The sequence below is a fragment of the Spermophilus citellus genome (assembly GCF_964194105.1).
Source record: "Spermophilus citellus genome assembly, chromosome: 7".
NCBI lineage: Eukaryota > Metazoa > Chordata > Mammalia > Rodentia > Sciuridae > Spermophilus > Spermophilus citellus.
The window spans coordinates 27,623,784-27,695,872 of record NC_138188.1 but is presented as its reverse complement, the minus strand read 5'-3'; the positions used below and the strand labels follow the sequence as shown (position 1 = coordinate 27,695,872).

The following is a 72,089-nucleotide window of genomic DNA, read 5'->3' as shown; positions in this document are numbered from 1 at the left end:
CACCCCCAAATCCCCCAACCGCGAACTGAGAGGGTGTGACGGTAGGGGCGGAGGGAAACAGAGGACACTCCAGACCCCCAACTCCTCCTACCGCCAGCAGTGTGGTTGTGACTGTAGGGGCTGAGGGAAGCAGAGGGGATCCTCGACCCCCAGCTCCTATTACCACCAGCAGCAACACCAATGGTCTTAGCTGCCAGATTCCGAAGGTGTGCCCACCAAAGGGGTCCGGAAAAATTAAACTATTGACTCCCAGACCACAGCTCCACAGCACTGGGGCTTAGATGAATGACAGCGAGAGTGCTCAGTAGTTAGGGAAATAGAGCACTCGGTGGGGCTGAAAGTGTAACCAAATCCTTGGGGAACTGCCTCCGGTGAGCAGGACCTGGCTGGCTGGCAGGAGGAAGGGGAGGAGGGGCCGTAGAAGTGAAACGGCTCTGGACCAACAGGATTGAGAGACTCCCAGGAACCACCTTACAGGGATTGCTGTTGACACATTGAGGGCAAAACTCAGCCCGGAGGGCACAGCTTTGCCTATGGGAAGAGAAGAAAATGGATCTCTAAGACCTAATTTTATTTCCTATTTCATTTTAATTTTTTCTCTCCCTTTTCCCTCTCTCTCTCTCCCCTTCCAAGTTTTACTGCTCTTCCCATTCTCCTCTATGCTATCTATCTCCCTCTCCTTCTTTCTTTTCAAGAGCACCTACCTTCCCCTTCCCCCCAACTTTCATCCCAAGCATTACGTCCTCCACTTCGCGTTACTGTCTAAATACAAATAGGTGTGCGCCCTCCCCCTGCACCTGCAAGGTAGCCGGACCTGCAACCCACCAGCAGGTCAGGCCCAGCAACCTGGGAGTGGCAGAGCCGCCCACGCGCCTGCAAGGTAGGGGCACCTGCTACCAACCAGCAGAACAGGCCCAGCGGCCTGCCGATGTGGTAGGCACAGTGCCCCAATTGGAGGAGGAGCAGAGCCCCTGCCCGCACCTGCACGGGAGACTTTGCAACTATACAAGAGTAATACAAATATATAGGGGGAAAATTCAATAACACAACAGTCTCAGTAAGCAGAAAGAAATGCGAACAGTATGAAGAGACAAGGAAAGAAAGGACCACAAGCAATGCAGGTCAACTTAACGTTAGAAGAGGTGATATCTGCAGCAGATGGAATGTCAGATAAAGAATTCAGGAGATACATGCTTCAGATGATCTGGAGTCTCAAGGAAGACATTAGACAGCAAAATCAGACAATGAAAGATCTCTTCAACAATGAAATACATAAACAAATCCAGGAAGCAAAAGATCAACTATACAGGGAGATAGAGGTTATAAAAAACAAACAAACAGAAATCCTAGAAAGGCAGGAAGCAATAAACCAACTTAAAAACTCAATTGAGAATACTACCAGCAGAGTAGAACACTTAGAAGATAGAACATCAGACAATGAAGACAAAGTATTTCAACTTGAAAAGAACATAGACAGTTCAGCAAGACTGTTAAGAAACCATGAGCAGAACATCCAAGAAATATGGGATAACATTAAAAGACCAAACTTAAGAGTCATTGGGATACAGGAAGGCACAGAGCTCCAAACCAAAGGAATGAGCAATCTATTCAATGAAATAATTCGAGAAAACTTCCCAGACTTGAAGAACGAGACAGAATCCCAAATCCTAGAAGCCTACAGGATGCCGAATGTGCATAATCATAAGAGATCCACACCTAGACACATTATAATGAAGATGCCCAACATACAGAATAAGGAGAGAATTTTAAAAGCTACAAGAGAAAGGAAGCAGATTACATTTAGGGGTAAACCAATCAGGATAACAGCTGATCTCTCAACACAGACTTTGAAAGCTAGAAGATCCTGGAATAACATATTTCAAACACTGAAAGAAAATGGGTTCCAACCAAGAATTGTGTATCCAGCAAAATTAAGCTTCAAGATGGAAGATGAAATTAAAACCTTCCACGATAAACAAAAGTTAAAAGAATTTTCAGCTAGAAAACCATCTCTCCAAAAAATCCTCAGCAAAACATTACAGGAAGAGGAAATGGAAAATAACAATGAAAACCAACAGTGGGAGGTAGGACAGTAAAGGGGGGAAAATAATCAAAGAGGAAAACAAACCATATTCAGTAACATAAATAAACAAATATGGCTGGAAGGATAACCCATATCTCAATAATAACCGTAAATGTTAATGGCTTAAACTCACCAATTAAGAGACACAGGCTAGTAGAATGGATCACAAAACATGACCCAACAATATGCTGCCTACAGGAGACGCATTTGATAGGAAAAGACATACATAGACTGAAGGTGAAAGGTTGGGAAAAATCATATCACTCATATGGACTTCGGAAACAAGCAGGAGTGTCCATACTCATATCAAATAAAATAGATTTCAAGCCAAAGTTAATCAAAAGGGATAAAGAGGGACACTACATACTGCTCAAGGGAACCATACACCAACAAGACATAACAATCATAAATATATATGCCCCAAACAATGGTGGAGCTATGTTCATCAAACAAACTCTTCTCAAGTTCAAGAGTCTAATAGACCACCATACAATAATCATGGGAGACTTCAACACACCTCTCTCACCACTGGACAGATCTTCCAAACAAAAGTTGAATAAGGAAACTATAGAATTCAATAACACAATTAACAACCTAGACTTAATTGACATATATAGAATATACCACCCAACATCAAACAGTTACACTTTTTTCTCAGCAGCACATGGATCCTTCTCAAAAATAGATCATATATTATGTCACAGGGCAACTCTTAGACAATATAAAGGAGTAGAGATAATACCATGCATCTTATCTGACCATAATGGAATGAAACTGAAAATCAACGATAAAAGAAGGAAGGAAAAATCATGCATCACTTGGAGAATGAACAATAGGTTACTGAATGATCAATGGGTTATAGAAGACATTAAGGAGGAAATTAAAAAATTCTTAGAGATAAATGAAAATACAGACACAACATATCGGAATCTATGGGACACAATGAAAGCAGTTTTAAGAGGAAAATTCATCGCCTGGTGGTCATTCCTCAAAAAAAGAAAAAACCAACAAATAAATGAGCTCACACTTCATCTCAAAGCCCTAGAAAAGGAAGAGCAAAACAACAGCAAATGTAGCAGAAGGCTAGAAATAATTAAAATTAGAGCAGAAATCAATGAAATTGAAACAAAAGAAACTATTGAAAAAATTAAAACTAAAAGTTGGTTTTTCGAAAAAATAAATAAGATCAACAGACCTTTAGCCATGCTAATGAAGAGAAGAAGAGAGAGAACTCAAATTACTAACATACGGGATGAAAAAGGCAATATCACAACAGATGCTACAGAAATACAGAAGACAATAAGAAATTATTTTGAAAACCTATATTCCAACAAAATAGAAGATAGTGAAGACATCGATAAATTTCTTAAGTCATATGATTTGCCCAGACTGAGTCAGGAGGATACACACAATTTGAACAGACCAATATCAATGGATGAAATTGAAGAAGCCATCAAAAGACTACCAACCAAGAAAAGCCCAGGACCGGATGGGTATACAGCGGAGTTTTACAAAACCTTTAAAGAAGAATTAAAACCAATACTTTTGAAGTTATTTCAGGAAATAGAAAAAGAGGGAGCTCTTCCAAATTCATTCTATGAGGCCAACATCACCCTGATTCCGAAACCAGACAAAGACACCTCAAAGAAAGAAAACTACAGACCAATATCTCTAATGAACCTAGATGCAAAAATCCTCAATAAAATTCTGGCGAATCGAATACAAAAACACATCAAAAAAATTGTGCACCATGATCAAGTAGGATTCATCCCTGGGATGCAAGGATGGTTCAACATACGGAAATCAATAAATGTGATCCACCACATCAATAGGCTTAAAGATAAGAACCATATGATCATCTCGATTGATGCAGAGAAAGCATTTGACAAAGTACAGCATCCCTTTATGTTCAAAACATTAGAAAAATTAGGGATAACAGGAACTTACCTTGACATTGTAAAAGCTATCTATGCTAAGCCTCAGGCTAGCATCATTCTGAATGGACAAAAGTTAAAGGCATTCCCTCTAAAATCCGGAACAAGACAGGGATGCCCTCTATCTCCACTTCTATTCAATATAGTTCTCAAAACACTGGCCAGAGCAATTAGACAGACGAAAGAAATTAAAGGCATAAAAATTGGAAAAGAAGAACTTAAATTATCACTATTTGCGGATGACATGATTCTATACCTAGAAGACCCAAAAGGGTCTACAAAGAAACTACTAGAACTAATAAATGAATTCAGCAAAGTGGCAGGATATAAAATCAACACGCATAAATCAAAGGCATTCCTGTATATCAGCGACAAAACTTCTGAAACGGAAATGAGGAAAAACACTCCATTCACGATATCCTCAAAAAAAATAAAATACTTGGGAATCAACCTAACAAAAGAGGTGAAAGATTTATATAATGAAAACTACAGAACCCTAAAGAGAGAAGTTGATGAAGATCTTAGAAGATGGAAAAACATACCCTGTTCATGGATAGGCAGAACTAACATCATCAAAATGGTGATATTACCAAAAGTTCTCTATAGGTTTAATGCAATGCCAATCAAAATCCCAACGGCATATCTTGTAGAAATTGACAAAGCAATCATGAAATTCATATGGAAAAATAAAAGACCCAGAATAGCAAAAGCAATTCTAAACAGGAAGTGTGAATCAGGTGGTATAGCGATACCAGATTTCAAACTATATTACAGAGCAATAGTGACAAAAACAGCATGGTACTTGTACCAAAACAGGCAGGTGGACCAATGGTACAGAATAGAGGACACAGAAACCAACCCACAAAACTACAACTTTCTTATATTTGATAAAGGGGCTAAAAGCATGCAATGGAGGAAGGATAGCATCTTCAACAAATGGTGCTGGGAAAACTGGAAATCCATATGCAACAAAATGAAACTGAATCCCTTTCTCTCACCATGCACAAAAGTTAACTCAAAATGGATCAAGGAGCTTGATGTCAAACCAGAGACAAGGCATCTGATAGAAGTAAAAGTTGGCTATGACCTACACACTATGGGGTCGGGCTCCAAATTCCTCAATAGGACACCCATAGCACAAGAATTAATATCTAGAATCAACAAATGGGACTTGCTCAAACTAAAAAGTTTTTTCTCAGCAAAAGAAACAATAAGAGAGGTAAATAGGGAGCCTACATCATGGGAACAAATCTTTACTCCTCACACTTCAGATAGAGCCCTAATATCCAGAGTATATAAATAACTCAAAAAATTAGACAATAAGATAACAAATAACCCAATCAACAAATGGGCCAAGGACCTAAACAGACACTTCTCAGAGGAGGACATACAATCAATCAACAAGTACATGAAAAAATGCTCACCATCGCTAGCAGTCAGAGAAATGCAAATCAAAACCACCCTAAGATATCATCTCACTCCAGTAAGATTGGCAGCCATTATGAAGTCAAACAACAACAACTGCTGGTGAGGATGTGGGGAAAAGGGTACACTTGCTCATTGTTGGTGGGACTGCCAATTGGTGCAGCCAATTTGGAAAGCAGTATGGAGATTTCTTGGAAAGCTGGGAATGGAACCACCATTTGACCCAGCTATTCCCCTTCTCGGTCTATTCCCTAAAGACCTAAAAACAGCATGCTACAGGGACACTGCTACATCGATGTTCATAGCAGTACAATTCACAATAGCAAGACTGTGGAAGCAACCTAGATGCCCTTCAATAGACAAATGGATAAAAAAATGTGGCATTTATACACAATGGAGTATTACTCTGCATTAAAAAATGACAAAATTATAGAATTTGGGGGGAAATGGATGGCATTAGAGCAGATTATGCTAAGTGAAGCTAGCCAATCCCTAAAAAACAAATGCCAAATGTCTTCTTTGATATAAGGAGAGTAACTAAGAACAGAGTAGGGAAGAAGAGCATGAGAAGATGACTAACATTAAACAGGGATGAGAGGTGGGAGGGACAGGGAGAGAGAAGGGAAATTGCTTGGAAATGGAAGGAGACCCTTAGGGTTATACAAAATTACATACAAGAGGAAGTGAGGGAAAAGGGAAAAATAATACAAGGGGGAGAAATGAATTACAGTAGAGGGGGTAGAGAGAGAAGAGGGGAGGGGAGGGGAGGGAAGGGGGGATAGTAGAGGATAGGAAAGGCAGCAGAATACAACAGACATGAGTATGTCAATATGTAAATCAGTGGAAGTGTAACTGATGTGATTCTGCAATCTGTATACGGGGTATAAATGGGAGTTCATAACCCACTTGAATCAAAGTGTGAAATATGATATATCAAGAACTATGTAATGTTTTGAACAACCAATAAAAAAAAGAAAATGTAAAAAAAAAGATCTGAACTAAAGAAAAGTAAATAAACAAAAGTGGATTTGTACTTTTGTCAAGAACAAAAGATGGATTTATTCCCCCAGAGGCCAAAATACTCCAGAGAGTGAGCCTAGAATTTTGGACTGGAGAGTAGGAGAGTGACACTTGACTAGAAGCCCTCAGGATGGGGTTAGAGGACTCTTTGTTTAGTCTGCACTTTTACACTTATTGCCTGTTTTTTTTTATGATGCTTCACCCATGCCCTCAGTCATGACTGAACTCCCTAAGTCCAGAGGCTGTCTGATTCAGTGTGTGCAGAAAATAAAACTTTCTGTCAGGTTACCTCACTGGAGGTAGGAAGGAAGAAAAAAATGAACCCAACAAATCCATAAATATTTACTGCACACCTCAGTTTCCTCAGAGGTGATTACTCCACTTTGCACACTATGTTATTCTTGTGGGTTTTGTAATGCATTTTAGTATGACTGAACATATTCCTTTCCTTTGTCTCTTCTTTCTTCAAAATACCTGCCTATAGCAGACTTTCATTTTATATAAATTTTTTGCATCAATTTGTCAATTTCTCAAAACTCTGGGATTCATTTTAATGTTATTTTATTGGAGTCTATATTTAACTGATTAACTTGAAGATAACTGACAACCTTGCAATATAAAGTTGTGTCAATGAATATAGTATATCTCTAATTATTTGCTCTTTTTCATATATCATTCTGAGCTGTGAGAAAATATGTCTCATGGAACTTCATGGACATGCCCTTAAAGACAAAGAGGAGAAATATCAGTGTATTTTAAATTTGCTTTTTTCTAATTGCTAGAGATGTTGAACATTTTTTCATGTATTTGTTGAATATTCATATTTATTCTTTTGAGAACTGTTTAGTTCTTTAGCCCATTTTTGATTAGGTTATTTGTTTTTTGATGTCAAGCTTTTTGAATTTTTTCCATATTCTAGAAATTAATGACTTATTTGAGGTGTGGGTGGCAAAGATTTTATATTTGTTTAGAGACAGGGTGTCTCATTGAGTTGCTTAGTACCTCACTTTTTTGAGGCTGGCTTTGAACTCACAATCCTTCTGCCTCAACCTCCCAAGCTACTGGGATTACAGGTGTGGGCCACTGCACCTGGCTAGAAGGAAGATAATTTCTTAACATGTTCAATTGTATCAAAAATTATAAATAGGGGCTGGGATTGTGGCTCAGTGGTAGAGCGCTTGCCTAGCATGTGTGAGGCACTGGGTTCAATTCTCAGCACCACATAAAAAATAAAGGGCCACCAACAACTAATAAAATATTTTAAAAATATAAATAAAACTGTTTCCTAAAAAAGAGAGAAAGAAGTAGTCATGGTTCTTGTCTCTCTTTCTTGCAGTTGATTCCACTTGTGGATATAATTATTACATTTGGAACAGTCATTATTGGATCATTAATTGACCTTGGACATGAAGGCAATACAATGCAGAGTAGAATAGTTGCTGGGCCAACTTTCTCACCCTGTGGAGAGTCATACTGAGCCTGGAAAACCTATTTCTGTTTCAATGTGGGAAAGAGAAATAAGCATTTTATTTGTTTAAACCACTGTAACATTAGTTGTGCATTCAAGTCACCTTAATCCTGATATGGTAAGCTCTGCTGTGATTATCAAAGAAGGGGGCCCCAGAACAGTAGACACATCATTGCCTGGAAACTTCTTAGACACAATTCATGGGTCCCTGGCATGTGAAATAAGAAATGCTTGGGGCAGGGACTTAGCAAGGAGGGTGGAGTGTGATAGACATCATTATTCAAAGTACATGTGTGAAGACACAAATTGGTGTCAACCTACTTTACAGACAACCAGAGATATGAAAAATTGTGCTGTATATGTGTAATAAATTATAATGCATTCCACTGACATTTAAAAAAATTAATAAAAAAGGGAAAATATAGGAAGCCTAGAAAATAATTTTTAACTGATTTAAACCACATAAAAAAATAAGAAATGCTGGTTTGGGCCCAGTCATCTGCTTTCAGAAGCCCTCCCCAGGCTATGGTGTACACCAAAAGCTTGAAAAGCACTTTTCTTATTCTCTCTGATGCAACCCCCACAATAGGTCTCCCTATACAGAGATTGTCTACTTTCCTTAGGAAGCAGACTTCAGAGGATTTCCTGGAAGTTGCCCTATGCATGCTTTGCACATAGAGGCCATGAGAAGCCCCCCCCCCATTTATCTATTCCTAATGTAGTTTTTTCATCCATGGTTGATGAGCCCCTCCCCACCCCCTGCTGACTATTTAAAAGAAGCAAACAAACTCTAAAACTCTTAAACTATAGCTACCTAATTCAGGCATGGATCCAGAATATGAATGGAAACCTTATGAGTTAAAATTCTCTCTGTCTTGGCTCTACTTTATTCTATAGCTGCTTTCTCAGCAAGCTTTGTCTAGGTGTCCTCAGCAGCTCTATATTCATCATTTTTTTTAAGTATCCAATTACATTCCTCATAGAAATAGAAAAAGCAGTCATGAAATTCATCTGGAAAAATAAGAGACCCAGAATAGCTAAAGCCATCCTTAGGCAAGAAGGAGTGAGGCAGGTGGCATCACTATACTAGACCTTTTTAAACTAAACTACAGAGCAATAGAAACAAAAATAGCATGGAATTGGCACCAAAACAGACTGATAGACCAATGGGATAGAATAGAGGACACACAGACTAACTCAAAAAATTACAATTATCTTAGACAAAGGTGCCCAAAACATTCAAATGCCCATCAATAGATACTTGGAAAAATAATGTGATTTATCCATATGTTGGAATATTACTGTGTAATGAAGTACTGATGCCTATTACAACTTGAATAGTATGTTCAGCAAAAGAAGCAAGGGAAAATGCTATATGAGTGTGACTCTATTTATAGAAAATAGGCAAAATAGGTAAATCTGTGAAGACAGATGCACATTGGTAGTTGCCAGAGCCTAGAGGAGGGGGTAGTGGTGAATGTTCCTTTAATGGTATGGGATTTTCTTTTAGGGTGATAAAAATGTTTTAGAACATAATATAGGTGGGGGCTGCTTAACCAGGTGGATATACTAGATGTCACTGACTTGTTACTCTTTTTTTTTAATGGTTAATATGGTAACTCTCAAAGTCAATGTTACATTATGTGGATTTCATTTCAATTCTATATACACACACACAAGGCAGAGGTTGGTGCTTTTATTTTATTTAAAAAAATTTTTTTTGGTACTAGGGATTTAACCCAGGGGAACTTTATCACTGAGCTACATCCCAATCCTTTTTTGTTTTGAGACAGGGTGTCAGCTGCTTAGGGCGTCACTAAATTGCTGAGACCAGCCTTGACTTGTGATCCTTAAGTCTCAGCCTCCCATGCTACTGGGATTACAGGCCTGTGCCACTGTTATGCCAGATTCGTGGGACCCCAATAGACCTCCAGGAGCCGAATCCGATGCAATCACACAAGAGTCTTTATTGCAAGTTCGAGCCTGGACTCACAACCATTCCCGACGCAGCGGTCCCAGGGAGTGAGTCCTGGTCCTTTGTCCAGTGAGATTTTATAGGTTTTGGGGGGATACTCTATGCGTCACAACATCACACAGCAAATCATTCCATACTGCGGGAAAGTCAAACAACAACTCTTAACATTGATTAGCACATTCACTGGCGGGAACAAGTTGGGTAGGGGTGATTGGTTAGTACAACAGGGGGATTCGTTTGAACTGATTGGTTTAGGCCACGAGGGGTGTACGTGCTGAACTACATGGTTTCCCAACATGTTATCAACCACCATAAACTACTGGGGGGTCATCTGGCATTCCAGGTATTTTCTCTGTCTCATGCTGATTGGAGGTTGCTAGGGGGTTGCTATGGGTCCTCACCTAGCCTGAGTCAGGAACACCTGGTGCTGCAGACCTCTTCTGTTATTTACAGACAAACAACTCAGCAAGGTGGGTATGTGCTTAGGAGTGTTCTTTGGGTTTTTCCAAGGACAAGGGTCACCCCCCCTTCCTTAGGACAGGCCTTGAGGTAGAAGCTGCTGTTATTTATTTTTAAAAATGGAGTCATCAGTTTCTCACCACCATGCCCAGCGAGGTCGGTGTTTTTCTAAGTGATGGTCAATAAAGCCACAAAAGGGGACACAATAGTATCTCTGGAAAACAGTTCATTGCACTCACAAGTCTGGGAGATGGGGTGGAGGTGTGCATACAGTGTCCCAGGGAGAGCTCCAGGTTTTGTGAGAGCAAGGGGAGAGCCCAGGCATTTCCATAGAAAGGGAAGGCAGGCCTGGCAAATGGCTTAGAACTGGCTAGTTGCAAGAGAGAGAACCACTCAGTGTGAGGCAATTTGCCAGGTCCTAGCCTCAAAGTCCTGCTCCCCTAATGCCGCAGTCTGGCTGGGCACAATTCATGAGCCACTTGTCAAGCAGAAACGAACTTTATTTTTAGAACACACAAGGCTGCACCACATGAGCTCTTCAGGAATTCCCTCAGAGCCCAACTGCCACCACCGGCTTCCAGTGAGCTTCTCAACCCCCCACTCCTTCCGCTCTTGAGGCCGATTGGCTGGGCCACGTGGGCGGAGCCAAAAGAGTCCCCCAATGAGCAGCTGTGCCTTACCTCTAGTGGGAGGGAGAAAACAGACAAGCAGCGAGGTAATATAAACTCAGGTCCTGTTGAAGACTTTGCACCCAGGAAAGCAGTATTAGCAGCTAGAGCCAACAAGAGGTGGGCAAGCAAAGACATGTACATCAGGTGGACAAAGGAAGTCCCTCAGAGGGAGCATTTGTGCAGAGGACACCATAGGGCTGCAGGTGGCAAGTGCAAAGCTCTGAGATGGCACACACTTGGGATCTTCTGCTTGGGGTGTTTGATGGATAGCAGAGCATTGGAGGAGGATGTCGGCAGAGGGTGCAATGGTTAGAACCAGAACATGCCAGGTCACATGGACCATAGGAAGGGCTTTTGAAACTTATTCTAAACTGAGTGGGAAGGTATTGGAGGATGAAGGGCAAAGGATGGCAGAGACCCCCACACTGTACAACTATAGGGGTGTCATTCGCATAGACCACAGTGAAGGAGTCTCCCTGGAGCTGGTCTCCTTGGCCACCCTGCAACCCCAACCCTCCCACCTATGGCAGACCTTGCTGATGGATCTCAGGCCCTGCTTCTCCAGCATGGGCTCTCACCCTCTTATGACTCCAGCACTCCAGACACACCCTGCTGATTCCCCCAAGTAACCATGTAAGATGCTTTGTACCTTCCATCATTTTCCTGGCCCTTTGCTGAGATGCAGACCTCCAGGAGCTTGTCTAACAAAGATCTAGTGACACATATTTGGAGCAGACCTGGTCAGTTCTTTATTGGGAAGGGGATGCAATCTGTGATCCGACAAATGTGTGATCCCATAGAAATGTCAAGATGAAGTTTTAGCTGATTTTCTCTGAGCTCATAGCTTCCCTGGAAAAATCCAGGGGCTGGGTGAGCATGATTACGCCAATAATCCTGGGTAATGCGAACAGCAGTGCGTAATCGAGAGTATTGCTGTCGAACAAGCCACATTCGTATATAGGACTGCAGCTTCACAATGGCCCTGATATTCTGTATGTACAACAGCAATGCTGCCTTTTGCTTCTCTTCCTGCAGAGTCATCATTATCTTCCTCCACCAGCACTGAATGATCCAAACTCTCAGAGCAGCATGTAACAACGCACGGCGCACCAGCGTGCCCCGCCACCAGGCCTGGATCTTTGTGGCTTTGAGCTCAGAGTCAGAAGGAGGCTATATTTTCAAGGAAAAGTTTCAAGGAAAAGAAATGATACTCAGGACATATTCTCTGCCAATCTCAACTACAGGGTGTGCGAGGAAAGGGCCCCTTATCCTCTGTCAACCATCAGCCTTTTCTCTGAAGTTCATGAGCACTGGATAGAGTCACACCTGGACACAGGAGACACCAAGCAAGTGTCCCTGGCCTCTGACTGCCTCCTTCTGCTATGTCAGTTAATATACATACACACTTCATCTCCACATCTGAGGCTCAAAAGGTACCCCATCTATATAATGTGGTTTCACCTGCTCTTGATACAAAAACTGGTTTGCCATGGACCTGGTTGGCTGAAATAATCCTGTAAATCCATATGATCCACTTGAGCCTGACCATCTACTGAGGACCCAACGTCTCGCCTTCACACCCTCCCACCTTCTGGGGGAAATGTCCTCCCCTTTGCTTGTCCTGCCCTCTCTTTCCTGACTCCACTTCAATCTACAACATGCTCCTCCCTCTCTGCTAGGTCCTCGCATTAAAAGTTTCCACATACAAGAGGTTGTGAGGGAATGGGAAAATAAACAAGGAGAGAAATGAATTACAGTAGATGGGGTAGAGAGAGAAGTTGGGAGGGGAGGGGAGGGGGGATAGTAGGGAATAGGAAAGGTAGCAGAATACAACAATGACCAATAGGACATTATGTAAAATTGTGGAAGTGTAACCGATGTGACTCTGCAATCTGCATTTGGGGTAAAATTGGGAGTTCATAACCCACTTCAGTCCAATGTATGAAGTATGTTATGTCAAGAGCTTTGTAATGTTGTGAACAAACAATAAAAAAAAAAAAAGTTTCCCTGCTCCATACAATTTGGGGTCTTCTCTTGTCTATTTCTCACTTTCACTTCTTTTGGTTCCTAAACCTAGGTTCTCAGTTAACACACCAACACACACACACACACACACACACACACACACACGTGCTTTTACACTCACCCACACAGTTCTGGACTTGGGGTTCCTTTTGCTTGGTTATGCATTCCCCAAACTCAGCCTTCACCGCCCCACTCTCCAAGTTTGCATGGTCTGGTTCTCACTCTGGGGTTTCTCCTCCCTATAACTAAGACTGCTTGTCTTAGTCACTTGCCCTTGTGAGGTTGCTAAGGCAACTGGAGAAGACAGCCCAAGGATGACTCAATCCCGATTCATTCTAGCTTTGTAGAGGGCAATCATTTGTTCTGGTTAGGCCTGGAGCACTCTTGGTTTCTGATCATTGTTCTGATTAGTAGGTAATACCCCACCTTTCACTCTCAAATGTAATCAAGATGGATATATTTCATGATCACTCATGTTATGAGCCACAGAGGAGTCCAATATGCCTTTGTAACATGGGCAGAGGTGTGGCAGGCAGGTCAGAGGTCATCCCCACCCCTGCCATCCTCACCACCTCCCTGGTTGGAGTGGAGGTGCCTGTGCCTTACCTGTTGGCTTTCATCTCCATCCTCATCACCTTTGTGTTTCTTCTTCTTCTTCTTCTTCTTCTGTAATTGGAGTGGAAGAGAAGAGATGGGGCTAAGCTTTCTCTGGTACCCATTCCCTCCCTCTGGGTGACAGGGGCAGAAGTGTGGCAGGTCAGAGGTCATCCCCAGCCCTGTCATCCTCACCACCACCTTCCTGGTTGGAGCGGAGGTGCCTGTGCCTTACCGCTTTTTTATCTTCCAATTTGCTTTCACCATCAGACTTATCACTTTTGCCTTTCTTATCCTTTTTACTTTTCTGTAATTGGAGTGGAAGGCAAGAGATGGGGATGAAGCTTTCTGTGTCCAATACAGTACCCATTCCCTCCCTCTGGGTGACTTGGGCAGAGGTGTGGCAGGTCAGAGGTCATCCCCACCCTTGTCATCTTTACCACCTACCTCTGGTTGGAGTGGAGGTGCCTGTGCCTTACCGTTTTTTTATCTTTTGATTTGCTTTCATCACCTTCCTCATCACCTTTTCCTTTTTTATCCTTCTTCTTTTTCTGAAATTGGATTTGAAGGGAAGAGATGGGGATAAGCTTTCTGTGTCCAATATGGTACCCATTCCCTCCCCCTGGGTGACATGGGCAGAAGTGTGGCAGGTCAGAGGTCATCCCCACCCCTGTCATCCTCACCACCTCCCTGATTGGAGTGGAGGTGCCTGTGCCTTACCGGTTTTACGTCTTCCGATTGGCTTTCACCATCAGACTTATCACCTTTGCCTTTTTTATCCTTCTTCTTTTTCTATAATTGGAGTGGAAGGGAAGAGATGGGGATAAGCTTTCTATGGTACCCATTCCCTCCCTCTGGGTGACGTGGGCATAGGTGTGGCAGGTCAGAGGTCATCCCCACCCCTGTCATCTTCACCACCTACCTCTGATTGGAGTGGAGGTGCCTGTGCCTTACCTGTTTTTTATCTTCCGATTGGCTTTCATCATCAGACTTATCACCTTTTCCTTTTTTATCCTTCTTCTTTTTCTGTAATTGGAGTGGAAGGGGAGAGATGGGGATAAGCTTTCTAAGTACAATATGGTACCCATTCCCTCCCTCTGGGTGATATGGGCAGAGGTGTGGCAGGTCAGAGGTCATCCCCAGCCCTGTCATCTTCTCCACACCTCCCTGGTTGGAGCGGAGGTGCCTGTGCCTTACCGCTTTTACGTCTTCCGATTGGCTTTCATCATCAGACTTATCACCTTTTCCTTTTTTATCCTTCTTTTTCTGTAATTGGAGTGGAAGGGGAGAGATGGGGATAAGCTTTCTGTGTGGTACCCATTCCCTCCCTCTGGGTGACGTGGGCAGAGGTGTGGCAGGTCAGAGGTCATCCCCACCCCTGTCGTCCTCACCACCTCTCTGTTTGGAGTGGAGGTGCCTGTGCCTTACCGCTTTTATGTCTTCCGATTGGCTTTCACCATCAGACTTATCACCTTTGTCTTCTTTATCCTTCATGTCTTTCTGTAATTGCAGTGGAAGGGAAGAGATAGGGATAAGCTTTCTGTGTCCAATATGGTTCCAATTCTCTCCCTCCTCTGGGTGACGTGGGCAGAGGTGTGGCAGGTCAGAGGTCATCCCCAGCCCTGTCATCCTCCCCAGGCTCTCTGGTGGAAGTGGAGGTGCCCTGTGCCTTACCTCTTTTATGTCTTCTGGTTGGTTTTCGACTCCATCCTCATCACCTTTGTCTTCTTTATCCTCCTGGTCTTTCTGTAATTGGAGTGGAAGGGAAGAGATGGGGATAAGCTTTCTGTATGGTACCCATTCCCTCCCTCTGCGTGACGTGGGCAGACGTGTGGCAGGTCAGAGGTCATCCCCACCCCTGTCGTCCTCACCACCTCCCTGGTTGGAGTGGAGGTGTCTGTGCCTTACCGGTATTGGGTCTTCCGATTGGCTTTCACCATCAGACTTATCACCTTTGCCTTTTTTATTCTTTTTGTTTTTCTGCAATTGGAGTGGAAGGGAAGAGTGGGGATAAGCTTTCTCTGGTACCCATTCCCTCCCTCTGGGTGACGTGGGCATAGGTGAGGCAGGTCAGAGGTCATCCCCACCCTTGTCATCTTTACCACCTACCTCTGGTTGGAGTGGAGGTGCCTGTGCCTTACCGTTTTTTTATCTTTTGATTTGCTTTCACCATCAGACTTATCACTTTTTCCTTTTTTATCCTTCTTATTTTTCTGTAATTGGAGTGGAAGGGGAGAGATGGGGATAAGCTTTCTGTGTATAATACGGTACCAATTCTAACACACACACAAATGCCTCACTTGCCCAATGTCCCTTGACCTAAGGCTTATGTTCTTATTAACTGTGGAAATCCACCTTCTCCTATGTGTGACTTGAGGTGGATTTTTGTCTTTCCAAAAGTTCGTCCCTTGCAGATAGATGGTTCAAATCCCTCACATGTGTAATCCCCTAAATTAGCCATGGCTGCGGCACAGATATTTCCATCTCTTTTATGTCCATATCCTTTTTATCCCAAGTCTTGCAGGAAGAGTGGGGTAGGGAGGACTAATGGCATAAGGAAATTTGTGATGCAAAATTGACAGAATGCAAACATCTGTTCTCTGTTAGAATTTCATTACCATAATGAAATCCCAGGACAACCAACCAATAAAGAGGATTTATCTTAGCTCATGTTCCTGGAGGTTTAAATCCATAATCAGGTGACTGCAGGCTTTGGGGCTCTGGTAAGGGTGGCATATCAGGGTTGGTGCATGTGGCAGAACAGACCATTCACCTCATGATCCAAAAGAGAAGACTATGGAATCAGAATTCCATGGAGCGCATACCTCCCAAGGACCTGTGGGCCTCCCATAGGCCCACCACCTAAAGGTCCATAGTACCTCTCAATACCACCATCCTGGGGCCAAGACTTTAACACATGAACCTTCAGGGATATTCAATATTCAAATACTAGCACTTCAATAGGGATTTCAATGACATGTCTTTTAATTCAAACAATGGAACCAAGTGACAATGAGAGAATAAACTTGTGGCAAAATTATGAAACAGAAGCTTTGCAAAAGACTTATGAATGGCTCTGAATCACATGAAAAGATGGCCAACATCATCAGTCATGAGGGAACTGAAATGAGACCATCTAGAGAATGGCTTGAGTAAGAAACACTGAGAGCAATGAATTACAGCAGGGACACAGCAGGAGCAACTCTTCCTTCCTGCTGGTGGGAAGGTGTGGAACAGCAGAACCACTGTGGGAAATGGTTTGACGGCTTTTAAGAAAGTTGAACACATATTCACCATAGCTTCTGCAGTTCCACTCTGAGGTACTCACAGATGAAAGATGAAAACACTGTCTACAAAGTGTGTGTGCATGAATGTTGATAGCAGCTTTATTTTGACAAAATAAAATGGAAAATAACCCAAATAACTGGATAAAGAATTAGTATTCATCTAATCAAATAATACCTAGCAATAAAAATGAACACACTAATACAGATTAATATCGATGAATCTGAAAAGTTTTGTGCTAAATGAAAGTCATCTCACTTAAAAGAGTACCTTCGGGAGAAAATAATAGATGTTCATTGGATCAAACAAAGAGAAATGAATAGGATTTTTAAAAGAATGGGATATTAATTAGAATAAGTTATACTCCATATGTATAATATGTCAAAATACATTCTATTGCCATACATATCTAAAAAGAACAAATAAAAAAAGAATAAAAGACTAACTTCCAGGTGATGTCAGGTGTATAAAGTGCTGACACAGGTAAAACTAATCTAAAGATAAGATAAATTGCCTGTAGATAGCATAAAGAAACAGAGAAGTATACTGAATTTCTTTTTGGTGGTGTTCATGTAGAAATATGGAATTTCAACAGTTCATCAAGAAAAGCATTTTTATTGAAACTTTTTAGTTATACATGACAGTAGGGTCCTTATTGATATATTTATACAAGCATGAAATATATCTTTATTCTAATTAGGACCCCAGTCTTGTGGATGCACATGATGGTAGGATTCACTGTGGTGTATTCATATCTGTACATAGGGAGATTATGTCAGATTCATTCCACTGTCTTTCCTTTTCCTATCCTCCCTCCCTTCCCTTTACTCCACTAAATTTCTATTCTCTCCCCAACTCCCATTGTGTGTTAGCATCCACTTATCAGAGATAACATTTAACGTTTGGTTTTTTGGTATTGGCTTATTTCACTTAGCATGATAGACTACAGATCCATCCATTTATGGCAAATGCCATAAAGTCATTCTTCTTAATGGCTGAGTAATATGCCATTGTGTATATATACCACATTTTCCCTATCTATTCATCTATCTGTTGAATGGCACCTAGGTTGGTTTTATAGCTTAGCTCTTGTGAATTGTGCTGCTATAAACATTGATGTGGCAATGTCACTGTAGTATGCTGATTTAAAATCCTTTGTATGTATACTGAGGAGTGGAATAGCTGGGTCAAATGGTGGTTCCATTCCTAGTTTTTTTGAGGACTCTCCGTACTGCCTTCCAGAGTGGTTGCAGCAATTTGCAGTCCCACCAGCAATGTATGCATGTACCCCTTTCCCCCACATCCTCACCAACATTTATTGGTACTCATAGTTTTTTTAATAAACAGAGTCTTATAATTTATTAACTCTCTATTTTCAGAGGCTTTCACAGTATTTACAGATTATATTCAGTAACCTACAAACCATATTGCAACATGTATCCTCTGTTCATATATATTGTGTTTACATTCTTGATAGTTATCATTCTTACTGGAGTAAGATAAAATATCAGTATAGTTTTAACTTGCATTTCTCTAATTGCTAGAGATGTTGAACATTTTTAATCCCTTTCTATATTTATATGCATATGATATCAAGTCATTATGAAAAAAAGAGGAGGATGAAGATTAGGAAGAAATACACAATAAAAATTGAGCAATGAAGTGGGCATGATGGTGCACACTGTAATCCCAGCAACTCTAGAGGCTGAGGCAGGAGGATCACAAGTTCAAGGCCAGTCTCAACAACTTATCGAGGCCCTAAACAACTTAGTGAGACCCTGTCTCAAAATAAAAATCAAGAAGTGCTGGGGATGTGGCTCAGTGGTTAAGTGTCCCTGGGTTCAATCCCCAGTACAAAATAAATAAATAAATAAACAAACAAACAGTTATTTTCTTTAATGAGAACAGAGGAATTGGGGGCATCAGGCTCTTCTCCCTCACTGTGGCTAAATACCCTCTGTTTGGCCTATCTCCAGGGCACCCAGTTTTCAGCCTCCTGGGAGATCAGGATACATGCAGGCCAGAAAACCCCAAGGCCTCATCCCAGTCTCAAATATCTTTGTTCTGTGCCTTTCTCTGCCCTTGATGGCCCCAAGGTCACACTCAGGATTTCAGTGAGTCATGGAAGCCAGTATAGAAGCAGGGTTCCATCTCTGCCTACTGCTGGCCCCTGAAGCCCCACCTGGTGCAGCAAGGTCATTCTGAGCACAAGGACATAGGGGTCTACCTAAAGCCCTGGTCTCCTCAGAGCAACTGCCCCAGAGGTCACTGAGGATCGCATATGGATTGTGCAGGTGAGAATGTGCAAGGCTGGTGTGGGGCTGTAGGGGGAGTGTGGGGAATGGCAGAGGCCGTTCAGGCTTGGGGGTGTGAGTGTGTAGTTAGTGGGATGATGGTCATTAAGGTGGAGGATGGGGAAGTGTTGGGAGGAACACCTAGGACAGAGAAGGTGCAGGAAGCAGGCTTGCAGTTCAGGATTTCTTTCTTACTTTGGATCATCGCCCAGTGATAAAAAAAATAAATAAATAAAAATTAAATCTCAGTTTATCCAAGCAGAAATTTTAAAAATAAAAACTGTGATCAGCTTTTCCTGTGGTGTTTGGCTAGACTAGAACAGCCATATTGGAAAGGATTTGTCACGTTCTTCTGCCTTTGCCTGGTGATTGTCAGGAAAGGCCTTGTCATGATGTATGGGAAGTGCCTTTGTCTTTACCCATTGCTGTTTCCTAGTTGACAGTCTCTCTAGCTCTGCGTCTGTGAGACTGAGAAGAAGCATGTAGAAACGTTTACAGCAAATTGAAATAGTAGTATTATTGTTGTTCCACCTCATGATTAAAAATAAAGTTCATATTCTGTATGCGTTTTCTATGTAAATATTTTTCAAAACTTTTTTTTAAAAAAATTGTTTTGTAAAGGAAATGGTTTGTGGTGTATTATAATTTTTTTAAAAAGTCACTCAGGAAGCAGTGGTCTAAGGTGTGATCCCAGGGGTGGGTGTGAGTAGGAGAAAGTAAAAATCACTGGAATTGAGAGGCAAGTGGTTTTGGGAACATCATCCAGTCAGGACTGAAGTCATTAAGAAGGATGCCATGCGTGGGGGAGGGGACACAGAGAGCCTCAAATTCAGCACCTTGGGAGGCTGGTACTGAGGAGGAGAAGGGAAGGGGGACGCCTGGACCATTTTCCCATCATGTTTTGCAAGAAGTAACTAACCAAGCAAAGCAAAGGGTGTCCAGGAATTTGTCACCATCAAACACGGGCAGTTCTGCTAACATGCAGTTCTTTTCCTGATGGTTCTGAGAACCCAGAAGAGCTGGGTGGGGTTTTGCCCCCACTTCTGTCTTGTCTGTAGCTATGGACACATATGCTCACCTTCTCAGTTGTAGTGTCCTTGCCTAAGAAATGATACTATACTTGCCCTGTGGACTCACAGGTTCATGGAGCCAGGGCAAATACTTTCTGATCCAGAAGTCCCTCTGCAGACGTGAAGACCCAAGGGATCCTCACCACAAGGAAGAACCTCTGCATTTATGGGCTGCATCTCAGTTCTAGCTCAGCCTGTCATGCTGCCTCCTACAGCCTCCTGTGGTGCCACAGCCCTCTGGGGTCTTCCCTTACCTCACTTCTGTGGATGTCCGCTCCTGCCTCTCGGTCACTCCCTGTCCTTCACCTACCTTACCACTTCTCATCGCACTGTGCCACCTGCACAGTTCGCCCAGGATAGTGAGGGGACTTAGGGGACAGGAGAGCAATGCTGAGCCAACCCTGTGGGGGCAGAGATGGCTCCTCCATTCCAGGGACCCTCGGATCAGAGAGTCAATGGTTTCTGACTGTCTCACTTACCTTTCCTTTTGCTTTGGTCTGACTTTCTGTTTCGCTGTTCTCTGAAGTGTTCTCCGACTCAGGTTTCTGCAATCAGAATGGGGGTATGGGTGAGGACAACCTCTGTGCAAAGTTCCCACAGCCCCAGCCCCTCGTGCTTTATCTGAGTCCCATGGACTCTAGAAAGGCTTCCCTCTGACATGGGACATTTTTCCACTGGGGCAAAAGTGAGTCTGATGGAGTCTTACGCTGCTCTTACTGCCCATGGTGGAAAATCAGAGGCTTAGGTGATCATCCCCTTCTAGTTGCTGCTCCTCTAACCCCAGCAGGGGCAGGACAGGTGTCAAAATAGGAGAGGGTCATGATGTCACAAGGACTACTATGACCCAGAGGCAGGTTTCTTCTCCAGACTCACTGGTATTGGATGAGAAAGATACATCTACCTTTTTTCCCTCCTGTCAATTATGGACCAGAGTCCTCAGGGCCTGTGAGCCTTTCCTGACCCAGGGAGAACCTCTGGTCTAGTCCCCTCCTATCTTGGTCTCATGTTGTCACGGGAAGACACATGGGCCTCACCATTACACTGACTCAGGCTGGTTCCTGTGTCCTCTACAATTCTGCCATGGTGCCCTTTCTTGGTAGGGCAGGGAGGTCTTGTTATTTATTTATTTATTTTTGTACTGGGAATAGAACCCAGGGGAGCCTCATTCCCAGCTTTTTTATTTATTTATTTTAAATTTTGAGACAGGGTCTTACTAAGTTGCCTAGTGTCTTACTAAGTTACTGAGTCTGGCCTCAAACTTGTGATCCTGCCTCGGCCTCCCAAGTTGCTGGTATTATAGGCATGGGAAATTCCTTCTTTTAAGTGAGTATGGAGGGCAAGCAGGTGGGGAGGGGGAAGCATTCTCTCAGCCAATCTCTACTACATCCCTCCTGCTACTGTCATCTCTTTCCATTTCTTTTGTGGCTCTTTGGTGGCTTAACTTTCCAACCTATGCTCCTTAATACAAGACCTTCCATCCTGTGTCTGAAACTAATTGAGACAGAGGAGTTTTCCAAGATGAAGCTACTGTGCATGAAAAGGATCCCCTGTGCTCTGTGGGCTCCTCTGGTATTCGTCCTGTTTTAAAGTATCAGTAAATTCTCCAGGTTGCAGCAAACCAGCTGTCTCTGGTTGTCCCACTGCCACTTCTGACTATGATTCCCAGCCATGCTGTGGCCCCCTCAGGTCAAGACACTGCCTATCTTCTTCCCACGTGGAAGGAGAGCTGGTGGTTTCTGCCCCTATTGGATAACCCGTTGTGTCTCATATGAGATTTGAAATGAGGTCGGATCACGATTTTTGTCTTCACGATGTTGTAGCCATGAGAGTGCAACTGAGGGCCATGCTGGGGGCACACTCAGGTTCCCTTTAGTTCCCACACAGCCTCATAAAATCCCTTTTCATTAGGAAACTGTTGAAATGTATACAATTTAACAAAACAGGCGATGACTCCATAAAAACACATGACAAGAATGTTTCCTGTCTTCTTAATTACTGAGTTAAGATTCAGGTCACCTCCAGTGATTCTTTACAGTATCTGTGAAAGAACCAGTAGCTTTCCACCATCTCCAAGCAGCTATGGGAGGTGTTCTTCAACACACACGCCCTGGATAGCACCACTGAACCATAGCACAGGTGGCTACTGCGGGCAACTAAGTCCTGACAGTTTGCTCCACCCAGCGGCAGTGCCAGTCACCTGAAAGCACCTGGGCAAGCCCTCCAGTCTCTTTTTGTCTGTCTCCTAGTGGGTGAAGCGTGACTGCACCATCAGGCCTTCCTGCTGCAGCTCTGGGTAGACCTATGTGGGTGAAGGGACTGGAAGGTACCCAGTCCCAGGACCTACTCGGTGTCTTCTAGCTCTTTACTGTTGGAGTCTCTTTGTGCCAACTGATCCATTCTATCCTTGGTCTGATTTTCTATTAATCCCCCACATTTCTCTTGAATGACTACCTTCGATTACCCTCTGTTAGATAAAAGTTTTGCTAATACCTTTTTCAGACCATCATCTGCCTTTTAGCCTTTTCCTGCTTGCCTTTCATTCCACACACCTCTTTACACTGAGGTCTTTTAATACTTAATTTTAAAGTTGCCATGAAAGAACTTCACGCACACAGTTTTAAAATTTTTATTTCACAAAACTACAAATAAATAAAAAGTAAGAGCCATCTCCTGCCTTATTCCCTCCCAATAGATTTTCCATCATTGAGACAACTTTTTAACTCTTTTATATAATTTTTCTGTGATTTATCTCAATAACATGTTGTATTGAACATTGTTATTTTCCACTTTCAGATATTCTTTATTGATTTCTTTCCATGAAGATGTAGACTTACCTTCTCCTACCCTCCTGCACTCCTTCTCTCATTATGATTACAGCGCCACTTTTTTAAGACAAGGTAAATAACCATTGTTTACCTCATCGTGATTGTATATACTGTTCATGTCTCAGCAATAGTATATCATAGGTACATTTCCTTTTATAAGAAAGAATTGGAAACTGCTTTTTTTAAAAAAAAATATCAGTAACTCTTTACTTAGTCCTGCGGATCCCTGATGTATAACTGAAAGCAGGATAAATCTTAGCATCTCTACCTTCATTTTGTATTGGTCTACTTTATTGTCTCAATCTTTGGGTCACGCCAAACATGGGGGCACACATCTGTAATTCCAGCTACTAGGTCTGCTGAGGCAGGAGGATCACAAATTTGAGTTCAGCCTCAGCAATTTAGTGAGACCCTATCTCAATGTTACAAAAAAAAAAAAAACCTTTAGGTCAGACTCTTGCTAATTTCACATATAGACATGTTAAACACTTAAGGGATAATACAAATATTCCTTCAAAAGTGAGAATACCATCTAAGATATTTTCAAGATTTGAAGGAACATTTAGTTGCTCAACCCTTGGAGTGATGATTGAAAGTTTTCAGTCATTGCCCTAAAACCTGCAGTCATAGCAATCACTTTGGATTTCAAGATGAGCAGATTCTCACAGACAGATCACCCCATAATGAGAGTGGAGCATCACAGGAGCTGAGGCACCCCCACTAGCAGAAACAATCATCTCATGGAACCAGATTGCCCCTCAACTGATATGAATTTCTCCTGGAGATATCGATCCACCAGACCATGATCTGACTAGAATGACTTACTCTACCAGCTATACAACCTCCCAGCCATACAAACCCCCAACCCTACCTTTGTTCCCCTCTACTATAAAACCTTAAAATTTCTATCAGTCCCCTGAAGACAAAACTTAGGTCACTATATCTCTATGTCTGTTCTTCCCGGTATAGCCACATTGATTTAAAGTCCTTTCTTGGCCTTACTACTGCTCATCCCTTTAATTGGCATTTGGGGATAGTTGAGGCATGTAGTTGGCATATAGTTGGGGGAAAAACTGTCAAAGTGTTATAAAATTTCCTATCCAGAAATCATTACCTGTACCAATATCTTGAAATGTTTCCTATAAGTTTTCCTCTAATAGTTTCAGATCTTGCATTAAAGTTTTTGATTCATTTTGAGTTGATGTTCATCTTGGCTGAGAGATAGGGAGGGGTCAAATGTGAACCATCTACACATGGATATCCAGTTTTCCAAGCACCATTTGTTGAAGAGATTATTTTCTCCAATGTATATTTTGGGCACCTTTGATGAAATCATTTGGCTGAAGATGTGTGGATTGGTTTCTGGAACTTCTGTTTTATTGGTCAACATGTCTGTTATTGTGTCAATTCCATACTGTTTTTGTTACTATGGTGCTACAGTAACAAAAAAATTGAAATCAAGTATTGTCATGCTTCCAGCTTTGCTCTTTTTGCTCAAGATGACTTTGGCTACTTGGGGTCTTTTGTGCTTCTATATACATTTTAGGATTGTTTTTTCTAGTTCTGTATATATTGAATAAGAGTGGTGAGAGTGGACATCCTTGTTTTGTTGCTGATCTTAAAGGAAATGCTTTCAGTTTCTCTCCATTCAGTTTGAGGTTGAATGAATACCTATATCTATATCTATATATCTATATATCTATATATCTTTTATTATGTTGAGGTATGAGCCTACTATATCTAATCAAACATTCTAGCTCACAAATAAAACTAATCCATGTAAAATAACTGGCTTTAACAAAGCTAGAGATGAGAAGAAAAAAAATAGGAGACTGTATAAATGTCCATGTACGACTGAGGTCACAATTAAACAGAGAAAAAGAATTTTCAAAAGAAAAGAAAAAAAAAATCTTGATGACAAGTTAAAGAATTCTTTCCTTTGGAATTCAAAATATTCTCAGCTTCTCTGCTCAGCATTTTTAGGTGGGTTCTTCTTGAGTGTGATGCTCCATCCTCTGGATTGCTGAAGTGAGAGAGGTGATCTGGTAGTTGGAGTTCCTGGAGGCAGGGTTTAGTCTTCCGCGGGCTCCAGGCTCTTTGCTGAATGTAATTGGTCTGAAGACTTTAAATCAGTGCACCTCCAGCATTCAGTACTTGCTGGTCCACACTGGAAGACTTTACCCAAGTATCTCCCTGGGTTCCACTAGGGTGCTGGGTAAGCCAGTTCTTAGTTCCCTTTATCATAAATGGATGTTGAACTTTATCAAATCCTTTCTTCTATACCTACTGAGATTATCACGTGATTTTTATTTTTTATACTCTTTATGTGCTGTATCACATTTTTTGCTTTGCATATGATGAACCATTCTTGCATCCCTGGAATGAAGCCAACATGATCATGGTGTGATCTTTTTAATGTGCTGCTGAATTTAATTTACAAGTGTTTTGTTAAGGACTCTTGCATCTGTGTTCATCAGGAGTATTGGTCTGTAGTTTTCCTATTTTTGTTGTTTCCTTGTCAGGTATAGGTTAAAGGGCAAGGCTGGCTTAGTAGAATGGGTTTGAAATGGTTCCCTCCCTTTCGATTTTATGGAATAATTTGAGAAGCATTGGTTTTAGTTCTTTAAATGTTTGGAAAAATTCAGCAGTAGAGCCATGCAGTCCCAAGCTTTTCTTTACTGGGAGTTTGTGTATTTTTTGGGGTGTGTTTTACAATACTAGAGATTAAAGCTATGGGTGCTCTACCACTGAGATACATCCTCAGTCTCTTTTATTTTATATTTTTAAAAACTTTGAGACAGGGTCTTGCTAATTTGCTCAGGTTGTTCTCAAACTAACGATCCTCCTGCTTCAGCCTCTGAGTAGCTGGAATTATAGGTATGTGCCACTGTGCCCAGTATTAGAAGTCTTTTGTTTGGTTGCTTACTAATTCAACTTATTACTTTTTTGGGGGGGTCTATTTAGGCTTTAAAAATATCTTCTTGGTTCAATTCTGGTAGATCATATGTGTCCATACATTTTCTATTTCTTCTAGATTTCCATTTTATTAGCATTAGTTTTCTAAAATATTCCCTAATGATCCTTTGAATTTGTGCTCACTTATTCTCTCTCTCTCCCCCTCATTTTGGTTAGTTTAGCTAATGTTTGTCAGTTTTGTTTACCTTTTCAAAGAACCAACTTTTAAAAATTGATCCTTTTTATTTCTGATCTGTTATTTCTTTTCTTCTACTAATTTGAGGTTTGACTTATTCTTGCTTTTCTGAGATCTTGACATGCATCATTAGGTTATTTATTTGAGATCTCGATTTTTATCAATGTAGGCATTCATTTCTACAAACTTTCCTCTTAGTATTTTTTTTCTGTATCCCATGTATTTCCAAGTTTGTTTGATTCAAGGAATTTTAAAATTTCCCCTTTGAGGGCTAGGGTTGTGGCTCAGTGGTAGAGCCCTTGCCTAGCACGTGTGATGTGTGATGGGTTTGATTCTCAGCACCACATAAAAAGATAAATAAAGTTATTGTGTTCATCTACAACTAAAATTTTGTTTTAAAAAAAACTCCCCTCTGATTTCTTCAACTATCTACTGTTTATTCAAAGGTGTTCAATCTCCATGTCTTTGTGAAATCTTTGTGGTTTATCCTGTTGTTGATGTCTAGTTTCATTCCATTGTGATTAGAGAGGATGCGGGATACTATGTCAATTTTTTAAAATTTATTAAGAACTGCTTTGTGCCCAATATGTGGTCTATTCTATAAAAAGTTCTATGCATCATTGAAAGAAATGTATATTCTGCAGCTATTGGATGGAATAGTCTGTAAATAACTGTTAAGTCCATTTGATCTAGAGTATAATTTAACTCTGAGGTTTCTTTGTTGATTTTTTTTTGAGGGGAAGTCTGGATGATCTATCTATTGGTAAGAATAGGATATTGATGTCATCCACTACTATTGGATTGCAGCTTACCTTTTACTTTATGTCTAAGTAGTGTCTTTTTTTAATAAAATCGGGTGCTTTTATGTTTGGTATATACAAACTTATAATCATTATATCTACCTGGTGAATTGTTTCTTTGATCAATATATATAGCATCTTTTTACTGTTTTTATCTTAAAGTCTATTTTTTCACATGTAACTACTCCTGCTAGGTTTCAGATTTCAGATTTCATTTTTTTGGAATATCATTTTACAATCTTTCATTCTCAGTCTGTGTATGTTTTTACAGGTGAGGTTTTTTGTAGGCAGCATATATTTTGGTCTTATCTTTTAATCAATTCAATTAGTCTGCATCTTTTAATTGGAGAAATAAGGCCCTTTAAAGTCAAGGGTTGTAACTAAAAGTTATGGGCTTGTTCCTGTTATTTTGTTGGTTTTTTTTCCTAGTTGTTTTGTGTGATGGATTGCTGAATTGATAATATTTGATTCTTTCTTAATTCTCACATATCTATTCTTCTAGTACAATTTATTCTTTCCTTTGCTCCCAAGATTGTTATTTTCTTTATTCTTCTTTTGGGTGTAGAAGTCCCTAAAGCATGCATATATATATTAACTAAAATAAATATATATATATTTTAGTTGTCAATGGACCTTTATCTTATTTATTTATATATTTATATTCGGTGCTGAGCTACAACCCCAACCCCATAAAACACCTTCTGTGCCGATGGCATAGTAGTCATGATTTCCCTTAGTTTATGTTATCATTAAAGGTCTTTATTTATTTGTCAATTCTGAATGATAACCTTGGTGACTATAGTAATCTTTGTTTCTATTATTTTCTTTAATGACTTGAAATGCATCATTTCTTGTCCCCCACTCCCGGCATTTAGAGTTTCTGCTGAGAAATCTGCTCTTAGTGTAAAAGGTTTGCCCTTAAATGTAACTTGGCACTTCTCTCTTACAAATTTTAATATTCTTTCTTTATCCTGTACCTTTGATAATTGATGTATAATATGTCATGGAGAAGTTCTTTTCTGGTCACGTCTTTTTGTAGTTCTGAATGCATTACATACCTGGATGCCCCTGTCTTTGCCAAGATTTGGAATATTTTCTGCTATTATTTCATTGAATAGGTTTTCTATTCCCTCAGTGTTTGGTTCTCCCTAGGGTATACTGATGAGTTGAAAACTTGGTCTTTTAATGGTATCCAGAGATCTATTAATAGTCTCTTCATTCTTTCTTATTTTTTTCTTCATTTCTCTGTGAATATAATATTCTGAATAACTGTCTTCAAGCACCAGTATTCTTTCTTTCTCTTGGTCTAGTCTGTTGCTGAGGCTTTTAACTGAACAATTGACTTCTTGAGCTTTTCATTTACAAAATTTCTGTTTGGTTCCTTTTCAAAATATCTGTCTCTTTACTGAATTTGTCACTCATATTCTATAATATCTTTCTAATTTCATTCAACTGTTTATCTGTTCTCTTGGATTTCTTTGGGCTTTTAAAAGTCATTCTTTTAATTCTTTTTATTCAGCATTTCATTCACTTCAATATCCCTGTTACTAGAAAGATCTGTTACTAGACAAATACAAACTTTAGCAGATGTCATATTGCCCTGTTTTTTCCTATTTCTTGTGTTTGAATGTTGAAATTTTTACATCTGTTGGGATGGATATCTCTTCCATTTGATGTGATAGCCTTCTTAGTAAGCAGTTTTCTTCTGACAATAGGCCGTGGGGTATGGATTTGTTGTGTAATGTTAATTTTTATTTCCAACTGGATTCTGTAGTGTAAAATCTCTGTAGCTTTCTCAGTTGAGATTCATGGGTTTAGGTACATACGGTCATATTAGAGCCAGAGAAACTCACTGGGTCTGCTGGTCACTTTCAAGAGTGAGAACACTATGGCAATTCAGGAAGATGCGGAGTAGGCAGCAGATTGTGTTAAATGCACCCTCCTATAGTGGAAGTGTTAGCCTCTCTCAGGTGTTGAGGGTTTCTACAGGACTACTGATATTGTCTCTGTCAGTTATTAAACTTACTTTCAATGGCAACCCAGAGATCTATTAATACTCTCTTCATTCTGGTTATTCCAGTCGTGGTGAAAGTCTTGAAACTTGTGTCCTTTAATTGGACAAAAATACAGATCCAGGTGATTCATGGAGAGATGAGAGTGCTGGAATCACAACTTCTCCTCTGTGGCATCCGCCTTCATTCTTGTCAGCAATGTGTGCTGTGCCAAGGTGCAGATGCAAGTGATGTAAAGAACCTGGATAGATATGGTTTCATCAAATGTTATGTCTTTCCTCTCTCCTGTTTCTTTGAAGGTGTCTTCCCAGGGGCAGGACCATCAGAACTCCCCAACCAGCTGTGCCCCCTGGGATGAGTTGCCGCAGTCTGGCTGGGCACAAATAACCGGGAGGTCACGAGCCACTTGAAGATTCAAGCAGGAACGAACTTTATTCGAGAACCCACACGAACTCCACGGGAACTCAATGGGAACTCCACAAGAACTCAAAAGTAGTGGGCACCCAAGGTAGCAGGAGCCGCCTTATTGCTGGACAGCAGAGGTCCATATACACAACTGAATACACAGCCTGCCCCAATCCAGCATCATCCAGTTACAGCAATCAGCCATCATCCCAATAATTATACACAGCTTAACTTAACCATCATCATCCTAATGGCTCACTGGCGCTACCCCTCAACCACTCCTTCTGGCAAAATGCCAGGTGCCATCCTGACTTAGTTGTGGCTCTCAACAATGAGTGAACAATTGGGTTCTGATGTTCCCCATATTCTCTAAGTAGAAGTGTCCGTCAGGGTTCAGGCAGGAGTGGGTCATGGATGGAATTTGATACTCTCAGCTGGGCTGGGAGTATACTCAGAGACAGAGCACCCATCCAGCCTGTGAGGCCCTGAGCTCAATCCCCACAAAAAGAAAAAAAAAGTATGAAAATAAAAAGGAGAAAACATAAAAATAAAAAATGATCAAATGGGAGAATGAAGAAAATGAATTAAAATTAATATAAGATAGAAACAAGAAAAATAAATAAAACCTTTTAAAAAGGAAATATAAAAATTATTTCAAAAAATAATAAATTAGGGCTGGGGTTGTGGCTCAGCAGTAGAGAGCTCTCCTAGCATGTGCAAGGCCCTGGTTCGATCCTTAGCACCACATAAAAATAAATAAATAAGGGTATTGTGTCCAACTACAACTAAAAAATAAATATTAAAAAAATTAAAAATCAGGAAGAGCATGGATAAATGTATATACATATACAATTTTTAATTTTAATTTAAAAAAATTCTTCCTGAGGCTCTTGGAAACACCAGCCGGGGTAGATGATTGCAGACTTTGATAATCAAAGCTTCTCTCCAGGTCTTCTTAGGTTGTGGAAACCAGAAGCAAGAAACTGGCCAGGAGTTTTTCACCACCATCTTCCTCTGTTCTTTCAGCTGTGATACTCACCAGCCATCAGTGGGAGTGAGTCTCAGCTGCAGCTTGTTGAAATTCCTGTCACCTGAATTTCATGCTAGAAAGAGGGCTGAATTGGGGCCTTGCTGAGCATGTTCTCTCTGGAGCTTCTTCTGCTGCATGCCCCAGAGGCAGGGCAAAGGTTGTAACTGCAAAGGGTCCCCAGTGCCTCTAGGAGAAAATGGGGGCAGTGGCCGCAATTAAATCACAAAATGATGTGCTGATGGTGGGCAGCAGGAACCATGCAAAGTGCCCACCCACAGTCCTGGCATCTTCACATGGCCTCCATGGGAAACCACATGGGACTGGCCACACTCCGGTGTCACAGGGCAGATTCCCTAATCCACTGATCCCAGAGGCTGGCGCCCTCCGCTTTCTGTGTTGCAGCCCATGCTCTCCTCAGCATAGAACTCTTAGAGAGTTTCTGTTAGAGTTACTGCCTGTTCTGTTTGGTAGAGGAGTGGGCAAGTTCTGGGTGCCTCTATTCCACCATCTTTCCCCCTCTTCTGCCAGGTTTTGGAAGAGGCTGTTACCTGGCTGTGTGTACAAAGAATGGAGTAAACCCTTCAAATTCATAAATAAATGTTTATTGTTCACCTTAGATTCTTAATAGCTGGTGCCTTAATTCTAGACAACATTCATGTTTTAGTTTTATAAATTTTAGTGTGGTTCCCAAAATAGGCTTAACCAATTGTGGACATTTATTCTTCAAGTCTGTTGTTTGCCCCAGTTTGTCAAGTGCCCCCCCTCCGCCCACCGCCCCCCAAAAAATCCTTGTAAGATTTTGATTGCAATTAACTTTAATTTTATTATGATCTGGGTTAACTGATAATTAACAACCTTACAATGTGAAGTCATTCTATCAATAAATATTGTTTATCTCTCCATTTATTTAGTTTTCTTTTATGTTCCTCTGAGCTGTGGGTTCAAGTGGGCACATCAAACTTCAAGGAAATGAGGAATGTGTGTTTCTTATCTCTCTTCCTTGGTGCCATCTGCATTTGAATGTAATTATTGAGTTGGAAGCAGCCATTTTTGGAACCTTAAGTTTCCTTGGGAGGGAAGGCAACACATGGCAGAGGAAATGATAGAAATGGCCAAGATTGTTCAGCCAGGGAATGTCATACCAGATCTGGACCACCTATTTCTGAGCCTATTAGGGAAATAAAAGTAAATTTCCCATCTGTTTGTTTAAAACTCTGTTTTAACTTTGGTCTTGCTGCTATTCACAGTCACCTTAATCCTGATATAACTAACATTTAACCCAGTAATTCTAAAAAGAGGGGGACCCCAGAATAGTAGCCACAGCATCTCCTGAAACCTATTTAAAAATACACGTTCATGGACTCTGCTGTCCACCAGGTAAGGTCTGGATATCTGCTTTCACAAGACCTTCCTGTGATTGTGGTATGTGCTAAAGCTTCTGAAGAACTGTTCTCACCATTTCTTTCTCAGATGCAATCCCAACAAAAGAAGATCCCCATGGGAAAATTGGCTACTTTCTTCAGTAGACAGAGCTCAGAGATTTTCCTGGAAGTGAAAACTACCCTCATGTTTGCTTTTCATAAGTGGAATAGAGGGAAAGAAAAGGACAGGAACACTTCTCTCCCTAAAGCACTTGCTTAATGAATGGTTGGTGAGTGTCCCTGGCTCCCTCCTGCTGACTTGTTGAAGAAAACAAATTCTGAAACTCCAAATCTGGCTCAAAGGTGACCCATCCATGATTCAATTCACATTCAGTCCATTCTGATTCTAGATGATTAGCTGATTTGTTTGTTAATCCACAGCACTTTCCTTTTCCACTATTCAGTATTAGGAGAATATTCTGATCTGAGAGACAGTTGCACATTTAATGTCAAGAATCGCCTAGGAAACCTTCTTATCAAGAATTTGGAGGATGCTTCTTAGCCAGGGTCCTCATGAGCCAAACCAACTAGAATCAACCATATCAGAGAATGAGCCAAACTAGGAATCTCTACCCGCTTTCTCCAAGCACTCCAAGAGGTTGGAACAAGGCTACCCACCATAATGAAACTCCTGCTTCTCTTAATTTTTACTTTCTTACACCTACATCTTTTGCTTGATAGGATTCTTGTATAATTAGAATTTCATTCAATCATCTTTCCAAATAATTTGGTGAAGTGCTGGATCTGTCATGACAAACTCAAATCTTTATACGTTCTCAGAGGTCTCTACCCCACCCAATGGCTAACTTTAGCAACAATTCTGATGCCCACTGTTCAGACTGTGTTAGTGGTCTTTTTAAGAGTCAGACATCTAGGCTCACATCTTCCTTTCTTCTTTCCATCCTTCTTTCCTTCCTTCTTTCCAACTGAATCCACTTATCTATGGGCAATAAGAAGTGTTAGCAACTGCACATTTTCTTCCTTCTTCAGCCAGCAGGTAGTAATTCTATAATACAGTGCATTACAAAGGGGTTAAATTGAAACAGGGAAAGAGAACATGTGAATCTTTAAGCCTGACTCCAGATAGGACCACTAATATAGTCTGAACAGCAGCATCAGGGGTGCTGCCGAAGTTGGCCACTGGGTGGAGTAGATGTAAAGATTCGAGTTTGTCATGACTGATCTAAAATTTCAAGTTACTTGGAGAGACTACTGATTGTGAAGTTCTAATTATGGCATAATCCCATTGAGCAAAAGATGCAGGCATAAGCAAGGAAAAAATTAAGACAGGCAAGGGTTTCCTGATGATTAGTAATCTTGTTGCAACCTCTTGTGAAAGGTTACCCACAGCATGAGGTTATCAACTTCCCATTCTACTTTGTAGTTTGACTATCTCTTAATTATGGCATTGGGCATTTCATTGCATGCGTTGAGTGGCCCACATATCGGGCATAAGGATTGTCCCTTGAAATTACATCTGGTTTTCCAGCTTCAGTTTAAGGGCTTCGGGAAACAGAGCAGTTCTTGTCCTTGGTTGGAGAGTCATAGCCAGATGTTGGAGGAAACTAGAAGAATTCAGGAGACCCTTAGGGTTATACAAAATTACATACAAGAGGAAGTGAGGGGAAAGGGAAAATAATACAAGGAGGAGAAATGAATTACAGTAGAGGGGGTAGAGAGAGAAGAGGGGAGGGGAGGGGAGGGGAGGGGGATAGTAGAGGATAGGAAAGGCAGCAGAATACAACAGACACTAGTATGGCAATATGTAAAGCAGTGGAAGTGTAACTGATGTGACTCTGCAATCTATATATGGGGTAAAAATGGGAGTTCATAACCACTTGAATCAAAGTGTGAAATATGATATATCAAGAACTATGTAATGTTTCGAACAACCAATAAAAAAAAAGAATTCAGGATCATGTCTGGTCTATAGATAAATTATAAAAACTTAAAAGCAATGAACAGGGCTACAATATAATAACAGGTATACTATAGTATCTTCTGAAATATAATTTTTCTCTTTATATGCATCCCCACTTCTACTAAAAATAATCAGAGTATGGCTAATTTGCATGCAAAGTAAGTTCAGTTTTATCAAACATGGCATGACTGTTTGTATAAGTACAACAAGAATAGCAATTGACCACACAGACTTTCTGTAAGTTTGCTGAAACTTTCATGAAGAATCTCAGATTGAACTTTAAAAACCTTACAAAGTCAAACCATAGCAAAATTCAGACTTCTTCAACACTACATATAGATTTGAATAAATTCATCTCTTCCTGGAATCCTCAAAAAATCTTGAGGTTCCTGGACTTACCAGAAAGTGACAGATTTACTCACTCATTGTAAGGTTGGGAACATTTGGAGCAGGCATTCTATACACATTTTCAAATATGGCATTTTGTCAAAGCCTTGGTAATATAACCAATATTTCCGGTTGTATCTTTTTATAAAGAGAATGGAAACTTATTATTAACTATATTGCCATAGAACAAGAATATCTACAAGTAACTTTTTAAACTCTGGAGGAATCTGGTAGAGATAAAAAGTAAACATTTCAATTCTATTTACAAAAATAGACTCGACCAAATTGCTATAAGCTATAGAAAGCCTAAAATTAAGAAGTTTCATTAAATCTGGAAAACAAATCATTAAGATAAAGAACCAGCAAAATTTCAAATAAAAAGTCATAAAAACAAAACTGTTCATTTAATTCCATGTAATTCTCATTTTCCCTGATTTAGAAAAGCAGCTTCCTTGAAGCTGAAGCACTTTAGGATTATAGTTGCTTTCTAAAGCTCTCAGAAAAGCATCAGAATAACACAGTTAATTGTCTGTGAGCAGCAAGACTTAGAATGGCTATGATTAAAAACCTGATGAGAGTTCAGTATAATCAATTGATGGGAAATAACACTTCAACATAAAACCAGAATATGACTAATAACATATCAAGACATCTCAGATTTCTGGGTATTTCCTATAATTTCTAGAACACTAACATCAAAAATATATTCATCTAATACAACTTAAGATGTAGTATCATTTATTCTCTGACAATGTTTCCCATAGAAAGTAACATAAAAAATAAGACTTATTAGTTTACTCTCTTTTTTTAGCACACATTTTTAATGACTTTTTTTATATATCAATAATTGAACTCAGGGGTGCTTAAACACTGAGCCACATCCCTAGCCCTTTTTATGTTTTATTTTGAGACAGGTTCTCGCTAAGTTACTCAGGGATTCATTAAGTTGCTGAGGCTAGCTTTGAACTCACAATCCTTCTGCCTCAGTCTCCTAAATCGATGGGATTACAGGTGGGCACCACCATGCCCAGCCCTTTTGAGACATTTTAAGGGCCTTCTGGATCCCTCCAAAGTAAGTTTTTTTTTAAGAGAGAGAGAGAGAGAGAGAGAGACTTTTTTAATATTTATTTTTTAGTTTTTTCGGCGGACACAACATCTTTGTTTGTATGTGGTGCTGAGGATCGAACCCAGGCCGCACGCATCCCAGGCGAGCACGCTACCACTTGAGCCACATCCCCAGCCCCCAAAGTAAGTTTAAAGTCAAAAGAATTTGATTTTGGAAAGTCTGTCAAAATGTCACAATGTTTAAAACATTTGATTAATCAGAATCATGGTTGTTATGAAACAGGGTTGTAAGGCACAGGACTTGTTCTTTAGAAATTAAAGAGCTCATTTTTATGTTGACCCTGAGTCTCTCCCAGCTGAGGGAAAAGCCCGACAGGGAGCTAACATGGGTTGGGTCATGTGATGTTTTCACAGTGTGCCTCATGATACAGAAATTTTCTTGAGGCTGGTGGGTGACCTAATATCAAAATAACTCATTCTGTGTCCTGGCTTGTCCTTTCTCAGGAGTCTTATTTCTAGGTGGTCTCACATGTGCCCACCAGTCCAGTTGTGTCTTGACTGTCATTCCTTGGACCAACTTCTCCTACTTCAGCATGCAAGAAAGTGAAAAAAGAAAAGAAAAAGGACAAAAACCAAATCCCTGAAAATTCACACAGCTGGAGTCTTAGATCTCACGCAGTAATCACCACCTACTGCAACCACCTTCAGGTTACCTATAAATGTCAAAAAGGTCACAAACCAATGCTTGTAGCCTAATTCATGCACTGCCATAGCACAAACATTGTGATTTGGATCTGAAATGTCCTCCAAAAGCCTGAGTGTTAAAGGCAAGGCAGCCACATGGAGAGGTGAAATGATTGGATATTGAGGGCTCTGACTTCATCGGTAGTTCAATACATTTGATGGATTAATAATTTTTTTTAAAGAGAGAGAGAGAGAGAATTTTTCTACTATTTATTTTTTAGTTTTCAGCAGACACAACATCTTTGTTTGTATGTGGTGCCGCACGCATGCCAGGCGAGCGCGCTACCGCTTGAGCCACATCCCCAGCCCTGGTTTGATGATTTGATGGACAACTGGTTGGTTTAACTGTAGGCAGCTGGGGCAGGATTGGAGGAAGTAGATCACTGGGAGCATGGCCTCGGGGACTCTATCCACTCTCTGCTTCCTAGCTGCCATAAGCTGACAACTTCCACCTTCTACTCTCCTTCTATTATCGAATTCTGCCTCACCTCAGATCCAGAGCAACAGCGTCAGCTCACCATGGACTGAGATCTCTGAAACCATGATCTAAAATAAACTTTTTCTCCTCTAAGTCTTTCTTTTCAGTTATTTCGGTCTTAGCAATGAAAAGCTGAGAAACACACTAACCTTGGATTTGAAAACCAACAAAAGGATCAGTGGGCTTAGTGCAAAAGAGTATAGAGTCTGAATTTAGGAGGAACTTAACTTACAACCCTAAGGGCTCTATGAGGCCAACGGGAAATCTCAAAAGAGGCTCCAGGATGCCTCACCTGTGTTCTTCAGGTTCACAGGGTTCATCACCAGTGTGCTTTGGATCCCTTCATAGGTTGCAAATAACCCTCAATAGACAAAATAACAACAAATTTCAGGACCAAATTGGCATTTAGATTTGAGCAACACCTCATTCTTTAAAAAAAAAAAATTCAATGTCCCAATGAGTCAGGGAATGAGGCTTTTCAGGCAGAAAAGAGCTGTTGAGAGCAAAAACATCATAAAAAGGGGGAATGGTCATTTCAAAGTTACTTTACTTTTAAGTCATGTAAGTCAGTTTTCTATTACTATAGCAAAATACCAGAGATAATTAACTTAAGAAGAGAAAAGGTTTATTTTGGAATCAGAGTTTTGAAGGTTCCAGTCCATGACTGATTGGCCTCATTGCTTTGGGCTTCTGACAAGGCAGCACATCATGGTGGGAGTGCATGGAGGAGCAAAACCATTCACTCCGAAAGGTCAGGCAACGGTGGCAACCAAAAGCAAGCAGATTTAAAAAGGACGCTAAACGAGGCTTTATTGAGATTCTACTCTATCAGACTGACAGAATGTATAGGAAGAGGGTCTGAGGAGAAACCATGTGGGGGCTCCACCAGACTGGAATTTTATGGGGCTTAGGGCAGCAAGGGAGGGTTTAGGACAGAAAAAGAGGTTTATGGAGTCCCTTTTCTCACTGGAGTTGGTCAGGGGAGCTGGTTAAGATCCAGGATTGGGCTGGGGATGTGGCTCAAGCGGTAGCGCGCTCGCCTGGCATGCGTGCGGCCCGGGTTCGATCCTCAGCACCACATACAAAGACGTTGTGTCCGCCAAAATCTAAAAAATAAATATTAAAATTCTCCCTCTCTCTCTCTCTCTCTCTCTCTCTAAAAAAAAAATCCAAGATTGGCCAGGAGACAAGCAGTTCTTTTGGTGCCTGATTGATGTTTCTTTCGAGTTCTGCTTGGTGCTTTGTTCCTAAGTCACCTTCATCAACCTGACACATTCCATGGCCAGAGAGTAAAAGAAAAGGGTGATGTCCAATATCTCTTTTTAAAGCATGCTTCCAATGGACCCAAAGTCTCCCTTTAAGGCCCACCTCTCCAAAGTTCCACCACTTCTCAATTTCAGTGCCAACCGGGGGACCAAGTCTTTAACACAGGGGCCTTTGGTGGAGATTTCAGATCCTATACTATAGTGTAGGATCAAAGCAAAGGGGACTTCCTAATACCAGTTTAGGAAATCTAGGCCCCTTTTGATAGGCTATTATAAGTCTCCTTTCTTTCTTTCTTTCTTTCTTTCTTTCTTTCTTTCTTTCTTTCTTTCTTTCCTTCCTTCCTTCCTTCCTTCCTTCCCTTCTTCCTTCCTTCCCTCCTTCCTTTCTTAACTGGCCTGTTTCAAAGTTGATGACATGACACCTAACAGGAGCAACTTCTCTGTAATTTGATCTGGTGCACTGGGGTCTAATGCAGGAGACTAGTCTGAAACAAAACCTTACTGAAACCTCGTTTAACAGCTAGATTGAGGGGTTAAAAAATCCTTAGTACCTAGTTTCTCTCTACTATCCCTTGGCTCTACTTTCCTCTGTTGGTTCCATTCTCAGCAAGATTTTTCTATGTAGAGGCCAGAGCTCTGGTTCTGTAATCCTTGCAGTTGGCAAACCCAGTAATTCCAACCCAGCACCAGAATCGACTCTCATTGGCCTGGCCTAGGTCAGGTCCTAAGGCCCAAGAAGTAGAATCAGGAATCGATAAATGGGATGGTATCTAACTAAAAAAGCTTCTTCACAGCAAAGGAAACAATCAAAAACATGAAGAGAGAGCCTACAAAATGGGAGAAAATCTTTGCCACCTGTATCTCAGAGATAGCATTAATCACCAGGATATATAAAGAACTCAAAAAACTTAACACCAAAAAAAAAAAAAAAACACATATAACCCAATCTATAAATGGGCAAAGGAACTGAACAGACACTTCACAGAAGAAGAAATACGAATGGTCAAAAAATGTAAGAAAAAAATGTTCAACATGTCTAGCAATTAGAGAAATGCAAATTAAAATTACACTGAGGGCGGCTGGGGTTGTGCCTCAGTGGTAAAGCACTTGCCTAGCATGTGTGAGGCATTGGGTTCAATTCTCAGCACATAAATAAATAGATAAATGGTCAACAACAACTAATAAAATTCCTAAAGAGAGAAATAGAAGAAGATCTTAGAAGATGGAAAAATATACCCTGTTCATGGATAGGCAGAACTAACATCATCAAAATGGCGATATTACCAAAAGTTCTCTATAGGTTTAATGCAATGCCAATCAAAATCCCAACGGCATTTCTTGTAGAAATAGATAAAGCAATCATGAAATTCATATGGAAAAACAAAAGACCCAGAATAGCAAAAACAATGCTAAGCAGGAAGTGTGAATCAGGCGGTACAGAATAGAGGACACAGAAACCAACCCACAAAACTACAACTTTCTTATATTTGATAAAGGGGCTAAAAGCATGCAATGGAGGAATGATAGCATCTTCAACAAATGGTGCTGGGAAAACTGGAAATCCATATGCAACAAAATGAAACTGAATCCCTTTCTCTTGCCATGCACAAAAGTTAACTCAAAATGGATCAAGGAGCTTGATATCAAATCAGAGACACAGCGTCTGATAGAAGAAAAAGTTGACTACAATCTACATACTGTGGGGTCGGGCCCCAAATTCCTCAATAGGACACCCATAGCACAAGAGTTAATAACTAGAATCAACAAATGGGACTTACTCAAACTAAAAAGTTTTTTCTCAGCAAAAGAAACAATAAGAGAGGTAAATAGGGAGCCTACATCCTGGGAACAAATCTTTACTCCTCACACTTCAGATAGAGCCCTAATATCCAGAGTATACAAAGAACTCAAAAAATTAGACAATAAGATAACAAATAACCCAATCAACAGATGGGCCAAGGACCTGAACAGACAATTCTCAGAGGAGGACATACTATCAATCAACAAGCACATGAAAAAATGCTCAGCATCGCTAGCAGTCAGAGAAATGCAAATCAAAACCACCCTAAGATACCATCTCACTCCAGTAAGATTGGCAGCCATTAGGAAGTCAAACAACAACAAGTGCTGGCGAGGATGTGGGGAAAAGGGTACACTTGCTCATTGTTGGTGGGACTGCAAATTGGTGCAGCCAATTTGGAAAGCAGTATGGAGATTTCTTGGAAAGCTGGGAATGGAACCACCATTTGACCCAGCTATTCCCCTTCTCGGTCTATTCCCTAAAGACCTAAAAAGAGCATGCTACAGGGACACTGCTACATTGATGTTCATAGCAGCACAATTCACAATAGCAAGACTGTGGAACCAACCTAGATGCCCTTCAATAGATGAATGGATAAAAAAAAAAGTGGCATCTATACACAATGGAGTATTACTCTGCATTAAAAAATGACAAAATCATAGAATTTGGAGGGAAATGGATGGCATTAGAGCAGATTATGCTAAGTGAAGCCAGCCAATCCCTAAAAAACAAATGCCAAATGTCTTCTTTGATATAAGGAGAGTAACTAAGAACAGAGTAGGGACGAAGAGCATGAGAAGAAGATTAACATTAAACAGGGATAAGAGGTGGGAGGGAAAGCCAGAGGGAAGGGAAATTGCATGGAAATGGAAGGAGACCCTTAGGGTTATACAAAATTACATACAAGAGGAAGTGAGGGGAAATGGAAAAATAATACAAGGGGGAGAAATGAATTACAGTAGAGGGGGTAGAGAGAGAAGAGGGGAGGGGAGGGGAGGGGAGGGGGGATAGTAGAGGATAGGAAAGGCAGCAGAATACAACAGACACTAGTATGGCAATATGTAAATCAATGGAAGTGTAACTGATGTGATTCTGCAATCTGTATACGGGGTAAAAATGGGAGTTCATAACCCACTTGAATCAAAATGTGAAATATGGTATGTCAAGAACTATGTAATGTTTTGAACAACCAACAATAAAAAAATTAAAATAAATAAATAAATAAACCCAACTAATAAAATATTTAAAAAACTACACTGAGATTTTATCTCACACCAATCAGAATGGCAATTGTCAAGAATATGAAAAACAACAAATGTTGGTGAGGATGTGGGGAAATGGGGAAATGTACACACATGCATTGCTGGTGGGACTGCAAATTGCTGCAACCACTCTGGGAAAGCAGTATGGAGATTCCTCAAAAACTAGGAATGGAACCACCATTTGACTCAGTGATTCCACTCCTCATTTTATACCCAAAGGACTTAAAATCAGCATACAGTGAGGCAACCACACCAATGTTCACAGCAGCTCAATTCACAATAGCTAAGCCATGGAACCCACTTAGGTTCCCTTCAATAGATGCATAAAGAAAATGTGGAATATACACACAATGGCATATTAGTCAGCCATAAAAAAAGAATGACTTTATGACTTTTGCTGGCAAATGGATGGATCTGGAGACTATCGTGCTAAGTGAAATAAGTTAATCTCAAAAAAAAAAAAAAACCCACCACCACCAACAACAACCAAAGGCTGAATGTTCTCTGTGATATGCAGATGCTAACATTCAACAAGGGGCAAGGAAGGAATAGAAGTTCAGGGGAGTAGATAAAGGGAAATGAAGGGAATGAAGGGGGATGGGCATAGGAAAGACAATAGAATGAATCTGACATAATTTTCCCATGTTCATATATAAATACACCACAGTGAATCCCAACATCATGTACATCTACAAGAATTGGATTCTAATTAGAAAAAGTATGTAAAATATGTCAAAATACACTCTACTGTCATGAATATCTAAAAAGAACAAAGAAGAAATGTGCATGGAGGGAGGCAAAGACCGAGAAAAAAATACTGAGGAACATAAAGAGGGAATTATAGGGAAATATCACATTACAAGGTATAAGCAGACAGACAGACACACACACACACACACACACACAAACAAACACACAGATCCGTGTATGGTCAGTGAACCATTAGAGAAGACACAGAAGCAGCTCAACAAACAGTTTATTGCAGTTGCATATCCTATGGAGAGAGTCACTGTGTATTCCAAAATGTTTCCGGAGGAGGAGGAGGAACTCCAGGTTTTGTGAGATGGCAGCAAATGGAGTGAGGAGAAAGCTCAGGGCCTGTTCTGGTTGGTGTTTCCATGAAAAGGCAAGTCCGGCTGAGCCAACAGCTTAGGACTGGCTAGTCAGAAGAGACAGAACCACTCAACGTTGGGCCCTCTGCCTGGTCCTGGCTCTGTTAGGGAACAGACAGATGAGGAAGGTATGAATAGAAAGTTAAGAGAATAATTCTATAAAACAGGCCCACTCTTCTATAAAATAATCCTATAAAATGGGCCCACATGCTTTCTTTTTTCCAGAAGCAATTTACTTGCAGCCCTGCCTGGCCTCAGTGGACATGATATGTGACATTCCTCAGCAAACTACCTGTTCACTGCAGGAGAAATGCAGGCCCTCAAAAAATGTTGATAAGAGGAACCCAAGTTACCCTGAAGGAGACTTTTGTTACCAGATCCTGAAACTCTGGGAGGTATGGATAGTTCCTCCTAACCATAAAATCTATGAGAATGTATGGTTAAGAATCCAATTAGAACCGGTCAGCCTGGGCCAAGGTGACTTAGAGTTGACCTGACAGTCTGATGTCACCCTACAGTCAGTCAAAAGTCAAGAGGTGGACCTGGGTGTGATTCTTTGGAAACTTCTTTGGGGACACTGTAGGGTTGCAGGTGGCAAGTGCAAAGTTCTGAGATGGGATACACTTGGGATCTTCTGCTTGGGGTGTTTGATGGATAGCAGAGCATTGGAGGAGGATGTCGGCAGAGGGTGCAATGGTTAGAACCAGAACATGCCAGGTCACATGGACCATAGGAAGGGCTTTTGAAACTTATTCTAAACTGAGTGGGAAGGTATTGGAGGATGAAGGGCAAAGGATGGCAGAGACCCCCACACTGTACAACTATAGGGGTGTCATTCGCATAGACCACAGTGAAGGAGTCTCCCTGGAGCTGGTCTCCTTGGCCACCCTGCAACCCCAACCCTCCCACCTATGGCAGACCTTGCTGATGGATCTCAGGCCCTGCTTCTCCAGCATGGGCTCTCACCCTCTTATGACTCTAGCACTCCAGACACACCCTGCTGATTCCCCCAAGTAACCATGTAAGATGCTTTGTACCTTCCATCATTTTCCTGGCCCTTTGCTGAGATGCAGACCTCCAGGAGCTTGTCTAGCAAAGATCTACTGACGCATATTTGGAGCAGACCTGGTCAGTTCTTTATTGGGAAGGGGATGGAATCGGTGATCCGACAAATCTGCGATCCCAGAAAAATGTCAATCTGAAGTTTCAGCTCATTTTCTGTGATCTCGTAATTTCCCCGGAAAAAGCCACGGGTGTGGCAACTATGCCAGCGCCAGCACATCTGGATGACCCGGACAGCGTTGAGCACACGACAGTATCGCAGTCTGATGAGCCACATTCGAACACAGGCCTGCAGCTTGACACAGGCCCAGATTTGCCGTGTATTCAACTCCAGCATCGTCCGCCGTCTCCTCTCCAGCAGCTTGGCCAGTATCTTCCTCCACCAGCACTGAATGATCCAAACTCTCAGGGCAGCATGTAGCAACGTGCGTCGCACCAGGGTGCCCCGCCACCAGGCCTGGATCTTTGTGGCTGCTAGTGTAGAGTCAGAAGGTTCCTTCATTTTGTGAGGGAGTGGAAGATACAAAGTAAAGAAATGACACTTAGGACATGTTCCCCAACAACCTCAAGCCAAGAATGTGCCAGGAAGGTCTTCTGATCCTCTGTCAATCAACAATCTCCTCTTCCTCTGAAATTAATGAGCACTGGACAGAGCAATACCTGGGCATAGAAATTCAAGCAAGTGTCCTCCTCTGCCTGCCTCTCTCTACCATGTCAGTTAATGCACATATACATTCATCTTGACCTCTGAGGCTCAAAGTAGCCATCTATAGAATGGGGGGTTCCCCTGCCCTTTATTACATCACCTGGTTTGCCTTGGTCCTGGAGCAAGAACCTTATGATCCCACAGGATCCACTTGAGCCTGACCATCTACCTGGGCCTGTCACCTCCCCTTCATACCCTCTGACCTGCCCTCTCTTCCCTGATTTCACTTCAATCCGAAACCTGTTCCTCTTTCTGCTAGTTCCTCATATTAAAAGTTTCCTTGCACTACACAGTTTGGGGTCTCCCTAGTCTATTTCTCACTTTCATTTCTTTTGGTTACCAAAAGGTCTTCAGTTAACACACACACACACACACACACACACACACACACACACACACACTCACATGTGCTCATGCATACACTCCCACACAACTCCAGGTTTCTCCTCCCCACAACCAAGTCAGCTTGCCTCAGTCACTGGCCTTTCTCAGGTTGCTAAAGCAACTAGAGAAGAAGACTCAATTCCTATTCATTCCAGCTTTGGAAAATGGGGCAACTCTTTGTGTTGACCCGGACATTTGGGGTTTCTAATGTTTGTTCTGAGTAATACATAAGAGGACCACCTTCCACTCCCAAATATATCCTGGGTGGATAAATTCCATGATCATCTTCTGCAATGAGCTTCAAAACAGTAAACACCACTTCTGGGTGACATGGGTTAGAGAGGTGGAAGGTCAGAAGTCACCTCAGTATTGAAGTCTATACCACCTACCTCTGGTGTTATTTCCTCTGCCTCTGCCTCTGCCTCTTCCTTTTTCTGTGGTGAGATCTGCTCAACATTTACAATTACGATTTCACAAGGGTTGCCATCCTTCTGTAAACAGTTAAAAGGGAGAGGTGTGGGCAGGCTATTCTTTGTGTACAATTAGGGTGTCGATTCTAACACATAGTCAATTTCCTCAATATCCCAGTATCCCTAGACCTAAGGCTAGTATCCTGATTAACTGTGGAAATCCACCTTCCCCTCCCTGCAACTTGGGTGAACTGGTTATATCTTACACAAAGTTTATTGCCCATGATTTGGAGATAGATAATTCAAATTCCCTCAGGTCTGTGATCCTCTAAATTGCCCATGGTTAGGGGCTAGATGGTTTCATAACTGCTCAGGTCTGTATTCCTTCTGCCACAGTGGAGGAGGGGAGAGAGCATCGATGTCATAAGAGCCCCTATGATGCATGTACCAGGGGCTTCCAATAGTTGGGCCCGTTTTAGTGAAAGTGTCTATTCTTTCCTGCAGAGACGCCTAAAATTTGGTTGCAAAGGCATGGCATGGAAATTCTGGTTCATTGACATAAATGTGTACAAAGTTATAATTTTGGTCTGGTTGAAAAAAAAATTGAGACAATTTAAATATCCATCAATAAGGAATTCAAAACATGGATTTCAGTTAAGTCATACAATGGGAAAAAATGAAGCAAAAGAGATTGTGACAAAATTGTTAAAAGGTGCTTTACAAGAGGAGATTCACAAATGGCTCTGAAGCACATGAAAAGACGCCCACCATTGTTAGTCACGAGATAACTGAAAGTGAAATCAAATGAGGTTCCCCTAGACATCCTAGAGAATAGGTAAAATAAGAAACACCAATGAACATTGGTGGGGACCCAGAGCAGCGGCAATTCTTCCATCCTGCTGGTAGAAGGTATGGAACAGCAGAACCAATGTGCAAAATGGTTTGACAGCTTCTAAAAAAGTTAAATATGTATTCCCTAAACCGTACAATTCCACTCCCAAGTACTCACAGATAAAAAAATGAAACCAGGTGTCTCACTTGACATAAAATAACAACTTTCCTTTGAGGAAATTAGAAAATAGTTTATTCTGAAGCCCCGAGTGGTGGCCTACACCTGTAATCCCAGAGGCTCAGGAGGCTGAGACAGGAGAATCGCAAGTTCAAAGCCAGTCTCAGCAACAGCAAGGCGCTAAGCAACTCAGTGAGACCCTGTCTATAAATAGAATACAAAATAGGGCTAGGGATGTGGCTCAGGAACCCCTGAGTTCAATCCCTGGTACCAAAAAAAAAAAAAGAAGAAAGAAACAAAGAAAGAAAGAAAATGGTTTATTCTGAACTAAATATGAATGACCATGGCCTGGGAACATAGATTCAAATTATCCAACAACATGCGAACAACAAGCGAGAAACAAATCGAATTAAAGAACAGTATGATCCCTCTCTCTGTTTGTGTTCATGTGTTATAAAGCCAATAAAGTTATAGAAGTTTAGAATTTATAAACTTTTAAAAAGGGGAGTGTGAGGATTAGGAAGAAACAGAATAAAAATTGAGCTCTGATTGTCTTTGATGAGGACAGTGGAATTGGGGATGGGGGTTAGGCTCCACTCCCTCATTGTGGCTAAAAACCCTATGTCTGGCCTATATCTTCAGAGCGATCATTTTTCAGCCTCCTGGGAGATCAGGATACATGCAGGCCAGAAAACCCCAAGGCCTCATCCCAGTCTCAAATATCTTTGTTCTGTGCCTTTCTCTGCCCTTGATGGCCCCAAGGTCACACTCAGGATTTCAGTGAGTCATGGAAGCCAGTATAGAAGCAGGGTTCCATCTCTGCCTACTGCTGGCCCCTGAAGCCCCACCTGGTGCAGCAAGGTCATTCTGAGCACAAGGACCTAGGGGTCAACCTGAAGCCCTGGTCTCCTCAGAGCAACTGCCCCAGGGGTCACTGAGGATCGCATATGGAATGTGCAGGTGAGAATGTGCAAGGCTGGTGTGGGCTGTAGGGGGAGTGTGGGGAATGGCAGAGGCCGTTCAGGCTTGGGGGTGTGAGTGTGTAGTTAGTGGGATGATGGTCGTTAAGGTGTAGGACAGGGGAAGTGTTGGGAGGAACACCTAGGACAGGGAAGGTGCAGGAAGCATCTGTTGGATGATGCAACCCCAAATGCCAGGCTCGCAGCTCAGGATTTCTTTCTTACTTTGGATCATGGCCTAGTGATTTTTTAATATACTCTTTCTTTTCAATACCTTCAAATAGAAAAAAACTTTAAACATCTTGACCAGCTTTTCCCATTATCTTTAGCAAAAGGATTCCTCCCAATCGTCACGTCATTATCAGAAGTAGGAGTGTCTCCGTGCTGGATCTTTAACCCATTGCTTTATTTTCAACTCTCTTTCCCCTTTGTTAACAAAGCACAGGTGTGTCTGCTTGCAGCCAAGAAAATCTCTATCGTAATAAACAACTACTAAAAATTCACATACATTTCAATTTCTGTTATGTCTGGACAATGCCACATTGTGTTCTTTTTTCTTTTCTTTCCTTTTTTTTTTTTTTTTTTTCTTTCCCACCTATGACCCCCGCTCCCTGACCATTTTCCCTACCTATTAGTGGATTGATTGAGAATTCCTCAAAATTTTATTCTTTTTATCATTTTTAGAAGTTAAGGCAGGATGCTGATTACCTAGCCAGCATCCATTTATCCCATTTTTCTCATCAATGGAACTATAGCTATTTGGAGTAGCATATGCCAAGATTAGGCAGCAGGAGAAAAAATAATAGATGACCTTCCTTAGTCCATTTTGCCACTAGGGATGTCAAGCGACTCTCACTGCCCAATGAGATGTCAACAGAAGACACTGAGTGAACTTCTGGAAAAACTAGGCTTCCTGGGGCCAGGATGACCTTATTGCCCTTAACCTCCAATCCTCTTATTTCCTGAAATATACACAAGATAGCAGGCACTCTGGTAGCCATTTTGGGACTGTAAGAACAACAGTCCCATCCATTCACAAGCATGGGAAAGTTTGGACACTAGGATCATATCAAGGATAAAATTGATTTTCTCATTTTTTGAGCCACCATTGTGTTGGTATCTATCATAATAACCAAATATAATTCCTGATATTAAAATTATGTATTTAATTTTATTTTTACAATATACTGCAATGTTGATATGTGTATTTTGTATTATGACTTCCTGTTAAATTCTGGAGCAAATCATTGTCTCTCATCTCATCCTGAATCAGGTAAGAACCTTACTCCACTTCTTTTTCCTCCACTCACTCCTACAACAGTCTCACATATTGTTAACATCTTTTTTTTTTTTTAAAGAGAGAGTGAGAGAGGAGAGAGAGTGAGAGAGAGAGAGAGAATTTTTAATATTTATTTTTTAGTTCTCGGCAGACACAACATCTTTGTTGGTATGTGGTGCTGAGGATCGAACACGGGCCGCACGCATGCCAGGCGAGCGCGCTACTGCTTGAGCCACATCCCCAGCCCCTTGTTAACATCTTAACTATTATTTTTAAATTGATATTGAATTTACAGTAAAATCTTGCTAAGACTAAATAGTACATTTTTATGACCTCTCTGCTCACTGTATGCTATGAAATTCCCAAATTTGATTCCCATTGCAAAATTAAGAGTTAGGTTGGGGGGGGCGCTGAGGTTTTGGCTCTGGGGTGGGAGCACTTGCCTTACATGTGTGAGGTACTGAATTTGATTCTTTGCACCATATATAAATAAATGAATAAAATAAAGGTCCATCAACAACTAAAAAGAATATTTAAAAAAAAAAGAAATATTCTTTATAAAAGACCCAGCTTGGAGTATTTTCTTATAACAGCATGAATGGACTAAGACATGTTTTCCTTTTGTGTCATTTCCTTCTGAGGTTTTCACTGTTATTTACTGAGCCAGTATATATTTCCGGGCACTATAGAAAACTTTTCAGGTTTTTACAGATAAGAAATGTGTTCTAGTCAATTTTTTTGTCACTGTGACCAAAAGGCTTGACAAGTGATTATATAAGGATTCTGGCTGTGGAAATGTACCAGGCAGAGTTCCTCTGATGAGCAAACTCAGGAGGGTAACAGGCGCCCTGTTTTCCACACTTGGACTATTCTGCAGTTTCTCCCTGGAACTAATGAGATGACTAATACATGCTCAATGCCTAGCTGTTATGGCAGTGTCCTTCATGAGGAGGCTCTGTACTAGAGTCTTATCAGCCTCAGCCTTGATCTCAGAAACTCAGCTTCTGAGAATAAAGGAACTCTCTTAGACAACACCAGTGTGTCACTGCACCTAAACCTGCTCCTATAACAGTAACTTTCTACAATGAGCAATATGTTCTAATGACGCCAATGACCTAATGTAACCTATGGATATAAATAAACCTGGCAGCTCAGCCAGCAACTCCTTTTACTTTGCCCCTGCACCTTGCTTGCTTCTCTCTCTTTTTGTTTTTCTTTACACAATTAGAGGAGGAGAAGTTCATTTAGGGGTTCACAGTTTCAGAGGTCTCAGTCCATAGATGGTCGGCTCCATTCCTTGGGGCATGAGGTGAGGTAGGACATCTTGGCAGAAGAGTGTGGTGGAGGAAGGCAGCTCAGGAAATGGCACCAGAAAGCACAGAGAACTGCATTCAACAAGAACAAAATGTATGCCCCAAGGGCATGCCTCCAGGACCCACCTCCTCCAACCACACCCTACCTACCTACAACTACCACCCAGTTAATCCCTATCAGGAAATTAATCCACTGATTAGGTTAAGACTCTCATAACCCAATCATTTCACCTCTAAACTATTTTTACATTGTCTCATACATGAGCTTTTGGGGGACACTTCATATTTGAACCATAAAAAATGGTACTTCTTTTGCCCTTCTACTTGGATAACATTGGGGGATGTTAATAATTATGTGCTAAAAATCACATTTCTTTGGAAAGTTAAGGTGTTTCTCCTCTCTCTCTTTGCAACTCTTGTTGCTACTGAGAACATGGGTGTCAATCTGACTTATTCCTGGATGGGAAACTGTTGCTTTTATTTCCTCTTTAAATATTTCATTATTTCATCTTTAGCAGTTGAGATTTTTTGCCAGAACATGTTGAGTTCATCTGTTTTCAGTCATCTTGGTATGGTCGGTCAAACGTCTTAAACTATGATTCTGAAGAATCTCTTTCAGACTGTTTCATCGATGGTGGGAAATTCTCTCATTGATGCTTTCAGTATTTCTTCCCTCCATTCTCTATACTTTTTTTTCTCAGGAGTGCATGTTTAAACAACACTGGAACCTCTGGATCTTCCATTTCTGGGGAGTGGGCTGTGAGGAATGGGATGTCAGTTGATGATATTTTGGAGCCTTCTTGGATAAGGGTGTCATGTGGCATCCAGACCTGCCATGCCTCTCAAGACCAGCCATAGATCCTCCTGGAGACAGGTAGTCTCTTGCCAACTGGATGATTACATATAAGTTTTCTTGAGGTTTGGAGTGAAAGTGTTAGTGCATGTTTTACTGATTTGGCTGAGTATTTTCTTCTACAGATAGTCTCTCTCTTTTTAAAAAATAAAAAATATATATTTCTTCTTTTCTTTCCTTTTTCTTTGCTTTCCTGTACAATCAATCTAAAAGGTATTAGGCTGGTCAGCACAGTATAGGTGTACACTGAGGGTAGGGGGAACTCACCACGGTAGAGGTCATCAAGAATGGTGAGCAACAAATCGGAGTCCGAGCTGCGGCAACTTGAGTCCTGACCAGACAAGCATTTAGAAAGTTTCTTCCACTTTTTGACTGAGTATTGTTCGAAAGGAGTGCAGCCAAAACAGTAACCAAAGGAGGCTTTATGCCTCCAAAAAATCTCAAGGAAAATTATTGCAAGCAACAGTAGGTAGCTGTGGGATCAGGCTCTAAAGGAAAGGGTAGAGAGATCCAGTCAGTTAGCATGAAGGTTGGAGATAAAGTTCTTCCCCCAGAGTATGGAGGCACCAAAGCAGTTCTAGGAGACATGGACTGTTTCTTATTTAGAGATGGTGACATTCTTGGAAAGTATATAGATTGAAACAAATCACGGTTGAAATGGCATCCTATGAAGCTACCCCTTCCACTGAAGCGGTGAAATCTTTCATCGTGTAAATAATTCCCATGTGTCTTTTATAATAAACTGATGACAATCTAATAACATCCACTATCTCAAAAGTTTAGTTTCCCTGTACTTGTGTAAACATTTCCCCATAAAATATGTAAACGGGAGGGAAGAAGAATGGTGAGCAAGGCATTGGCCTAGGAGAAGTGCCCGTCAAGGAAACCTGGTAAAAGCAGGATGGGTTCACACAGGGGTCCAAGTTCATTCAGTATTGCATATCCTATTCAATGGGATGAGGGGGGCATCCCTGATGTGTAGGAAGTCAGAACTTTAGCACTATGAGGAAGATAACCTGACAGAGGGTGTCCTGAATTTCTCTGTCAGCTCAGGTTGATGAAAGGAGCATCTAAACAGATCTACAGAGCAATCAGGGAACTAGGAACCATCAGCTGGGAGGAGTACAGCTGTGTCGGGGCTGCCTGGTACAGTGTTGGATCCTGGGGGAATAAGGAAGGCATCCATGTGGGTGATGAAAAGCAGCAGCAATGGAAGATTGGTCACAAAAGGGGAAGAGTGATCAAATCAGAAAATTAATTTTGAATGATTGGGAGCCATGACTCTCACTGTCAGAAATAGGAGTTAGAAATAAAGAAGGATTCCATGATAGCTAAAGAGTGATGCTCACCACCCACCTCCTCCTCCACAAATAAGAACCTAAACTGGCCAAATAGCTGCATTTCAAGATGAGTGGCTGAGGGAGGGCACTGGAACTCAGCAAGGAAAACACGGGAAACTCAGAAGATATGAAGACCTGGGATGACAACCGAGAGAAGAATAGGACACATTAGCAACCACAACCCCAGCTCCCTGGCTAGGTGTCCTCCTCACATCCAGGGAAAGGGTAGATGAAGAATCTTATCCAAGCCCCATCCCCACAGAAACTGTGGCTGTCATCAGGGGTTTGAGGTCCACTTAAGGAAGCTACCTGAATTATGCAGGGTGGCTTCGCTTCTGGGAAGGAACCCACATCATCTCTTCACAAACTTCCAGAGCCCAGGCTGTTACAGTGTGTCACCTTTTTCAGAATGGAACCACATACTGCCTTATTAATCTCTGCATATTCACATTCTTAGAATCTCACCAACATTCCCCCACACTGCACAAAAGGCTGCAGTCCCAGGAACCCAACTAGACCCAGAAGCTCAACTGTGACCAGAGCATCCCACACAGTATGCTACACCAGAGAGGAAAGGTGGCTGGCCTGGTAAGGGGTGCCACTCCCATGACCTGATAAACACAGGTACTTGCCACTGGGACCTGAGTGAGACCTGTTCACCACCTCCATCCCTGACTACCTGCTGCTACTGTCAGCTCATGTACCACTGTTGGCCCTGCAGGCACATTCATGACACATGCCCACTATCACAGCCCAAGCTTGAGCTTGAGATTGTGCACTGAACACTCTACTGCTGCTGGCAGTGCCCAAAATCACTTTACAAACTGAAAAACATTTAGGTTGAGTACACTATGGCACCCAAATGCAATCAACATCCATGTAACCTACCAAATTGATGCACTTAGACACAACTTCAAGGGAGGTCATTTTGTAGCCATTTTATAACACTGTTAGAAACAACTGATGCACCAGATGCACAAATATTAATGTAGGGACACAATAAATAAGAAAAAGCAAGGTAACAAGATGCAACAACTCTTTAGCAACAGACACCAAAGAAAAAGATATTGACAAAATGCCTGCTAAAGAATTCAAAAGAATTATTCTAAGGAAACTCAAGGAGAAGCAAGAGAATATAAACCAACAAATTTAGGAAAAAAAATCATGATATGAATAAGAAATTCAGCAAATAGTGATCATGATAAGGAATCATACAGAAATTTTGTAACTAAAGAACTCAATAAGTAAAAAAAAAATTACAGTTGAGAGTCTCAACATCAGTCTAGATCAAGCAGAAGAAAGAATTCCTAAATTTAAAAACAGGCCTTTTGAAATGTCTCAGACAGACAGACAGACAGACATAAAGATAAAAATAGTGAAGAAAACCTCCAAGAGGTATAGAACAACTAAATGAAAAAGGGTCCTAGAAGTTAAGAAGGGGGAAGAGCCATAGAAAACTTATTCCATGAAACACTAGCTGAAAACTTTCCTGATCGTGGGAAAGATATGGACATCCAGGTCCAGGAGGCCCAAAGGATCCCAAATAGATTTGATTCAGCAAGGTACTCACCATAGCATATTAGGTAGACTTCTAAAAACTGCAAGAGGAAAGTCACATTTGATGGAACCCCCATTAAACTAGCAGCAGATTTCACAGCAGACATGACTAAGGAAAAAAAGTGGGGGAACATATGCTACCAATATCAGGAATGAAACAGTGACTGTCTCTGCTAACCCTATAAAAATCAACTCTCCTCATATAGATTTGTTAACATATATCGAATGGACAAATATCTCAAAAAACACAAATTACCAGAATTTATCCAATATGAAAGAGATAATTGAATAGTTCCATAACTGTGACCTAAATAAATTTATAATTTAAAAACTCCCCTCAAAAAAAGAACCCTCCAGGTTTTACTAGAAAATTTTACCAAATTTTTAAAGAATGAAAAACAATTTACCCAATATTTTCCAGGAAATAGAACAGGTGATATTTCCCAATTCATTTAATGAAACTGTTATGACCCTGATACAAAAATCAGGAAAAAAATTATAATGAAGTAAACTGTATACCAACATTCCTCATAAATACAGATGCAAAAACCCTAAACAGTATGGTGTCATGAGCCATACCTGGGCTCTATGTGTGAGCTATGAGCATTTGAGCGTATGAGGGGACTGGTCTGGCGTTGGGCACTGATTGGGCTTGTGCAATGCAAATGTGCCTTTCCTTTTTGCATTGCACAAGCCCAATCAGCGCTAGAGATGTGTGTGACTTGCCAAGATGTCAATCAATCTGCTGACCACAAGACATCACCAAGCAAGATTCCACCCTTCAAAACCTACCCCTTACCTTATTTGGGTGAAATATTCTATTGAATGTCTTCTCCCCAATAAATAGGGGGGGGTGTCCAATGTGCTCGCTCTCTTGCTCTTTCTAGCGTTGGGGTCACCAAGCTGTCCTGCCCTCATTCTTAGAAACTCATGTTCATGGGCTGCGTGGTTTCTTTACCATTTTCTTAGTTATTAATACAGCCAGCTCCTTTGAACCCAACTCATCTCACCAACCCAGCCAGCTGGTGACAGTATGGTAAGTGTAATTATATAACAAGAATTACACAACATGATCAAGTAGCTCTTATTCCAGTCTGGTTCAACATTCAAAAATCAGTTGAGGGCTGTGGTTGTGGCTCAGCCGTAGAGTGCTTACCTAGTATGTGCAAGGTCCTGGGTTCAATCCTCAGCATCACATAAAAAATAAATTAAATAAAGGTATTAAAAAAATCAGCTGAGGTAATCAACTGTATTAATAGGTTAAGGAGGAAAATCCTATGATTATATTGAATGTTATAGTTTGTATATAAAGTGTACCCCAAAGATTCATAAGTCTCATGCCCAGTTCAACAATATTCAGAGTTGGGGCTTTTAGGAAATGATCGGATCATGAAGCCCATAACCTCATTGATGGATTAATCCATTTGATTGATTAATAATTTCAGTGGACTATTGGAAAGTGGTGGAAACTATAGAAGGTGGGGTCTAGGTGAAAGGACTGAGTTTTTGAAAGTGTGCTCTTGGGGACTATATCTTGTCCTTGGCCCCTTTTTCTCTAAAAGCAGGAAGAGAAGAGCTTTCTGTCACCATAAACTTATACCATGATATTTCTGTCTTGGAACCAGCTGATCATGAACTGAAATCTTTGAAACCATGAGCTAAAATGAAACATTCCTCCTATAAGTTGTTTTTCTCAGATATTTTGTCACGGTGACTAAAAGCTGATTAACATATTGATTAATGCAGAAAAACATTTGGCAAAAATCCATTACCCAATCACATAAAAAGCACTCAGTAAAATAGTAATAGAGGGGAGCTTCCTCAACTGGAAAAAGAGCATCTACCAAAAAACAAAAGCAAAAAACAACCCTACCGCCAACATTACACGCAGTAGTGAGATACTGAATACTTCCCCACTAAATTGGGAAGAGAGGGCTGGAGTTTGTAGTCAATGAAATAAGGCAAGAAAAGAAAATAGAGTGCAAACTGATCATAGAGCAAGAAAGAAAACTGTCTACCTTTACACTTGACATGATGGTATATGTAGAAGATTTCAAGCAATTTACAAAACAAATATTTATCCTAGAAATTATAAGTGAGTTCATCAAGGCTCTAGGATGCAAAACAAACAAAAAAATCAATTGCATTTCTACATACTAACAATAAACACAAGGTCTCCAATTAAAAAAAAATAACCAGAGAGAAAGGGGAAAGGGGATGTTTCATCAAGATAGAAGATCAGTGGATTAGATGAAGGGGACTGAAGGGGAGAGAGGAGGGGATAGGATAAGGCAAAAACAGAAAAATGAATCTGACCTAAGTTTTCTATGTATATATATGAATAAACCACTGTGAATTTCACCATAATGTATACCTATAAGACATCAGCTATAAAATAAACAAACAAAAAACCCCTAAACTAAAAGTAAATAGCAAAAGCTCAGTAGGGGGAAGGAAATAGGGGAGAGAAGAGGGGTGGGAAAGGAGAAGTACTGGGGACTGAATTAGAACAAATTATATTCTGTGCCTATAATTATGTCAAAATGAATTATGTCAAAGTGAATCCTAATGTTATGTATAGCTAAAAAGAATCAATATAAATAAATAAACAAACCAACTATTTTGTTTAAAATGAAGAATCTGGGCTGGGGTTGTGGCTCAGCAGTAGAGCACTTGCCTCGCACATGTGGGGGCCCTGGGTTGATCCTCCGCACCACATAAGAAATAAATAAATAAAATAAAGGTATTGTATCCAACTAAAACTAAAGAATATTTTTAAAAAATAAAATGAAGAATCTGTTGGGCTTGGTAGCAGATGCCAGCAATTCAGAAGGTTGAGGCAGAAAAATTGCAAGTTCAAGGCCAACTTGGGCAATTTAGTGAGACCCTGTCTCAAAATAAAAAATAAAAAGGGTTAGGGGTGTGGGTCACTGTTAGCATGCCCCTGGATAAAAAAATAGATAAACATTTACAATAGTTCTAATACAGTGAAATACATGTATAGGACTTGAATGGTAAAAACTGCAAAACACTATTAAAAAAATATAGAGAAGATCTAAATTAATGCAGAGATAAGTCATGCTCACAGATTGAAAGACTCAACCTGGTAAATATATCAATTCTCCCTGCATTGTAAAACTTTCCATTTACAGCTGCCTCCTCAACCTTCTTGAAACCACCCCAGCAGCTGGGTTGGGGAATCTTGCTGTACCCTGAGAAAGCTGGAAGTTCAGAAAGCTGGAATCTGCCTTGGCTGGCATGATTCAGGATGAGACCACAGATTTTTCTGGCTAGAGTAGAGTGGTTACTGTCCAACAGTTGCATCGTGTTGGTCTGCCCTTTCTGTGGTGTTTTGGCTGGAGATGGCTTTTTTTAGCTATGTGGGGAAACGTCTTTTTTCTTACCCATTGGTATTTCTAGATTGCTAGCCCTTTCAGCTCCAAGTCTATGATGTGTGAGGCAAAATAAGCCCCAGGATACTCATCCTAGGTGTTATTTCTTGGGTCCTGAGGACTCCAGCCAGTTGTTTTCTTCCCTGTACCATTCAGTCTATGTTAAGTGTTTTTAATGAAAATTTAAAATTTTTTTAATGAAAATTTAAAATTTTTTTTTAATAAAAATTTAAAACCATGGGGTTTTTTAAACTCTGAAAGCCAAGCTGAGCACAGTCCCTGTTTTAGCCAGCTTTTTGTGTCACTGAGACCAAAAGACTTGACAAGAACAACATAGAGGAGGAAAAGTTTATTTTGGCTCATGGTTTCAGAAGTTCAGTCTATGGTTGGCCAACTCCATAGCTCTGGGCACAAGTGAGGCTGAATGTTATGGTGAGATGGTGTGGCAGCTAAGAAGCAAAATATAAACCCCAAACGCACACTCCCAGTGACCTCTTTCACCCAGCCACACCCTATCTGCCTACTACGATTACTATGCTGTTTGTCCATTTCAGTGGATTAATCCACAGATTACAACTCTCATAATCTAATAATTTCACCTCTGAACTTTCTCGCATTGTCTCACACATGAGCTTTTGGGGGACACCTCATATCTAAACCATGACAGTCCCCATTAGAGAAAGCTGTGTCTACTTGCCTCTTACCTAGGGAATTAGCTTCAATAGCTGCCTGGTATTACCAGAGGTGGGGGAATGATGGACTAATTAGAGTAAAAACAGTCTCTCTGTATGTCCTGTTTTCAGTTAGATCTTTCTAAACTCAAAGAGAACTCTGGAGTACCTGGGACAATTGGACTGAGACTGGTCAGTGGACCTCAGTATAAAGATGGAGTCTCTCTCCTGGTGTGTGTCTTCTGTCTCACTTGGGGTCCAGTTCCCACAGCTGACTACTGACAACCTCTATCCACTCACAGGCACAGGCCCTGAGATTTCTTGGAGGTACATATGCTGGGTGGGTGTTAAGGAGCCGGTGGTTTCCTGTCTCTCTTCCTGACACATGCTGTGTGACTCCAATGGCAGGTGCCATCTACCTGGAAGACTGTTTTGACAAGTGGGCCCCCCCCCTTTTCTTCCTCACCCCCATCAGTCGTCAAACCCTAGCTAGCAGATGTTTCCACAGGTTGTGTACCAACCCGCTTAGATTCTAATTTCATTTCAAATTTTTATTTGGATCGTTTATACAGCAGAAAGAATGACTCACTTGAGCTCACTGAGTGTTTAGCTTAACTCTTCAAAGCCCATATTTTGAACACACTTTATCCTAATCCAATAACATTCCAAGGACTTGTCATGCAGAATTCTAGGTACAACTGAAACTACAAAGCTAGATATTCTTGTGTGTGTATGTGTGTGTGTGTGTGTGTGTGTGTGTGTGTGTGTGTGTGTGATGCTGGAGTTTGAACCCAGGGCCTTGTGCATGCAAGGCAAGCACTCTACCAACTGAGCTATATCCCCAGTCAAAGCTAGATATTCAAAACAGGCTCAGCTCCCACAATGATGGCATGGGCTTGTTCCCTTACCAGTCTGGAGGAGGAGAAAGAAGCTATTCCTAAAGGGCCCAAAGAAGAGAGCCCCTCAGATGAAAGGCCAGTCAAAGACAGTAGGTCCTAGGCTGAACCTTTGCAACCTGCATTTGCCAATGGTGATGGGCATCAAATTTGACCTTGGACCTGCAGATATACCTAAAATGTCCTAGAGACCACCACCACCACCACCCTCAACACAGAAGGCTTAGGATTGAGGAAAGTCACCCCCAGCTACAAGGAGACCCCAGCTACATGAAAACCTCCAACTGGTCCTCCCACTGCTTATGCAGGGTCCCGTCATTAAAAGACTCTGGGGAGAGTCACAGACCTCAGACTTCCAGGATGGAAGTTCAGAGACAAACACCTGGAAGACCCAGGGTGAAAGTGAGGGACCTCAGGGTTGGAGGAAAATGCAGACTGTGAGACACTAGCTGAGAGGTGGTTTAGTCACAGATGCCTCCAAAATTTGTATGTTGAAACCTAGTCTCCAATACAATAGTATTAAAATGCGGGGCCTTTGAGAGGTGATTAGGACATGAAGGGTGCAGCCCTCAAGGATAAGATTTGTTTTCTTATAAAGGAGACTTTAGGGAGCCAGTTTACTCTTCTGCTATGAAAGGACACAGCATTTGCCCCTAGTGAGGATACAGTAGTAAGGTGACTTCTTTCACCCAGCCACACCAGATGAAGTAAACAGCCTTCATCAGACTCAAAATCTGCCAGTGCTTTGATCTTGGATTTCCTAGGCTCCAGAATGGTGAGAAACAAATTTCTGTTCTTACCCAGCCTAAGATATTTTGTTTATAGCAGCATGATTATATTATGGCAGGATCCAGGATAATAAAAATTATGGAGTAGAAACATCCACGACATTCCTAACCATATGTGTAGATGTGTGCATGCATGAGAGGGAAAGAGAGACAGAGAGAGACTGAATCACAGAAAAATAGAGACAGAGAACCATGAAGCTAATCTGAAGCATGACCTAAGAATTGCTTAAGGTTTCCTGAAGGCTTAGTGGATGAAGCACCAACTTTTTGAAAGAAAAGAGGAAGACAAATGGTATTAAGTCAATTTCCAGAAAGTTATAGAGCCAAGAGAAGCATGTTCATTTATACAAGGGCAGGTGGATGCTCAGCCATGGGGATCTGCAACCAAGGGTGGGGGTGTTGATCACTGGAGGATATATAACCATAAATGAAGATTATAGATGATTGATATGATATGATTTCCTGACATAAATAGGGGTGTTTATCCATTGATAACATATTCAACCATAGGAGAATGTCTACACATTGGCAAAATGTCCATCTATGGGGGAGGTAACTTCAGCCACTTATGAGGCATGTAGCCATCTGTGGGGACATCAGCTGTAGTAAGGATGTCCTGCTATGGTGGGATGTGCAGTAATAGAAAAAGATCCAACCATTGGGTCAATTCTTTGCCATAATTAAGACATCTAGCCATGAGGAAAGATGCCTGTCAGAAGCTCAGTTGAGCTAACGAGAGCTGAGCCGAGATGTGATAACAAGCCAAAATGAATGTTAACAGTGAAGCTTTTAATGACTTACTGTGGTAGTATAAACAAGAAGCTAAACTGGAGAAAACACTGACTCTCCTGTACTCCTTTTCCCTGCATGTCAATAGAGGGGTGAGGTAGATTGGCATGGATGCAGGGGTCTCATTGTTGTGGGAGCCCTGGAGTAAAGGTTTCTGCAGTTTTTGTTTATATTTTATTTTTTGAACCCAATGGGTGGGAGGAGTAAGACTGAAGGGCTAGCAGTGGAAATGTACTGAATACCGAGTCAGCGTAGATAAAATGTGTTTAAGACCCCTCCCCCCACCCACACTTAACCCAGTTAAGGAGGTTTTGTGAGAGGCACCTAGAGAAATCTTCAGCCCAAGGCCCTTAACAAAGAGGTCTCCAAATGAAGCCATCTGAGCTAGATATGAGTCCAAGCATGACAAGCCAGAGAGTCTTGAGTCCTTAACTGTAACAACTCCCTTCAGAGATCATGCTGCATTGGCTATACACCAAGTCTGGAGTGTGAAGGGCCATCTTATCCTGTAAGTCCTGCAGAGTAAGGCCTTTGTAGTTGCCTATGGTGAGGCCTGAAAACTCATAGGAGATGGTCTCCTTAATGTCCATGCATAAAGAGGGATTTCCAGCTATAGTTGGGGATGTCCAGCCTTGAGTGGAGACAGATATCCAATCAAGGGTAGGCATGTGAAACACACATTTGTAGATCTCCATCAATGCATTAGAAGAGCCAAACGTGAATATGTCCAATTATGTGTGGCATTGTCTTTTCAAGGACAATGAGGGTGTCCCCCCCAGAAAAGGAAATGTTCAAGCATGTATGCTTCCGATAATGTGAGAGGACAGCCTTGAGCGGAAGTATAGAAACATGGTACTAAGGCTAAACAATTCAGAATTTGGCTCTGTCATGCATCATGTCAGCCTTGGACCTCAGTTTCTAATTTATAGAGCAGGTCAGGGATGTATTGTCATTATCAGCCTGCAGAAGTCCTTGGCATCCAAAGACTTGAGGAATTTTTCACACACACACACACACACACACACACACACACACACATCCAGATTTTCACTGGGGAAGGGAACCAGTTTTTTTTTTTTTTGTTGGGTCTTTTGTTACCAGACTTTCAAAATAAAACCCATCTATTCCGAAATGATTTCATATTGCTCCTGCGAAGGGCTGTGGGCCTGGTAGGTGTAGTATCAATATCAGGCCTGGAATATGCATCTTAGCACTTGGCAGAGGTTTGGATGGATTCACCATATGCAAAGCAAAACTGCAGCCTGACCACCTGGTCTATATAGAATCCCCGCCTCCAGTTTCAAGCTGCCAGCCATTTCTGTTCTAGCAGCCTGCCAGTCTTGGCCTCAGTCAGCACCGAATGATCAACATCATGAGGCAGTGCAAAAAGCAATGCTGTACCCAGTGTATCACATTCAGGTGGAATCTTCACGGTTGCTTTGTTCTGCTATGCATTATTTGGTCTTTAGAAAGCATAGCAACTTGGAGAAATAACTACTCACACCTCAACAAAGTATTTGCCAAAAGGGGGCCCTGATTCTCTTTCTTGGATATATTCTTGAGTTTGTGTCCAGCTTCTAGCAAATGATGATCCTGAGTAGGTATATCCTAATCTGTAAGTAGAGATAGACATGTCCTGTTCCCCTCTTAGGGGCAACATCTGGGAGGAAGCATATAATGACCTGAAGGCTACCACATTAATATGACAAACCTTGTTCATGATTCTAAGACCCATAAGAGTTCTCAGAAATTTGGGGCCTTGATTTAAAAAAAAAGCACTGAACCCAGGGTCTTGTGCTAGACAAAAGCACTCTACCACTGAGCAATATCCCAGCCTTGCCTTGATTTTTTATTTCTTTTTCGTTATTTTTCTCTCTTTATCTCTATTATTTTACTCCTTCTGCTTCTGTTAGGCTTAAGTTGCTTTTATAACTTCTTGAGATGAATAATTAGCTCATTGGTTTTCTACTTTTCCTAACGCATACACTTAAAATAATAGATTTCTCTCTTAAAACACATTTTAGCTGTATCCCACAATTTTTGATGTGTAGTATTTTGTTGTCATTCGGTTCAAAATAGCCTCTAATTACCATGTTGATTTCTTCTTTGACTTATAGAAATGGAGGGTGTAATTTTCAAACATTTGGAAAATTTCTAATTGTCTTTGTTATTACTGAGTTCTGACTAAATTCAGCAGCAATCATAGAAACTTATCTTTATAATTTAAATTCTTTGAAGCTTATTAAAGCTTGTTTTATGGTCCAATTTTGGTAAAAATTCCATGTGTGCTTGAAAATAATGTGTATTTTTATGTTTTTATTAGTGTATTATAGTTATACATAATATTGGGATTTATTTAATTATACAGTTTGTTTTATATTTGTTGGATGCAATGTTATTCACGTGTTAATTAGATCAATGCTAATTATGTTGTTTAAATATTCCATTTTCATACTTATTTTCTCTTTTAATTCTGTCAGATACTGAGAGAAGTATGTTAGAATATTCCATTATATTGTGTGTATATGTTTCCTAGTGATTTTATCAATTCTTGATTTATGTATTTTGAACCTTAATTTATTAGATGCACACAAATTTAGAATTGCTATACCATCCCTGTGGGAAGATATTTATCATTATGAAGTGAGCATCTTTATTTCTAGATTTTTTGTCTGAAAATATGCTTTGCCTAATGTTATTAATCAGACCAACCTCCTTTGGTTAGTGTTTGCATGGTTTGTAATTGTCAATCTGTTTACTTTCCATCTTTCTAAATTTTTGTCTCATAAGCAGCATGTTGTTTTGTTTTAAATCCAATCTGACAATCTTTATCTTCTAACCAGAGTCTTTTGTCCATTTATGTTTTAATATAATTACTGGGTCTTTTAAATTTTTATTTGGTGCATTATAATTTTACATAAGAGTGGAATTCATTATACCATATTCGTATATGCACATAACATAATTTGATCAATCTCATTTCCTAGCACCTTCTCTTTCCTTCTCCTCCCTCCCATGATTCATTTGTTCTGTTCTACTGATCTCCATTTATTATTATTATTATTATTATTATTATTATTATTATTTTAATTAGTGCATTATAATTATATAAGCAGGATTCATTGTGATATACATGGACATAGAATAATTTGGTAGATTTTCTGTCTATTCTTTCCCCATTTCCTCCTCCCCCTTGACCTTTTTAAAATTTTTATTTGTTCTTTTTAGATATACATGACACAAGTTCAAAACACTAGAAAAACCAGGAAGAGTGGGAACATACCTTAACATTGTAAAAGCTATCTATATACATTAAACCCAAGGTCAACATCATTCTAAATGGAGAAAAACTGAAAGCATTCCCTCTAAAAAGTGAAACAAGATAGGAATGCCCTCTCCCTTGATCTTGATCCCCCTCTTCTATTGGTCTCATATTTTCTAAGGTCCCCTTTTATCAATTCCTTTCTCTACACCCCTTCCGTACCACATAAGAGGAAACATTGAATTCTTCTGAGTCTGGCTTATTTCACTTAGCATGATATCTTCCGGTTTCATCCATATACAGCAAATGACATAAAATCATTCTTCTTTATAGCTGAATAACATCATTGTATTTATGTGCCACATTTCTTTTTCCATTCATCTGTTGATGGGCACCCAGGCTGGTTCCATAACTTGGCTACTGTGAATTGTGCTACTGTAGTGATACACACAACCCCTGTTTATAACAGTGCAATTTGCTGGTATATTTATATTTCAGAATACTGTTTTACTGTTTGCTTTTCATACCTTTTCTTTTAATTCATCTATTCCAAATATTCCCCCATCATTTCTTTCCCTCTTTTGACTTGATTTTTATTTTTCTTGCACCCCCAAATTTATTAGTTTGGAATTTAAATACTTTTTTCCTTACTATTAACTTAGTGATTACTTTGACCAGCACTGTCCAAAAGAAATATAATGCATGTTGCAAATATAATCTGTGAGCTATATGTGTAATTTTAAGTTCTCTAATAAAAAAATGAAAAAGAGGTTAATTTTAATAAAATACTTAATTTAATCCGACATATCCAAAATATTATCATTTCAGTATATAAGCAATATAAAATTTGTGAATGTTATTGTCTCCTTTTTTGCAGTAAGTTTGAAATCTGGCGTATATTTTATATTTATAGCACTTATTAACTAGGAGTAGTAACATTTCTGTCAATAGCCATATGTGGTTTGGGGCTACCATATTGGGCTGATCAGCCTTCTGGAGAATACAATATGAATCTTTAACTTTTCAAAGTTTAATATAAATTTATTATTTCTACCTTACCTCTTCCCAGATACCTCAAGGAGCTCAGAACATTTTAATTTCATTTCATTCTCTTCCCAGCTTATATAATAATTGTTCAATTAGGTTCGTATTCATTTCCATTTCCCCGAAATTTACTATTTTCATCGATTCTAAATTTCCACCTGCCATCTAGGCTCTTTTTCCTTCTGCCTGAAAAACACTGCTTTAGTCTACTTTCTGTTGCTGTACCCAAATACCTAAGACTGGATAATTTATAAGGAAAGAGATTTATTTTGGCTCATGGTTCTGGAGGTTAAGAGGTCCAAGTGTATAGCACTGACATCTGCTCAGCTTCTGGTGAGGACCTTATGCTGCTTCAACTAATGACAGAAAATGTTAGGGCAAGCCAGTGCATGCAGAAGAGACAAACCACAAGGGGCAACCTTGCTCTTACAAATATTCCCTTCTCTCCTGGATAGTCTCCTTTCTTGGTAACTATCCCCTGCCAATGGAGCGGATATGGTTATGTCTCCTATACAACGGTAAAAGCCTATAGCTTTGTTCAACTTGGCTCAGTCACCTGGCATCGGTAAGGAGTGATGGGGAAATTATGAGCTCAAAAGTGACCAAACACATATTTGAGTCTTCTTTAGGAACAGGATCTATAGAAGAAGATGTAAAACTTATCCATCTCCTGACTAAATTAGAGGTGGAGTAGAAATATGTGACATCTGAATCTCATCACTTACCAGAATCTACTCCTATATGTTTCATATACAGTCCCTTCCTTGTGGAGCCTGTAAAGAAAACAGAAAAGACCAAGGCCACATTACTCCTTGAAGACCCTCTCTTGTGCATTTTTCTCAGGCCCTATTTTGTCATATACATACTTCTGTTGGCCCTCATCCTTTGTGCTGGGGTCTAGTCTTCTTACTCTTCTTCTGTGGGATCTTGAGGATGTTCCTATTGGATAATCCTTTATGCTTCCCAGCATGCATCTCTCCAGTTCTCCTCAATGGTTCTCAAAGAAGCACACCATTCCTCTTTATTTTCAAGATTTCACACATGGGGAAAATAATAAAGTGGGCATTGTGACAAAGTTTGCATCCTTCATACAGCATCCATTTCCAAACCCTTGCTCCTTACCACACATGAGATGGCACGAGAAACCCAGGTATCCAATGCTTGTGTTAATATCTCAGGGGTGGCCTTTTCATTGCCTTCCAGAGGAGGCCAGACCACTCAAGATTATCTCTGACAGTCAGAGGCAGGTAGAGGGACGTGTTCCAATAGGACTTCCTGGCAGACCAGGTTCTCCTAGATTTCACCCCTCTATCTACATCAATGCCATGATTCTGGATCATAGCTGTGGCAAGAGAGTTAAGAGAGGATTTTGCTTTGTTTCCCTTCATTATAAGAGCATGACTTCCCCCAGGCCAGATCACATGAAGTGATACAGTATCAACACTGTATTGTTCTGGAGATGCAAGTAAAAACACAATCTCAAAACCCAGCATCCAAAGACCTGAATGGAATGCAGGTTTGCTCTGAGTCCCCCCCCCCCCACCTCCGGGACCTTAGTGGGTCTCTAATTCAGGATAGTTCCTCTATTTTGGCTGACTGTTATGTTCTGATTTTTCTTGTTACTACCATTTCTTTATGATCTCTATGCTCTTTGTTCTCACTCTTATAACACTGACCACTTTATAGATGCGTCCTGATTATCAGAGCATATGATCTTCGGCTCTGCTACTCTACCACATGTCTCCATTTTTCAAAACTCAAATTTCAGGGCATGAGAATGTTTTCTATTCATATTTCACATGTGTTTGAGCACAAAGTTCTCTGTAGATCCATTCGTTTTTTTCAAATATACTATTCTCATTTTTATGTCTGCTTGCTCCCTGAGTGTCTGAACTCAGTATCTAAGTGCAGAATTTTCTGCTTCTATTTGTAATTCCATTGGTGTTTTTATTTACATATTTTGGAGTTATAAAAGTGAATGTATGCACATTCCAAATTATTATAGCTTTTTCGAGTAGTGTTCCTTTTATTGGTTTAAAACAGGGATTCAAGGGCTGGAGCTCAGTCATAGAGCACTTGCCTACTATATGTGAGTTCCAGGTTTGATCCCCAGTGTGGTAGTTAGCTGCTCATTGTTGTGATTAAATTACCTTACATGAACAACATAGGGGAGGAAAAGTTTATTTGGGGCTGACAGTTTTAGAGGTTCGGTCCATGGTTGGCTGTCTTCCTGATTCTGGTCCTCAAGTAAAGCAGAACCTCATGGCAGAAGGATATAATAGAAGAAAACTGCTCAATTCATGGCAACCAAAAGGCAGAGGGGGAGGGGAGGAGAATCCAGGGACAAGATATAATCCCCATGGAAACATCCCCAGTGAGATACTTCCTCTAGCCATATCCCACCTGACTACAGTTGCCACCCAGTAGTCCATTCAAATTATTAATCCATCAAAAAGGATTAATCAACTGATGAGGATACAGTCCCATAATCTAATCATTTCACCTCTGAACATTCCAGTGCTGCCTAACATGAGCTTTTCAGGGGACATCTCATATCCAAACCATAGCACCTAGTACTGCAATAAATAAATAAATTCAAGAGCTCACAGGCTGGGGGCATGGCTCAGTGATACGACACTTAATTGGTTTGTATGAGACCTTGGGCTTGATCCCACCCATCAAAAACAAACAAAAAAACACATTTTTTGCATATATATATATATATATATATATATATATATATATGCAAAAATGTGTATGTGTGTGTGTATATATATATATATATATATATATATATATATATATATATAGAGAGAGAGAGAGAGAGAGAGAGTTTGTTTCTTTGGTTTTCTGGCCATTGGTCATGGTCACAACTATTTTTTCTTTTTATTTATTTATTTATTCTAATTTGCTATATATGACAGAATGTGTTACAATTCATATTACACATATAAAGCACAATTTTTCATTTCTCTGGTTTTACACAAAGTAGACTCACACCATTCGTGTCTTCATACATGTACTTAGGGTAATGATGTCCATCTCATTCCACCTTCTTTCCTACCATTAAGGTATTAAACCCTACCATTAAGACTTAAAGGCAGCCATAGACAAAGGTGTTGATTGTGTACCAATAAATCATTATTTATAAAAAACAGGGAGTGGATTTAATTAGTCAATATCAGTTTGTCAATTCCTGATATAAAACATCTTCATTCCTTGTGATGTTCAAATTTTTTACAATCTATTCCATTTGTTAGAATTTGCCTGCTATACCATTTTTTTATCTCTTTTCTTCCTTTTTTGTTGTTTCTTTTCTTTGTGTGTGGGGGGAGTGAAGAAGAGAGGGAGAGATTCTTCATATCAGAGAAAACATTCGGCCTTTGATTTTTGGGTATTGGCTTATTTTGCTTAGCAGATATTCTCCAGCTTCATCCACTTACCTGCAAATGCCTTAGTTTCAATCTTCTTTAAGACTGTGTAATATTCCATTGTGTATATATACACCACATTTTCTTTATCCATTCATATGTTAAAGGGCACCTAGATTGGCACCATAGTTTAGCTATCATGAATTGAGCTGCTATAAACATTGATGTGGCTGCATCACTGTAGTATGCTGACTTTAAGTTCTTTGGGTGTAAACCAAGGAGTGGGATAACTGGGTCAAATGGTAGTTCCACTCAAAGTTTCCTAAGGAATCTGCATACTGCTTTCCATAATGGTTGCACCAACTTGCGTTCCCACCAGCAATGTATGAGTTTACATTTTTCACCACATCCTCACCAACATTTGTTGTTGCGTATATTCTTGATATTGCCATTCTGACTGGAGTGACATGAAATCTTAGAGTAGTTTTGATTTGCATTTCTCTAATTGCTAGAAATGTTGAACATTTTTTTCATATATTCATTGATCGATTGTATTTCTTCTGCTGTAAAGTGTTCAGTTCCTTAGCCCATTTATTGATCGGGTTATTTGTTATTCGTTTTTGTTTGTTTGTTGTTTGGTGTTAAGTTTTTTTTGAATTCTTTATATACCCTAGAGATTATTGCTCCAAAACACTAGAAAAACTAGGAATAACAGGAACATATCTCAACATCATAAAAGCTATCTATGCTAAGCCCCAGGTCAATATTATTCTAAAAATTGAAAGCATTCCCTCTAATAACTGGAAAAGACAGGGATGTCCTCTTTCACCACTTCTATTTAACGTAGTTCTTGAAACACTGGCCAGAGCAATTAGACATACAAAAGAAATTAAAGGGATACGAATAGGAAAAGAAGAACTCACATTAGCACTATTTGCCAACGATATGATTTTATACCTAGAAGACCCAAAAAATTCTACCAGAAAACTTCTAGAACTAGTAAATGAATTCAGCAAAGTAGCAGGAGACAAAATCAATACTCATAATCAAAGGCAATTTTGTATATCAGTGACAAATCCTCTGAGAAGGAAATGAGGAAAACTAACCCATTCACAATAGCCCCCCCCTAAAAATAAAATACTTGCAAATCAACCTAACAAAAGAGGTGAAAGACCTCTACAACAAAAACTACATGATGCTAAAGAAAGAAAGTAAAGAAGACCTTAGAAGATGAAAAGATCTCCCTTGTTCTTGGATAGGCAGAATTAATATTGTCAAAATGACCATACTACCAAAAGCACTATACAGACTTAATGCAGTTCCAATCAAAATCCCAATGACTTTCCTCATAGAAATACAAAAAGTAGTCATGAAATTCATCTGGAAAAATAAGAGACCCAGAATAGCTAAAGCAATCCTTAGCAAGAAGAGTGAGGCAGGTGGCATCACAATACTAGATCTTAAACTATACTACAGAGCAATAGTAACAAAACCAGCATGGTATTATTGACAACAAAACAGACTAGTAGACCAATGGTACAGAATAGAGGACACAGAGACTAACCCACATAATTACAGTTATCTTATATTAGACAAAGGCACCAAAAACATACATAGGAGAAAAGATAGCCTCTACAACAAATGGTGCTGGGAAAACTAGAAATTTATATGCAACAAAATGAAATTAAACCCCTGTCTCTCACCATGCACAAAACTCAACTCAAAGTGGATCAAGGACCTAAGAATTAAACCAGAGACTCTGTGTCTACTAGAAGAAAAAGTAGGCCCTAATCTTCACCATGTGGGATTAGGCCCCAACTTCCTTAATAAGACTCCTATGCTACAAGAATTAAAATCAAGAATCAATAAATGGGATGGATTCAAACTAAAAAGCTTCTTCTCTGCAAAAGAAACAATCTGTGAGGTGAACAGAGAGCCCACATCCTGGGAGAAAATTTTTACCTAATTAGATTTATTTCTGTCCTCCATTTTTTTATACAGGACCATCCCACCACTACTAGTATTTTAGTCAGCTTTTTTTTTATTTCTGTGACCAAAATACCTGAGAAGAACAATTAGAGGAGAAAAAGTTTATTTGGGGACTCTGGGTTTCAGAGGTCTCAGTCCATAGAAAACTGACTGCATTCCTTAGGCATGAGATGATGCAGAACATCATCGAGAAAGGATGTGGCAGATCTAGGGACATGGCATCTAGAAAGCAGAGAAAGAGAGACTCATCACTCACCACATACAAAATATGTTCCCCAAAGACATGCCCCTAATGGCCCACCTCCTTCAGCCACCCCCTACATGGCTACAATTACCATCCAGTTAATCCCTGACAAGGGACTATTGCACTGATTAGGTTAACTTTCATAACTTAATCATTTCACCTCTAAACTTTCTTGCATTAAAGATTTTGGGGGACATCTAATATCTAAATTGTAACAAGTAGGGTAGGATAGCAGTCCAGCACCGGATACCACACCCTTGAATATAGCAGTGAGTGTTCTTAGCTCTCTAGAAGACACAAATCAGCTTGCGTGGGAGCTACAGTCTCCTGGGAGTATCAGCAACTATTCATACATGGTGATTCTTGTTCTTCCTCCTCTCCTTTACCCATAAGGAGCAAATGGGGTGCATACAATTGCCAGAACAAGATCAAGGTGTGTGCAGTTCACCTTGACACAGAGAAACATTGCCTTAGTCTCCCACTGGTCTTCTGTCATTCCAGTCACATAAGGCACACGACCAGCATTACATTCTGCATCTCTCCCAGTCCAGAGGGTTTATAGCAGTCAGGACAGATAACAGTCCGTGGTGTACAGCTTTCTGTCAAGCACACACAGACACATGACAAGAGAAATTTGTTTCAGTCCAAGGCCCAAATGATCTAATTGGTAAGACACAGTGAGTCACTTTAGATTCAGATAGTTTAGTGGTTCTTGTCTCACATCGTAAAAGAAATAGCACAAAAGAGTCCCAATGACTAATATAAGTTATCAGAGACCTCGTTTCTGGGAAGCCAGTTCTAGACTGCAGCTAAGTGGCTTATATTCTGCAGTTCTATTTGAGGGGGTCAAGGCAGAAAATCCTTCATCAAGACTTGGGAGGAGATAAAAATCTCTCCTAACAGCCTCCCAAGAAAGACAGGGAGTCTCATAACAGCTCTTTGCAGGCCTTCCATCCTCTCCTGTGACATCCTCTCACAGGACTCAGACGAGCCTTTGCCTTTGTAGCCCATGTAGACATGTGCAAGGTCACCATGGCAAAGTCCTTCCCTACAATTTATCCTTTGACTTTCACATATATAGATAAGAATTCTAAGGATCCTAGGCTACCCCCATCAGGTACCCTGATTTTTTGTACAGACTGGTGCTTGAACAAGTCCATTTTATGTGTTTTAGGTAACACTGGATGACAGTGACCATCACTCTGACTTCTAATAAATTAATTAGGTCCACTTAGAGTTCTGACTGCAACCAGGCTTCCCATCTAGAGCCAAGTCTGCCAACGATGTCATGAATCCAGATGCAGCAAGAGGTGTTGGCCACAGCACACACCCTACACCAGAAGGTTCAGAACAACAAGTCTGAAAAACATACAAAAGGGTCTAATAATAAGATGAAGCTAAAGCGAATCATATCAGTGTCCCCAAAGTTAATCTTTGGGGCTGAGGTTGTGGCTCAGCGGTAGATCACTTGCCTAGCAAGTGTGAGGCCCTGGGTTGGATCCTCAGCACCACATAAAAATAAATAAATAGAATAAAGATATTATGTCCAACTACAACTAAAAAATAAATATTTTTTGAGAGAGAGAGGAGAGAGAGAAAATTTTTTAATATTTATTTTTCAGTTTTCAGTGGACACAACATCTTTATTTTATTTTTATATGGTGTTGAGGATCGAACCCAGTGCCCTATGCATGCCAGGCGAGCGTGTTACCGCTTGAGCCACATCTCCAGCCCCCAAAATATTTTTTTAAAAGTTAATTTTGTTTTGTCATCTCAAGCGGAGACTGTTCTTTTTTGGCTCTTGGAGGATAGAGAGTTTTTAGATTAAGATTTTTCATTGATTAGTGAGGGAGTCTGGGTTAAAGTAGTTAGATGCCCTGAGGACAAGAGGTGAGAGAGATTCATGGTCCCTCTTTCCACTTCTGAATATTCAGAGTCTAAGTGTTCTCTCCTTAGCTAGGCTTAGTTCAGCAAGGATATGGTCCAGCAGATTCTTCCTTACGGACCCTGTACTATCCTAGGATCTCTGCCACTTCTTGACATGTGGGCTGCATTCCAATACTCTAAGTGGACCTCAGGGATGAATATAAATATATATATTCATCATATTCATCATACCTCATATTCGTCATTAGATGCTTTCCAAGTAAATGGCCTCTAAGAAGGCAACTTGGAGGCCACTGTAGGGAGCAGGAATGTCTGCGGGAATGGTCCAGGCTTGTTTTTGCCTTGGGGTCACAAGGTCCTTATTGCTGGAAAATTCTTTACCATTCTCTGTAGGTACTTCACATCTTTTTTACTCATCTCCTGTCCCTCCCCTCCCCACCTCCTGACTCTGCTTCTGCCATATTAGTCTTATTCAAACATGCTGGGCTCTTTTCTGAACCAGCATCTTCTTATATGGTAGATCACCAGATAAGCTGCTCAGTGCCCTTCTTCGCCCCTCAGTGAAGCTTCCTCTGGTCACTCCGGTAGAAGTGAGACCTCTTCCCCATCCTGGCATGCTCTGTCTCCCTTTCCTGCTTGACTTTCTCCACAAGTATCACCAACTAAACATCGTCTATATAGCTTGCCTATTTTTGTCACCACTGGGACCCCAGCCATACAATGTCTTGCACACAGTGGGTGCTCAATAAGTATTGAGCGAATAAATGTGGTCTGATCCAGTTAAATTAACCCCACCTTCACCCCCTGCCTTAACGCAGGCCACTCAGCCGTAGGTCACAGACAAGTGTCTGCACCTTGGCCAGTGGTCCTGACCATGGATTTCAAGCTACACTAAGCTCAGA

The 72,089-nt window shown here is 40.6% G+C and overlaps 1 protein-coding gene and 1 pseudogene across 2 annotated transcripts; one reads left to right on the top strand and one right to left on the bottom strand.

Moving 5' to 3' along the window:
* Positions 1-43,111: 43,111 nt before the first annotated feature.
* Positions 43,112-43,546, bottom strand: LOC308652757 (IQ domain-containing protein F5-like; the record flags this gene model as incomplete). Its single annotated transcript, XM_081300792.1, has 1 exon — positions 43,112-43,546. The coding sequence occupies one exon, from the start codon at positions 43,544-43,546 to the stop codon at positions 43,112-43,114; it is 435 nt and encodes a 144-aa protein (XP_081156918.1).
* Positions 43,547-45,397: 1,851 nt separating this feature from the next.
* Positions 45,398-50,597, top strand: LOC308652756 (10 kDa heat shock protein, mitochondrial-like; annotated as a pseudogene). The gene is made up of 2 exons: positions 45,398-45,453; positions 50,297-50,597. The product of its transcript is annotated as a 10 kDa heat shock protein, mitochondrial-like (transcript).
* The last annotated feature ends 21,492 nt before the right edge of the window (positions 50,598-72,089 follow it).